Consider the following 72089-nt stretch of genomic DNA (forward strand, 5'->3'; position numbering starts at 1 on the left):
GCTGTGACCCTGCCTTTGACCATGTTCGTGTTTATTGTTACCATTATTGCTGTGCTTCTCTCCCCCTCTCTCTTTCTCTCTCTCTTTCTCTTTATTTTTTGACATTACTGTAATTTAATTGTTATTTACGACATCTATTGCACATCTGTCCATCCTGGAAGAGGGATCCCTCCTCAGTCGCTCTTCCTGAGGTTTCTACCATTTTTTTCCCCCGTTACAGGGTTTTTTGGGGGAGTTTTTCCTTAGTCGATGTGAGGGTCTAAGGACAGAGGGATGCTGTCTGCTGTAAAGCCCTCTGAGGCAAACTGTGTTTTGTGATAATGGGCTTTATAAATAAAACTGAAATTGAATTGAATTGAAGTGACAACACACTATTCTACTACATTTCTGGTTGTGTACAGATTAAACAAACTACCTACAACATCTAATAAGATAACTTTAGAAGTATTGGTAGAATTTGATCAGTCTAACAGTTTGGTCAATATTTGACTATTTGCTTTTTCCTGTTATCTGCTGTTATCATATTGGCCTATAAAAATCCACTTTCAGTCGCCCTGAGGTTGGTAGGTATGTTTTGGAAAGATTTTGAAAAGAGCCAGGCTAGTTGTCTCCCCATGCTTCCAGTCTTTATGCAAAGCTAGGCTAACCGCCCTGGCTCTGTTCTTTGTACACACAGACATGTGAGCACTCTGACGCAGATTCAAGTGTACATATATATACTGTATACATATATATATATATATATACAATTATATTTTATATATATATATATATATATATAAAAAGATGGTAATAGATGGTAATTGTGTATTCCTTCTCTTAGTGGACCCATAAATTAGCAACTATTTTTTTTTTTGATTAGGATACTTTATCATTTATCTTAACACAGAATCATCTAATAGTAAAAATGACGATAACGATCTTAATAGACTTTTTTGACACTAAGATCCACCATCCATTCCATTAGTTGGATATTTTTGAAAAAATCTTAAGTGAAAGCTATAAATCTTTTACATGATTTTTTGACATGCATCCATCATTAAGTGGGTTTCCATTTTCCATCAAATTGCACAAAGTGAAACTGCAAATATAAAATGTGTCTAATGGAAACACGTCAATTTAAAAAAAAAAACTCCCATTGATTGCAAAAAAGTTTACATGCTCGCATAAGGTGGTATCTCAATGGAATTAAAAAAGCCATATTTCGCAAAACTGCAACGTAAATCCTTTGTCGGCCTTTCTAGGTCACATGATGCTATGGGTATGTGCTTGTCAGTGGGAACTGGTTCCCTCATGATGCAGCAGGTGCTACAAGAGCTGTTATTACATCACATAACTCTTCAAAAGTTGAGTGCATCAACTGGAAGTTTTGAATCCACAATTCCTCTGTGAATTTGTGGACTATCACCTCCCAGAAATCCCTCATACGTGGCCACTTCCACATATAAAGGCCTTGCCTTTCAATTATGGCTCCATAACACTTCTACATCACCTTGGATTGGAAGTAATAATGGCTATTGTGGTGGCTGCAATAGAAATAAAGCTGCCAATATTTTGAACTTCCATCACCATGCTTCTTGGAATGTTATCACCAGAGGAGAAGTGGAAACACAGCTGGACGGCGTCCGATGAGAACATGCTCGGACATAACTGGTGGTGCTGTTATTATACTCCGGGGGACAGCCGGATGGCGCCGGGTGTGTCCACATGCAATACACACAGTTGGTGCCACTTGAGAATGCAGCAGGGCGGAACCAGGTAGTCAAGTCAAGTCAGTTTTATTTATAGAGCCCATTATCACAAAACATGGTTTGCCTCAGAGGCCTTTACAGTGTACGACATCCCTCTGCCCTTAGACCCTCACATCACCCAAGGAAAAACTCCCGAAAAAGAACCCCTGTAACGGGGAAAAAAAAGGAAGAAACCTCAGGAAGAGCAGTAGAGGATGATGAGGGATCCCTCTTCCAGGACGGACAGACAATGCAATAGATGTCGTAAATAACAAATGAAACGTATGAATGACGCACATGAAATGCTGAATGAAAGCGCCAGGTAATAATGCTGACGGTAACCACGTCAGGTACAAGGTAGATTTATTGTAATTTTTCTTAAACATGGTTGAAGAAGAAATTAAATTAAAGTTGATCCTAAATCCTGCTACATCTATTTGGCGTTGAAGGAGGAGTTGAGGAGTCTCACAGCCTAAGGAAAGAAGCTGCTCCGTAGTCTGGTGGTTCTGCAGCAGATACTTTTGTATCTTTTTCCAGATGGCAGCAGGGTGAACAGACTTTGGCTGGAATGGCTGTTGTCCTTCAGTATCCTTTGGTCTGTGCAGACACCTCACTTCCCATGCTCTGTAGATGGGAACCAGTGATGTTCCTGGCAGTTTTAATCACCCGCTGTAGAGCCTTCCTGTTCTGGGCCGTGCACAAACCATGCCAATTAGTGACATTTCCAGTCAATATGCTTTCTATTGTTCCTCTGTAGAAGTTAACCAGGATCTTGCTCTGGAATTCCTAAGTTTCCGTAGGAAGTAGAGCCTTTTCTGTGCTTTTTTAACCTGGGTGATGATGTGTGATGACCAAGATAGGTTCTCAGTGATAGTAATTCCAAGGAATCTATAGCTGTTCATCTGCTCCACGTCAGCTCCACTGATGTAGACAGGGGTGTGTGTCTGCCTCGTTCTTTCTAAAATCAAAATCAGCTCCTTGGTTTTATTGATGTTGAGCAGTAGGTTGTTCTCTGTGCACCACTCTGCACGATTATTGATTTCCTCCCGGTATGATCATCGTTGTTTGTAATACGGCTGATGATGGTGGTGTCGTCCTCATACTTCACAATAGAGTTGTCCTGATGTTTGGGAGTGCAGTCATGGGTGTACACAGTGAACAGGAGGGGGCTGAGCACACAGCCCTGGGGGGCTCCAGTGTTGAGCACTAATGTAAAGAAGGTTTGACAGCCAATCTGAACTCTCTGGGGTCTACATGTGAGGAAGTCCAGTATCCAGTTTCAGAGTGTTGTACTAAAGCTCAGAGTGTTAAGTTTTCCAATCAGCTTCATGGGAGAGCTCATGTTTAATGCTGAGCTGAAGTCAACAAACAGCATATAAGTTGTGCAAGTGCACTAATACGATGGGTGGGTGGGAAGGTGGATGGATCGAACAAACAACTGACTTTTTTGCAAGTTAGGAGTTTGCTTCCTGTGTGGATGTGTGTGTGTGTGTGTGTATGTGTTTTTTTTACTCCTCACCATGTGCTTCTTTTGCCTAAACCTAACCATCCCTGACTTTGTTGCCCAATCATTACAGTCATGTGGGTTGCCGTGTGCTGCTGTATAAACATAAGGACTGTAGGGTACCCACCATATGTATTTGTTGACATCACAGTAATGCATTGAATGAACGGGAGTGGAAGGGTTTATAAATGAAACTTTTACTGACATTTACAAATGTGTAGACTGGAAAGACATCCAATCATCGGGAACTAGCTAACAACCTAAACAAACTATGTTTTGTTGTTTATATTCACTCTAAAAATCAACAGCATTTACAACAAAATTTCAAATTTCAAATTTCTGTCCACTCTTTCTTTCAGCTGTAACTCAGTATCTATTAATCATCTTTTATCTATTTATTGCTTTTTTTTCTTTTTTTTTTTCTTATTCTCTATTCAAAGGACTCTCTCCTCTTTGTCTGGCTTAGTTTTGTACTGTAGTCCTTGTTCTGTGATGCTGTGTTAAGTCATTTGTAACTTTATTTTATAATAGGGCTGTAAGTCAAATTACTAAACTACACAGCAAAATCCCTGTGCAACTAACAGCAGTGTTATTTCAGCACCATGAGAGTTAAATTTAACACTTTTAAATTGTCTATATTGGTCCACACTACACAGAGTCAAAACTACACTTATGAAAATGTTCAGTATTTTACACTATGACAAAAGTGCACCAACTCCCTTAATAGTTGAAATTGAATACTGGTTACCTCAGCTCAGTGTTGAGTTTTCATGGCACCAGTGTGTTGTGTCAAAAGTTAGCACTCTGTTTTTTTGGGGTTTTTTTGTTTTATTTTTTATAATGCTAAATAGAGTTGCTGCCATATTAACACTATAGAATATGGAAAAGTTCACTCTATATCTAACTCTTTTAGAGTTAACATGTATTTTAAAAAAAACACTGTAAGGAGTCAATCTATAATTCTCATTTCTACTCACACTGTACGATATATCATATAAAATTTCAAAAAATCAAAATACAAAAAGTCTGTAGTTCAAGTTTAAGTATATTTTTTAACTAGCACACCACATAAAGTATTTGCTTTACAACAATGCACAATAGTTCTCAAATAGCATAGGCCACACAATATGGCAATGTGTGTTTTTTTCATCCATCTCATTAAACATAACTGGGTCACAGGGTCTGTAATACATCAAGTCACTAACAGAAATAAGATAAAATGATTCAGTTCTCTCCAAGTCAATATACAATCTTGATCTTTATTTATCATGATACTACTTTCATGACCACTGTTTACTGTTTAAAACATATTTTGAACAGAAAATAAAATGGTCTTTATTGCACCATCCATCTGTGATATAGTTTATAGGCACTTGTGTGTGGGAACAGATACTGGGCTAAACCTGGTTTAAAGTTATTGAGTTATGATGCATGAGATGGCTGTACTTCCTCTGTCGCATAGCTGGACCACACAATAAGTGGCAGCCTCCACCCACACATATACAGTATATAACAAAACAAGATGTGTCAGAGTGCAGAAGGAAAGCTCACTTTGTCTCCAGTTGTATGTTGTGGTTGCTGATGTGAGCAGAAAGTAGGACAGTTATTTGGAGGAGAGTAACATAATGCACTATCGGGACAGTTGTCTCTCCTCTGTTGTCTCCCTCTTCCTGTTTACTGGTGCTAGTTGCTCCAACCCTCCTCCCTTAGAGTCTCCATCTGTCCATGCCTCTGCTTTCACTTTCTTCCTGTCCTCTCTATTCCTGCTTCTCTCCTCCTGCAGGAGCGATCCATGCTGGATCATCCTAGTGTGGGCCCCGGCCCTCAGGCTTTCCTCTGGCCACATCCTTCACTCAGGAGCAGCTTATCGCAGCCTGCTGGCCTCCTCCCATTCTCCAGCCTTCAGACTCTTCCTGTGTTGCTTCCTCGCCAGTCCTTGTTCTCCTCAGTGATGATGGAGGGTCATTCACAGTTGTCTTCCATCATCTGTGCTCATTTTCATTACACAGTGTAATTAGCCAGTCTACTTCATTTACTCCATTCTCCCCTCATGCTGCTTCTGATGCTATTTTCACAAGCATGTGTGTGTGTGTGTGTGTGTGTGTGTGTGTGTGTGTGTGTGTTTGTGTGTGGTCATCCACTGCAGGTTCCTAAAGAAGCTCTTTACAATATTCAGATTGTATCCAGCCCATTGTCATCCCCAGGGCATTAAATACCTAAGCTTTCTTAGGTATTTACACATTCTCATTCCAGGTCGTCACATGTTGCCACTTTGCAGTGGACATCCACATCTACATATTATGCTTTAGGTATCCTTTTGTGTCTGCGCTTTACGTTCCAGAATGCAACTACACACTACACAAGCACATGGTGCCATTACACTGCACGTATTTGTCTATAGGCAACAAAAACACACGCGACCAAGACCTAAATGCTGTCAACAAATGCACATGCTGTCATGGTTATGGATTAGGGGAAGGGGGTTCTTTGGATCCATCCACCAGCACGCCCTATAGGGACCTCCATGCTCCTTGTACTACATTGTTACTGGCAGCATTTCAACCTCATGTGGATGCAAAAGGAAAAGTCTGGTCGCATTCTTAATTGACGCTGCCCGTTTGCAAATCATGCTGCTGTGGCAAGTGCCGTCTAGCCATCTGGTGGCATATCATAACACTCCATGTTCTCAGCTGATACCATCTTTTACGTATTATGCAGACCTGCACTACCTGGGGCTCGCAATTACAGAGCCTGGGTCTGTTGAATTGCACTACGCTAATCTTGTTGCCTCTCGGGAGCATTCCTGCTCCCTTGTTTCCTAGTTTTCCTGGATCCTGGCCGTAACCTTGACTGTGCCTGACCGTGTTGATAGCTGTGCTGATGCTGTGACCCTGCCTTTGGTTGTGCTCGTGCTGTGGCTGCACTGATACTGTGCCCCCCGCTCGCCCTGATTGTGGTCTGGTCCTGGTTGCGCCGATGCTGTGATCTTGCCTTTGGACACCTCCCTATCAACATATGCATGAGACTGTTATCATCACCCTCAACATCATAGAGTGCAATTAATAATTTCACACCTACCATTATTGTAATATGACATGCATCTGTTTCTACTATTGCCATGCCTCTCTTCCCCTCTCTCCCCCTCTCTCTTTCTCTTTCCTTTTTTGCCATGATTGTATTTCATTTGCTATTTACGTCATCTATTGCTCGTCTGTCCGTCCTGGAAGAGGGATCCCTCATTATCCTCTACCGCTCTTCCTGAGGTTTCTTCCTTTTTTTTCCCCCCGTTACAGAGGTTCTTTTTCGGGAGTTTTTCCTTGGGTAATGTGAGGGTCTAAGGGCAGAGGGATGTCGTACACTGTAAAGCCCTCTGAGGCAAACCATGTTTTGTGATAATGGGCTCTATAAATAAAACTTACTTGACTTGACCAGAAAGGTGGCTTTTCACATCTGGGTCTATTTAATGACTTCGGAATGGTGCTGCAGCACAATTGAGTGAAAGGGGTGAGGTGGAACAGATCAGCGGGTGTGGTGATTCAGACCATTCTCACCCCAAACTCATCAAGTAGTGCTGCTTTGTCAGTGCTTTAGCTGTACAAATATGACACCAAAACCCACCATCTACGTCCAATGTACCGCATCACATGAGAACACGCTCGGCCAGAACTGTTGGCATTTTTATAATATGCTGGTGGACAGCTGGAGGGCACCCCGCGCATCCACATGCAACGCACACAGGCTGCGTCACTTGAGAATGCAGCTAAATGGAACCAGTCGGGTGGGGAGGTGGATGGCTCCCACAAACAACCGACTTTTGTGCAGGAGGCTGGGGTTTGCTTCACGTGTGGACGCATGTTTCTCTTTACACCATACCATTTGTCTTATTTTCCTAAACGTAAACGTCAGTGACTTTTTTCCTGATCCCAACCATTGTGACAGTCCACACTGTTGTGTGAACATAAGGACCATGTGCATTTGTTGACATCAAGGTAACGGGCTGCATCATTCCACTTTGACGTCATTCCACTTTGATGTTATTCCACCATGTGCGTTTATTGCAATCAGTGTAACGGCATGCTGGAGCGTAAACAGCTGACACAGAAGGATACCTAAAATGTCATAAGTAGACGCAGAAGGTCACTAACTGAGTGGTACCATGTGACGAGTTGGGATGAGAGCATGTTAGGTGATCAGCCAGTCACATCGCTGTTCTCACTGCTCTGAAACAGCTATGCTATGCTCAACATTTGAAAAAACTGCCTCTCCAGGACATCATAATGTTGTCTGGATGGTACAGAGCAGCATGATGTGAACACAAAACACCAGAAATTTGAGTCAGGCTGTGTGGGTTTTTAAATAGTTAAATCCTACAGTGGGACAAACAACTAATTAAAAAAAAAAATTGTGAGGCAGTTTCTCCGATTGCATCAATCCAATGCAATTTCAGTCCCAATTCTACTGTATTTCCTAATGCAATCTGTAATCATGTAATCACGTCTAAATGTCACACAGAGGGTTCGCTTTGATATGCATTTCAAGAATAAAACAGATGGAAAGAAAGCTGTGACACACACGGTTAATGAGCTCCAATAATTCAACTTTTTCTGCATAAACATAAGAACACAGAGTTATAAGCAACTAGTCTGATGTGTGTCGAGGTGTGTGTGATTATTTTTCAGCAGCCTGGTGTCGATGCATATGATTTGATGAAGGTAAACAGTGAACATTCAAGCGTAATGGCACTGTGCTCTGCACTTCTCAAATCAACATATGTGTTGTCTTCAGAGATTTAATGAACTGCAGAAGAAATCTTTGTGTACAGTATACAGCAGCTGTGGACAACAGGCAGTGGAAAAATCACTCACATTAATGTAGAGTCAATGCAGACATTACCGATGTTCCTGCTTTCAACTCATTAAACATTATTTTTTTCATGCTAATTTGAATGCATCTTCTGGTTAGAAAGTGAATAAGCTGGGGTACTGGGCCACTGTAAACTGTTTCCCAGGAGAAGTGCACTTTTTTTTTTTTTTCTTGGAAATCCTCTGTTGCCTGTTATCAGTATTTTTAACCTGTTGTCACACTGAAGTCATCAAATACTGCAGTTTTGACAGTGCTTTCGGCGTACCATTGCAATGCTAAAAGCCACCTTTTGCATCCGCATGATATGCTGCTGGACAGCCAGACAGCACCTGCTGCGGTAGCATGATATGCAACCAGAGGGAACTGGTAGCATCCGCTTGATACACCACAGAATAGTGTCAGGTTGAAATGCTGCCAATAACAACTCAATAAAAGGAGCACGAGGTTGCCTGTAGGGGCGGTGGATGGGTCTACCCATGTGGGTGTGCTGTGCAGCCGCATCATCAGCTAACACCCTCCAGGACCATGTGCATACAAAAGGGGCCTTTTGGCGTCATGCACATACACCGAAAGCTCTGACAGAGCAGAGCCATTTGACAAGTTCAGAGAGAATAGGCTGCTCCTTCCCCTAATCCTAACCATCTGTGCCAGCATGTGATGTGTGATGTGACATTGATGTATTGGTTGCAATGTGCTTTTGATGCTCAAAGATAACCACATATTGTATCATCCCACCATGTGCTTGTGTTGACATTCCGGTAGCACCATCCTGGAATGTCAAAAGTAGATGCAGGACAAAACCTAAAATGTGATATGTGGACGCAGAAGTCTATTGCAAAGCATCAGCATGTTTTCAACATTGATTATTGCAATGGAAAGAGTACTAGAACCACTGCCTGCACCAATAATGCTCTAGTCATCTTTCCTCCAGACAAAATCAAGGTAAAGGTAATCATTTCCATCTTCCAAACTAGCCTGCTGCTTTATGATGTGTATGTGAAGCACGAGGAATTACAAAAATGACCCCTCTGATGTGATGTCATATTTCAGGTCAGTAGTGGAATGTCAACAAAAGTGAAGTTGTGAAGAATTATTTGATTTGGGGGTAACTGTAATATTATAATTAAAATTTTATTAGTAATTTGTTACACTACTAAATAAAGGAAAATTAATAATATTAGTGTAATTTGTTACTTGTTGTTACTGCCCAACACTGATTGGATCTGTTCAATTTGGCAGTAAAATGAGCTCTTAAGATCACTTTGGAATGTACAGATAAACAACATGCACAATGTTAAACCTGGAAAAGTTTTCTACCCAGGGCTAATATAAAATACAAAATGTGTCTTGTTTTCATTGCAATTGCTTCAATAGCATGATTGGACTTCATTTCCCTCAACAATTCATTTTCAGGTGTTTTTCTCATCCTGCCAAGGTTCACAACTTTGATTAGCTGTGTTCCAACAGGAAGAAACAAACAGGTATGCCATGTCTTTATTTTAGACAATAAGTCAGCTATCCTTCCCAGAAAGCATTATAAAGTCAATCATTAAATCATGAAATCATTAAATTGAACTCTGAAGGCCCCTTTAGACCCTGTGGAAATATTGTGTTTAAGTCCATCCATCCATGCTGTTGTGGTTGGAAGCCAGCTATAGAAATAATTTGACTGGAAAGTTAAACTGAGGTTCTTTAGGACCAGTTGAAGGCCTGAATGTTTAAAAATAATATTACACACCAATGCTGAAAAAACTCTGGTATGGTCAGTGACTATATTCACATATTGTGGGACTATCCAAAACTACATTCTGGAAAAATGTTAAAGAAGAAATGGAGAGACCCATTGTTTTTTGCTTGTTTGTTTGTATGTTTTTTATTTATTACTTTTTTTATTAGATGTACTGCCTGTTCACTGATTTACCACAAACGACTGTTATACATTATAATACTATTTTGCTGATGACTGCAAGAAAAGCAATTACTGTTAATTGGATGAAGCGTAACCCTCACAGGACTGTTCAATGGTTGCAAAAAGTCAAACGAGTTAACATGATGGAGCGAATGACAGCCCAGCTACAACTAAAATCCCCATTTTTAAACAGAGATGGACATCAGTTAATGGTGACCTTGGTTAGAAAAGGTTCAGTACTTGTGGTGGACTTGTGTATATATGTGTATTTACATGTATGTATACATATATGTAATATGTATATATGCATGTGAGTCATGTTTATGCATATGCATGGATGCATGTGAATATGTATACTGTAGATGGATGCGTGTTATTATGTTCATGGAAGGCGTATACATGGGTAGCTGTGTGTTTTCTATTGTGGTATGGTAAATCTTCATTCACATGTACACTTATGACAGGTTAAACCCACTCTGGAGGCGATTTTGTTCTGCAATGTTAATTGTCTGCTTATTGCTGTTAATGGCAATAAAATTAAAAAGAAAAAACTTTCACACTTTATAGAGGAAGCACTCAAGCCAATTACTCTTGAAGTCAAATTTTGAATGCAGGGTTTTATTTGTAATATAATGTTTCTACACTGTGATATTGCTACTTTTATTAAAGTAAAGAATCTGAGTAGTTCCTCCAGCACTGTGCTGTACAAATTAGTTTCAAAGACATTGAAGCCTTTTGTCTTTCTCTCAGTCGGCTGGGAAGCAGCACTTTGGTTCAAGTGCTGAGGCGTCATATCCCTCCACTGTAATGCAGCAGGTCACACCGCGAGGCAATGGAAGAAAATAAAAAAACAGAGAAGAAGAGGGTAGAACGTGATTTCTCTCAATAAAATAAAGTCTGTCATGGTGATATACTGTAAGTTGCATAGGAGCAACCAGCTTTCAAATTCAAATAGCTCAGAGTATAGCAGTGTGCTGTGCAGTGTGCAATGCTCAGCCCTGTAGAGCTGATATGGGAAATCTGCTGCTGGATTTACAAATCACAGAAGCCAAAGCTATTGTGACATAATGCTGTGGGAAATGTCACGACTGCTTTTTCTCAGAGTTTTGTCGTTATTTGTTGGATGGAAAACTGGTCAAACTTTAGAACAACAAGGAGTCACAGCAGGCTGGGTACAAGTGGGTTTTGTGAGGCACTTCCAAGGCTGCGTAGAAAAAGGCAGCCGGAGAGTGAGCCACCCTCAAAGACACAGCCCTCTGTGGCCAATTTCACCCTCTGAAAACCATCCATCATGCTTCCCCAGGTTCAGATAGTGTCATTGGCTTGTTGACATCAGCAGCAGACAAGATGATACTCAGATTGGGGTGAGGGAGTTTTGTATGCTGCACTGCACCCCGGGCTAAGCCTAAAGCTATGAGTAAATTGGCTCATCCTCTGATAGTTAGCCATGCTGCTCTCTCCTAAACAATACAATTACATTTAGCTTTTTCTCAGCCAGCTGCAGCGTTCATCAGTTTCATTTTCAAATTCAGAACTAAAGGCATCAATCTGAGTAATATATATTTTAATTTGTGTCAACAATGTGTTAGTAGGAGTCTCAGTGCCTGACTCTCCTAGCCTGTCACTCAGCCCCAAGCCCATTGTTTCTCACAAAAGACATGAATCTCCAGAAACAGCTCAACAATGCTGAGCTTAATTTCTATCCATCAGTTATTTACTGATGGAAACTACCTTCTAACAGGAGGGAATAGTGCATGTGTAGGGGACTATTTTCAGTTTAAGATTTTACCTCTTCTTTTTTAAATCCTTACATTTTTATACTAACATGGCACGTGGTACTGATGAAGCAAAAAACAAAACAAATCCTTTCCATCAACATATGAAGTGAACACCACAGTCCCGCATGAAAATCAGTTGTTTATGATTTTCTGGACAGAGGAATGTATGCTTTAAAGCCCTCTGAGGCAAACCGTGATTTGTGATAATGGACTTTATATATATAACATTACCTTGACGTTCACCTTCCCTCCCATCCGCCATATAAGCACTCTCACACTTCTTATATATAATGCCGCCACTGGCAGCATTTCTACCTGATGCCATCCTTCATTAGCACACGTTCAGTTCCGTCTGGCAGCGTTCTCAACTGACGCCACCTGTGTACATATCAGGTGGATGCACCTGGTGCCGTTCGTTATAATAACTACACCACTGATTCTTTCTGGCCGCGTTCGGGGTGGATGCTGAAAATGGCTTGAGATGAGAATAGGCTGGTATCACATGCTGAGGGGTGTGAGGGTCAGTATTTAACAACATGGGAATAAGAACGGGCTGGCATGTGTGTTACCATGGTTAACAATTTACCTTAAATAATTACACAGATTTCTTATAGAGATGGTTTCGAGGATGACTGACTTGCCAGGTGCAATAATCAGTGCAAAGATATAACATTTTATACTAAATTAGCATTTGAAATTAGACTTATATTGCACACTTACTCTACACACAGTACACAAACACATCAACCTTACTAGAGTTTACTCGGAAGTGACTTTGTCCAGCTGTTTGGTCCTCACCAGAGTGTGATTGACAGTTCTTACGGTGGTCTATGTGTGAAAAAAGTACAAATTATAGTACTGCATGTGGCATGCAGCTCAGTCAGACTTTAAACATCTAATGAAATTCTGTTTTGGGTCTAAAAATTGATGGACTGTCTCTCTGATCAGGGTCACACAGGTATTACACACACACACACACACACACACACACACACACCTGACTTGGTCCACTAGGCCTGATTAGTGTTCTGTGATGAATATGCTAATGCTGTTCACATTATGCTAAACTGTTACTAACAGTGTGATGAGGTGGCTGTATTAATAAATTCCCCACGCACCGAGGTGAGCCTGATGTTAAACTGATTAAAGAGCTGATTTTCCACCCAAAAAATAAATAAATAGACAAGAGAATAAAAAGTCAGTGAGCGTAAACGGAAGTGTTGACTGCGAGTGATCTTCAGTGAGCGTCTACGAAGGCCCTTTGATGCCTGCTGAGGACGGAAAAATGATGAAAACAATATCAACCCGGGAGTCGCTAAAGACAGGAAAGGAAAAGGAATGGCAGCCCCAAATGTGAGGAATGATGCAATTTGATTTAAAATAAAGATTCAGGGAGCAGCGAGGCTTGGTGAGAACCTATGGTGTCATTACAGACTTCAGGTTCAGCTGAAAGGGGGAAGAAAATAAAACCTACAGGCATAAAGACGGAGAACTTAAAATGTACTTTTAAAGAGAAAGAAGGTCTCACAGAGTATTAGAACCACTGAGTGAAAAAAAAATAAGTAGTGAATGTTCCTAAGCACATATTTCTCAAGCACTACACGTACAGTACAATTTTATATTAGATATTAGTATGTGTACTTAACTTACTGTAAATATTTCTGCGTCATGCAACTTTAACTCTGTCCCAGTACTCCACTAGGCTACATATCAGAGGGAAATCTTGTACTTTTTACTTCATCGTATTTAGGACCTTGCATTTCCCAAACCAGCTGCAACATTGTTTTGCAGGACACTCCAATATTTTTGGGAAAAACAGGTTGTTGCATGGAGAATTTGGAGCATGGTCAGTTTGATTCAAAGTTAGTTCTGTAATTCTAACATAAGGCTGGTGCTTTTTGTTTTTTTCACTTTTCTTTTAGAAAAATAGAAATAATTTCTCATTAACTCCCAAGGGACTTCAGAAACTGTCATTTGGACAGCAGTTTATTCTAAGGAGGACACACAATTCGGAGGACGTGTTATACATTAACCAATTTAAAAGTTTTATCTCTAAAAAGTGTAGTTAATTTGATCAGACTGACTTAAGATTCCATGACTTTGTCCACAAAGGGGATTTCAACACACAAAATAATTTGTATTCATTTGCATACAATTTTGTGTGTTTTATTCAACTTTTGTACACTCTTTGTGTTCCCGGCCAAAATGACGGGTCATTAGAAATCAATGGGGGAGACTACAATTAGTAAAAAACTGACCTCAGGTGCATTCTCATTTGTCAGATGGACATACGCACACACACACACACCCTACGGGAACCTATGCACAGTAGAGTATCTTTTCCATATTCAACAACACCAACACCTTCCCCGAACACCAGCCTCTGCAGGAGGTGAGAGAGATACAAGGCCGAGAAGCAAGATGACTTGCTGCAAAAGAGAGAGGTGACAAAAGGAAGGAAGCAGTATGTGTGCGCCAAGGCACATGCAACAACCTGCACATATTGATCTAACATGTGCATGAGAAAAAACACCATTAAAGTTTGAGTTAATCCACTCCACCAAGTTTAGAAGCCTGATTTTGTTATCAGTTTTCATTTTTTTTCTGTTGTCAGGCAAATACACATCTGATAGACTGATGAACATTGTAATGTTATTTTTCTTGTTAGTTGTTCTTTAATGCATTAAGACATTGATCTTGGAATATTGTGAAATTGTCAGGTGTAGTTTTGGGATAATTTCCTTCGTACACAAATAAAACCTTCCCGGTCACTTTTGACCGGGAACACAGCAGGTGTTACTTTATGTGACTGAATAAAAATTTTAAATGGTTTCAAAACAAATGTCCTTGGTAACTTTGACCCAAAGTAGTCTGTCATAAACGGTATAATATGTTTCGCCTGATTATTGCTTATAGTCAAAATAATCCAGAAATTATGTTTTTTAGAACTCGTATTCAAGATGTATCAACTCAGATCAATGAGGCATACGAGCCATAAATAAACATATAGAAGTTCAAAATGTGTAATGTTCATAAGAACTTAAGTTGATTAAAAAAAATCTAACACAAGTAGTGATAATATATGTATTATTACAGTTTTTATGATAAATCTTAATGGAACGGTCATTTTTGACTGGGAACACAACATTGTTTAACATGAACTGAAAACATCATGAGGGTCCTCCTTCATCAACACAGATGGGTCTTCGTCTACAAATTAAATGGTAATAAGAGGGTTTTTTTGCCAGTGCCTTGTTAATTTACATAAGAATGTTGGATATCAAACTGATGCTCCACAGGCTGTCTAGCTTTTAATCAGTCATTTATCAGTGAAGAGGAGATTTAAGTTGCTCAAACAATTAGCCTATTAATGGGCATTTTTGTCAACTTATTTTGGTAACACTGACATGATGGTCTGCATCAGTGGACTGACATTCTTGCTAACCTGGTAATTGGGCATAAAGGGCCAGCGTGGCAGAGGGAGGCAGCAGTAAACCAGAGCATTAGCCTACTGGAATATTGTAGGGTGTTGGGGAAATGTGGGTGAGGTTTTCCCAGCATGCTTAGAGACATTGTGTTTTTAGGTATTTTTGGACATGTTCTGAGTCACCTAGGCATTGCCTTTCATGTGTTGTTTTGTGTTGATGTTCTTTGCACATGTTTCTATTTGATCATTGGTATTTTGTCATGTGACACTTTTTGCACCGTGAGTTACACTGGTCTCACTGTTGGAGACATCTTGTCTTCACAAACTATTAAATAAGGGTTGTTACTATGCGCATATGTGACAGGAAGTGTAAAGGATGTATAATGTATTGATATTATCATACAAGAGAAGAGGTCTGAGCTTGTTGCAGTACTTAGACAATTAGCCAAATGCTTAACACAAAAGCATGCAGTATGTATGTTGATCAGCCACAGACAATAGAAATTCAAACAGTATGGACACATCAAAATGATTGGTCATTTCACAGTATGAATGCTGTAAAATTATGGTATATTGCAAGTGTCTGTGCTGCCAGCACTTAATCGTTATTTTACAGTGGAATTATTTACAGTATAGGGCTTACTTGTAAGACAGTATTTTTAGACTTCTACTGCTGCTTTAGTGGATATTTTGAGAATTAAGGCAAAATATTTGGAGACCAAAAAAGAAGCAGTATAGTAGCAATAGTCACAATATTTTGACAGTAAAGACATGAGTAATAACTAAGTGTTATTATCTTGAATTTTTTTTCTCTCATATATGTGTCACTTTTTGGAGATATGAGAATTTATTCTTAATATATTACTCCTCTCAGAAATATATATTGATTTTTTTTTACTATTCTAAAATTAAAGGCCCTGACACACCAACCCAACAGTTCGCTGACGATGAGCAACTGTCATGCCAGTCTTTGTGATGTGTCCCACACTGCTGGCCCTTGTCAGCTTTTTTTCCCGCCAATTCACCATGATGAGTCAGAGTTAGAGGTGCCAGATGAATGAAACCACTCTGATTGGTTGCTCGGCTCAGCACAAGAAGAGAAACTGAAGTGAGAATTCAACTGAAACACATGAAACTTGTGCTCCAGAAAAGGATAAGCACTTAATGAGGATCCTATGGTCACTGATCAGCAATTATGACTTAAATATGAATGCCAGAGAGCAGTGATAACAAAGAAAGAAAGAGTGAAGCAGAGCCAGGCTGGCAGGTCTGAATGGACTAAAGCTCTGCCACCTACCCCTCCTCCCTGTCACACGGATGGGGATTTCAACTGAGCACAAGAAACTTACACAAAGCCTAGCACACAACTAGCACACAGCCTACAGACAGATACCACAGGCTACCACAGATACCACAGGCTACCACAGATACAAAGCTAAGCTAACACATGGCTATCCCCCAGGAGGCTAAACTGAGCTAACTCAGCTAGCTAGGCTGGCTATCACAGCCCAAACAGCAATACCACCTTCAACTGACCCAGGCTCTATTTTAGTGTCGACTGGTATTGAAGGTTACTTCTTGTCATGCTGCCGCAGTGTGGTCTTATGTAACTTTTGGGCAAGACAAGGTGAAGTGAGGTGACAACAGTCAGTCTCTTGTTAGTTCATTGTTGTCAGTTTGTGTGTGTTGAGGCCTTAATATTGCTGAAATATTTTGACTTTTTGAATATAAATCTTAGTCTTTATTTCAGAAATCCTACAGCTTTACTGATGAAAAATCAAGGAAAATGAAATCAATCAGTCTGTTTTTGTCAACAAGACAGCCGATGATTACAGGGGACTTCACAAAATTATGCAAAGATATACAGAGGTATCTCCTAGAAATATTCAAGGACTTGCGGGAGGACCTGAAGGGCATTGTGAGAGAATACATTTGATTCAGAAATTTTTTTCTTTTGAAGGCACATGAACTGTTATCAGTTGGTCAGTGTCTCAAATTTGCTAATTTAAAATTCGGCCTGCGAAAACTTAAAATGTGGAACAGTTTTCTCCATCTCCTCCCTAAAGAAAATTACCCAAACAGATGGAAGATCATAGGCTTTTTTTTTCTTGTTTGATAAGCCACCCCTGACTTACCCTCATTAACCCATTTACGTCCTTATACTATATTTAGTATGTTAAGTAAAAGCCCTACAGATATTTTTTTTCTGTCAAAGATAGAAACATGAAATTTTCTGTTTTAAGTGTCAAGACGTGGCTAAACATGTCAAAATCAAAATTTTCAATATCTGAAATTTATCATGCCTTAATTGATCGAAAGTTGAAAGATGAAAAAAAATCAGAAAAATAACTTTAGCACTAATTTTATATGCTTAATATTATACATACACTGGAACAAATAACAAATTATTGAAATTCCAGTTTCTATGAGTCCAATGGTACCAAAAATGTGATATAGGTCCTAATAGTTTTTGAGATACAGCCATTTCTGTAACATACTATTTTTAGTAGTTACTCACATAGGGTTAGTCATTTTATCACTTTTCCTATAAACCCTGGTGGAAATAAAGGTTTACATGATAGCTTGTCCAAAAAAATTCACACACTTAATAACCAGATAAACCAAAGTAAGAATAAATGATGGAATAGATTTTCCAATGTGTTGTTAGGGAGAAATTATGAGAAATATGGTTCTATGACCATGTATCCTTATGGGGTTTACGTCCCCATAAGAATACATGGGAACTACTGACCTTTGTTTGAAAACACTTCCAAAACAATATGTTAGGAGTATCAGAGCTTAATAATTTTTCATGCTGACATTGTTCAGACTCTTATAATACAGATTTAAAAAGAAAAATGATAATTCATTAATGATAATTCAGTGTGACATTGGTTTTAAATCGGAATGAAATATCTGTTAAGACGCACAGTCTTCCAACCCTACTTAATATCACTCACTCACTCACACACACACACGTGCACGTGCACGTGCACGCGTACGCACACACACACACACACACACACACACACACACAAAGATGTGTGTGAAATGAAATGTCAGATGTTTGTTGACAAACATCTTTGGTCTTTGAAATGCATCAACTCTTAACATGTAAATCGGCTTAAAAACTGAAGCTTTTTTGAAAATTTGTCCAATTTTGAAATTTCACTAAGGACATTAATGGGTTAAAGAAACCCGACACTGATTGAACTGCCTGTCAAGCCCCCCCCCACAAATCCTGACAGAAAGCTCTTTATTGTTGTCTCCCCTGCTCTCTGTCTGTCTGTCTGTCTGTTGGTGATCTGCTCGTCTATTAAAAGTATAAGACGCAGTAGAAAGGCCATGGTGCTACACGCTCGATGGTCAAGGCACAGCGGAGGAGTGTGGGCTCAGATGGATGTCTGTAACAATACATGATAAATTGCAATACTGTCCACACAGTCTCTCTGGGCTGTTAGCACACAGCTTTTAAGAACCCCCATTTAAAATACCTGAAATTTGTATTTTATTTAATTGCTGTAATTTATTGTATTGCATTGTATTATGGAACTCTTGTGATTTGTGTTCTTAATAAGGTCTGATTTGGGCTGAATTGAAAACGTGCAGCAGAGACAGCCAGAGGCATCTTTGTGTGGCCCCAGGGTCAGAGTGCTTTGTGTAGGAGTACCACACTCAGAGAGAGTTAAGAGGAGAGTCAAAGCCCTCAGAGGCTGTGCAAATATTCTAATTTGACACTGAGAATTTAGCCTGTCAGGGATGAATGGAAAATCCTGTGCACTACCTCCACCCTGATACAGTATGCTGGACCTGGACCTGAATCTATGCCCTATAGTTCAGAGTAAAACCACCATACAGGGTTGTAGCTGTGTTGGGGACAGTAAGGTAATGTGTTTGAAGTCTTTTCACAGACGTCACGCTATGGAGGTATGAAGTCCCTTCTTTATGCCACAGAACCAAATCATGCCGCTTTAGCCCGTTCTAATTCCAAACTTGTCAAATAGTGCTGCTCTGTCAGTGCTTTCTGCATACGAGCACAACACCAAAAGCCACCTTCGGGATTCAACCAGAATGGGACTTGACAGTGTCAGCTGAGAACGCACTCAGACAGAATCAGTGGTGTTTTCATATGTGCTGGCCGACAGTATCAGGTAATAACATGGCTGGTAACGACATCATTTAAGGAGGGTTTCCATTGAGGTCTTGCAAAATATGGCTTTGTTGAATCGCTTGATACACCACATCATGTAAGCATGAAACTTTGTTTCCATTAGGCATATTTTAAATTTGCAATTTCAATTAGCGCAATTTGAGGGTTATTGGAAACTTACCTTGTGTAAGCACAACTCACCCATATGCCAAAATTTTGTTTTCTTAAAATATACTATGAATTGGTTTTTCCTGTACATAATATTTAATGGGTGCTACAAACAGATGAAGATGTAGTATATGGCACCAATAAAAGAGCACAGTCACACTTGAACTCATGGTTTAATTTCTAAATGGAGATGTTTGAAAATTCTAGTCTCAATCCCCCTGTCCAGGGCGTCACTTCAGTGTGTTTTGCTGTGGAACTCTGGTGTTTTGCTCATCAAATCTCTTAAGAAGAAATCAATAAAACACGCTTGTACAAAAGCGTTATGAGCATTATGGCCTCTTGAAGTGTCAGGGTTCTCATTTCTGGGCCTGTCAATCAGCTCAGCAGTGGATTGGTTGGTGAGCAGATGCCGTAGTCAGAACAGCGCCTGCACAGGGTCTGACTAAACAATAGGACTGTAGGACTTGTTGAAGTATTTTCACAGTGCTGTTTGGTTTGTCAGGCATTTGATTTCAAAGCTAACAGTAATTGAACTTTGTGTGTTTAACCATTCTAACTAAAACAAGCAGATTTGCCCATTCTTTTTCTGTTTAGCAAACAGATCCCTGTAATCCAGTCACATATTCAGGTAATCCATTACTCCCCAGCCCCTGCACTAAACCCTGCGAGCAGCTGTCCAGGTCACTGCAAGCTTCCACACACAAGCAGCCAGATTACAGTGACGCGGCACAAACAAGCAGAGCTAAACCAACACGTCATGCTAAGCACAGACACACACACACACACACACACACCATGATGAGCCGCACACAGATTTAACCTGAATTTTAATTTAATAGATTGGAGCAGCAACAGGCAGCAGCAGATGTGCAGTTTGGCAGCACACGTTTGAACCCAGGGAGGAGTGAATAGAGGATATGAATAAAGCAAAGACTCTGTGTGTGTGTGTGTGTGTGTGTGTGAGAGAGAGAGAAAGAGAGAAAGAGAGAGAAAGCATGGTTGAAGGTTAGTTAGTTTAACCCTTTGAAACCTGAAATGATATCACTTTTCTTATGCTGCTTTCAGACGCTTCAAAGGGTTAACAGTATTATTTTAAAGATGTACACTAAAGCTTTATGTTTAGAGTTCAGCTTGGTGTAAAGAGCAACTGAGGCAACGACTCACACACACACACACACACACATAGACTCAACATACAGGCTGTTTTGACAATGTTTTTGTGTCTGTCTGGATTTTCGTCTGAAGGTGGAAAAGTCCTTCTCATGTGGGCACGGCAGCGACAGTTGAAATGTTAAATAATGTATTCCTCTAAATCAAACGCTGCCGTGTAGAAGCCGTCCAGACGTCTCCGTTTTGTTTCATCATCCTGCTGGATGTTTGAGTCTGAATTTGCTGCAAAGAATCCGCCTACAAGCCCAAGCCCGTCATTAAAGGGAATACGCTGCCTCAAAGTGTAAAGATGTCTCTCTGCCACAGGAAATATACAATGTACACAAACCAAAAAGTGTATTGATAAGTTGGCAGCTGCAGGAGTTGGTGGCACATCGGGCAGTTCACAAACTCTAAATGAGAACAGACTAAAGATTTCAGCCAGGAAGGAAAAATAACAACTACAGATACATAGAATCATACATATACCCTACACACAACTAATTGGTCAAACAAACAAAAAAAATGAAGTGGTGGTTTGGGGTGGAGTGTAGGGGGATGGGTGCAATTCAAGAACACACACACAGATACATCAAATGAAAGGTAAAATAAAAAGATTAGAAAAAAAAAAGAAAAATTTGAAGTTGCAATAATGCCCTCTAAAATAAACCAGGTTTTATCAAACACTGTTAATGTTACAAAGGCTGACTGTGCATCTTCAATGCACAGATTAAGTTCAGTAGTACCACAGTATCTAAGGGTCTGTTGGATTTAGTAGCATCCAGTGGTGAGGTCCAGCCAGTTCTCACCCCAAACTCGTCAAATACGTCTGCTCTGTCAGTGAGTTCGGCAGCGTGACGCCAAAGGCCACCCTCTGCATCCAAACGGAATGCAGCTGGATTGTGTCAGATGAGAACTTGCTCAAACAGAACCGGTGGGGTTGTTACTATACTGTGGCAGCCAGACGGACTGCACCATGCACGTCTACATGCAACCTGTACGGGCGACATCACTTGAGATCATGGCTAGATGTAACTAGTCGCATGAAATGCTTAGAGACAGCATCAGGTAATAACACTGCCGGTATCCACATAATGTAAGGTACAACAGTGTGCTAATAGGACTGGCGGGTAGGGAGGTGGATGGGTCCCACAAACAAGTCAAGATTCCAGACTTTGCTTCCCATATGGATATGTGTGTGTGTGTGTGTGTGTGTGTGTGTGTGTGTGTGTTTTCTACAACTTACTATGTGCCTCTTTTGCCTAAACCTAACATTCCGTGGCTTTGTTTTTTTGTCACAGAGCTTATTTTTGGCAATAATCGAAAATCCCATTCAAAAATCACAAAAGGTTTTTGACGAGGGAACCGGTGCAATGCTAACTTCATCTATTCACCACTCTAAACAAAAGCAGCATTATCGATCATGGTAAAGCCCATCAGAAAAGTATGTGTCACAGTATGTGTAACACTTTGTTCAAAGTGTCAGTGGATCAATCATGGCCATGTGTATCACTGAGGTCCCTGAGGGCCACTGCTTTGTTGCAGCTGCTTTGTGATTTGATCAATCACAAATGTGGTCCCTGTAATACACCACTGAAACACAATAAAGGAAACGTCAAGGGACTACTCTTATCAGAGAAGGGGTTGGCTGGGGTGTGAACTTTTTTTTTTTTTGCAATCTTGACCCTCCCCAAAGCTACAAATTATTTTCCCTGAGCCTCCATGTATTTTTAAATATTTACACAAAATGTTGTACTGCAGCAGATGCAAGGAGCAAACAGAATAGGAGTGAGTGCCATTGCAAAAAAAAACAACACCAAAAAAACACTTAAAAACACTCTTAAGCAAAATGCAAGTCTTCATTACAAATTGCATCATCACACAAGCTGTGTTTGCACTTTGGCAGAAGCTAGGTACATAACAGCCACCCATCATTTGTCGTACCCAAGCAGTAAGCTCCGAGGCTGCAAAATGACGCCAGTGCTGAAAATCTGCAGTTACTCCGATGGCCATTTGAGGCTAGTTCCAAAAATGCATCAAACCTCATAAAGCCCCATGTTAAAATGTTCAGTTTTACAGCAGAAAAAAATACTTACAGCCTGGTACCAAAAAAAAATGTTTAAGTATCTATAACTAATTTCACAATTTGTGATTACTGTACAAGGCATGGATTTTTATGTTATTTACCCATTTATACTTTATTATTAAAGCCCAAAAGTAAGCATATTTAATGGTGGGCCACTTTGAGTTATAGGCAGTCTGCCTGTTGTGTCCTCGCCTTCTCAGTCAGATTCACCCCTCTCTCCTCCTCAGTTCCATGAGGTCACTTTTAGTTCCAAAAAATCAAGAACTGAAGGCTTCGAAATGGCAGTCAGCAATACAATTGGTAAGCCAGCCTGGATTTGTACTTTTTTTATTTATAAGTAATTAGACCCAACGCTAAATTAAAAGTGTCTGAATAAGGCAGCTGAAACACTGAACTTTGAACATTTAGTCCGCCCCAGCACTAGAACTTGTCTCTTCATGCAGCTAGAGCCATGTGAGTGAATGTAAAGCAAAAATTGTACATTTTCATGACTGTTATGGAATTTGAGATTCCAAAATAGTAAGCAAGCAAAGTAAAAAACTTTATTTATAAAGCACATTTCATTTCAGGTGGAAGCACAATATGCTGCACAAAGTGCGAGGTGCAAGTTGCAGGCACAAAACAAAGCTGTCAGCTGACCAAAGAAGCAAATCTAATCCAGTAAGAGTAGAAATAAAAACTCCTAAAATAATAAACATGAAGAATAAACAAAGATGTATGAAATATGTATAGAGTTAAGCTACAAGATGACTTTTTTATGGCCGCTTTGCAAAAGTGACACTTTATGGCAGCAGGCATGATGTTTTGCGGCAGTCTGGAAAGCGTGCTTGTCTGTAACACCACTTTGTATATTGTTAGCTCTCAGCAAGTTGCAGCATTCATTAAAACTAGGTATAAAAGATACTCAAAGCTTGGTCATTCTACAAGACAGACAGAGACAGAAAGAAAGAAAGTCAGAAAAACAGACAGAGTGACAGGCAGACATAGAAAGAAAGAAAGAAAGAAAGCAAACACACTATGTACATCATGTACATCATACTATGATGATACTTTCTTAAATTGGATTTAAAAAAAAAAAAGTCTTGGAAAAAAAAACAACAACAACATAACACACCTCTACGAAATGTCAGAGAGGGAGAGGGCTGTGAGGAGAGAGAGAGAGAAGGGGGTGTATGTATACAGAGAGAGAGAGAGAGAGAGAGAGAGAGAGAGGGGTGGTTGGTCCACACAGATAGTGGCTTGCGGGGCTCGGGGAGAGAATAGGCAGTCTCTGGAACACTTTACCCACACTATGGACTTCATATCCCGGGTTGCTCTCGGCGGAGCGGCGGGGGTCAGCAGGCTGGGAGCCTCTTTCTCTCCTCTCCTCTCTGCTTCATGTCCTCTCCTCCTCCTCTGAGAGCATCGGGGGAACTTCATCGGCAGCTCCGGAGCAGCGCGGCCAGCCGGGACTCTCAGGCTACCGGGGTGTGTTCGAGGAAGGCGGGAGGGGAAGATGCGAAGCAGACCGCTGGTGACCTGAACTTCCTTCCCTCCTTCCTCCCTGGCTGCTTCGGTCAGGACCTTGCTGCCAATTCAGCAAAATGCTCCAGATCTCCACATGCATCAAACCAAGTGAGAGTTGTGGGAAGCCGCGGCGGGAGCTGGGAGCGGACGCAGCGGACATAATGCGGACTTTGTGCCCGGTGTGAGCGCAGCGCTGTGCGGGGAGACGAGCTGAGTGCGCGCCTGGATGTACAGCACCGAGACTTTGTGCTCTCCTGAAGGTAAGAAAATTGAAAATATGTGCAAATGTTATGGGGGAATTTTCAACCTAGAATTTTATTTTTATTGTTATTTTCACATATATAAATTTTGTTTTCACATGAACTCAAAATAATCATCAGATCAAACAGTTACAGACAGAAATAAGCGGAAAAAAATCGCTCCAGTTTAAGATTTACTCCATTGTAATAACCATACACTTTTTTCATTAATGTCACCATGCACTTTAATTTCATTAGGTATGAACGCACAAAAAACAACCAAATAATGAAATAGCTCTTGGCGGATTATTCTTATCATGGACTGCGCTCCCTCTCTAAAGGCGCAAAGCGAATCAAACACCCATCAGTTTATCTCCAAACTAGGGCAGGGAAACAACTATCTTCTTCAATAAAGGCTGCTTTCTGCCTGAGCAATATATATGTCACAGGATTGATGCCAAAGAGCCTGCTGATAAAAACCACGGTGAGGTCGGGTCACCCTAACAAGACTCAGTTTGATACCTTGTTTGCCCCCCCAAGGAACATTACATAACTTTGAACCGCCTTGGCCACAAATCAATGCAATCTGTCAATTGGCTGCTGCTGCCATTTTATTCATCATCACTACCACCCAGCTAACAACCACTAATAATACATTATCATCACTTCCACTGCTGGGACTCTATTGGATTATAAACTAGTGTGTAGCAGGGGGAGTTTTATTGATATTTTCCCTCTTGAATTTACCTGAATAATGAGGCTTTTGTTTGTGAGCCACCGAATACTGATGCTGCAGGAGATCTCTCCACTTTATTTAAATTCTATGACCTTGTGCGCACACCAGCACCTTTCCTCATTGTGCAAGGCCCACATTGATCTTAGTTTTGTCCCTGTGCAAGAAATTTGTCTCATCTTATCTCTGCTGACAGGCTGCGTTCATCACCATCCTGCACTCCACCTCTCCTCCAGCAACTTAATGAATCAAGAGGAGAGAGGAATGCAAAGTCCAGTACAGTGATAATCAACTTATGGCCTGCAGGACAAATCTGGCCCCCGATAGGGTGCAGTGTGCCCCCCCAATCATTTTCTAAATAACAAAAAGAAACCCAAAAAACTGGTTCACACTGGGAATTTTTTTCGTACTTTTAGTGTAGGTTTCAGAGTGCATAAAGCAGCCTCAAAATCAAGCTTGTTTATGAAACAGAGTGGGAGATTCCATGCATCCCTCTAATGTCCTAAAAATCCCAAATGTCTAAAAATCCTAGAAACATCCCCAAATCCTAGAAACGTCTCAAAATCTGAGTAATGTCCAAAAGTCCTGGAAATGTCTTAAAATCCAAGAAATGTCCAAGAACCAGAGAGATGTCCTCAAAGCCCAGAAATGTCCAGAAATCCTAGAAATGTTATAAATGTCACAACATTCTAGAAATGTCCTAAAATCCCAGAAGCATCCTATAATCCTAGAAATGTCAAAATAGTTATAAACATCTTTAAGTCACAAAATCTGAGAAATGTCCTAAAATCTTTTCATTGTCCTAAAGCCCTACAAATGTCCTAAATTTTCAGAAATGTTCTAAACTTCTAGAGATTTCTTAAAATCCTAGAGATGACCTAAAACCTTAGAAAAGTCATAAAATCCTAAAAAACATGTATGGGGCCTCTTGTCATTTTGCAAAAATGACCCCCCAAGCAGAGCATGATACTGGATAGTGTACTTGCCCCATCATCTGACACCCTCTTTAACCTCTTGATAGTTCGGATGAGTCTTCCCCTGTGCAGGAGCAAGGCCCTGTCCTACAGGGCCAGACAGTTTCACGGTGCTCATCATCGAGTCAGTGTGTCTCCCTCATCAGCTCACCTCACACCTCATTGCTCACAAAATACTTTGGCTGTCATGTTTTAATCCTTTGGATCTGGACGTTTTTTAAATGCTCTTTTTGTCAGTATGTTCACGTTCATGGTTATCAACTAGGGAAGGGGAAAAAAAAGAAGTTTGAAGCCGCTTAGCGTCTGTTTTCATTTTAGATTAGGGCCCATGTTATTAATCTGCACGTAGACTTTTAAATTTGTTTTTCCCACTATTTTCCCACACCTTTGCCCTCAGTATCTTTTCAAATATCCTTTGCCACTAGCTGTGTGTCTGAGGAATATGCAACACATCTTAAGTCATTTGTATGCGAGCTGCTCTGCTCTCCCAATTTACAAGGCTTTGCATTTGTGGGATAGAGAGGGAAAAGAAATCCTTTAGTCTTGAGTGGAAAGCATGCATTCTGAAGAGAGGGAAAAAAAGACACTGATTTTTCCATTTTTCTGTTTTGCAACAGGTTTCTGGATCCAAATGTCAAGTCGCAAAGAAGCTTTATCATTGTGGAACCAGCAGTGTGTGACGTGAGAGAAGGGGAAGTGAGGACGTCCGATGATAACGGTCCAATGTGTTGTACACAGCTCTGTCAGCATTGAGTGGCATGCAGAGAGCTCTACCCGCTGGTAAAACAGAAGAGGGTGAAAATGTAATGGACTTAACTAATGTCTCCCAGCTCAATTATGGACAGTGGCTGGCAAAGGAATCATACTGTCTAATGAGACCATTGCTGTTTTGTTGGGAAGCTTAGGACAACTAATTATCGAGGGATTACTCAAGACCTTGTTCAGCAGCAGCCTGGGCATGGTGCTGTTATTACACAAACAAAATACAATGACTGTTCTTTTGGATACCTTGAATCCTAATTTCTTTTAGTTTTTCTCTGATTTCGTGTATTTTTTTGGTTTGAAATGGAGATACAGTGGCGTTTGTGGAATAAGGACTGGGCCTCCTTTATACGGCCGTGGATACCTATACTGTTAGGCCTTCATCTCCAGTTCTCCCGGGCCTCCAATTGTCCCGAGGAGTGCCGCTGTGATCGAACCTTTGTTTACTGCAACGAGCGGAGCCTGACCTCAGTGCCTCTGGGAATTGGTGAGGGTTACAAGACTCTTTACCTCCACAACAACCAAATCAACAATGCTGGTTTTCCCTTGGAGCTCCATCACGTGGCTTCAGTGGAAACTGTGTTTCTCTACGGCAACCAGTTGGACGAGTTCCCCATCAACCTGCCCAAAAATGTAAGAGTTCTCCATCTGCAGGAGAACAACATTCAGACCATCTCCAGAGCAGCTCTGGCTCAGCTTCTTTGGCTGGAGGAGTTGCATTTGGATGATAACTCCATTTCAACTGTGGGGGTGGAGGAAGGGGCCTTCCGTGAGGCAGTGAGCCTAAAGATGCTCTTTCTCACCAAAAACCACCTGAGCAGTGTGCCTATTGGTCTTCCAGATGATCTAAAAGAGTTGCGATTGGATGAGAACCGGATTGCAGTTATTGCAGAGGAAGCATTTAGAAATGTCACCCGCTTGCAGCGCCTCCTGTTGGATGGGAACCTGTTGACAGATGAAGGGATTGCACCAGGGACCTTTCAAGACCTGGTCACCCTGAGGGAGCTGTCTCTGGCCCGCAACTCACTCACCTACCCTCCTCCGTTCCTCCCAGGGGAGGTGCTTGTCAAATTAAACTTTCAGGAAAATCAGATAAACAGGATCCCTGCCAGGGCGTTTGCAGGGTTGCACAAGCTGGAGAGGCTGGATATTTCTAACAACCAGCTGCAGTTGCTGACAGAGGGGGTCTTTGATGGTCTCGTCAGTCTCAGACAGCTCACTGTTCGCAACAACCTTTGGCTGTGCGACTGCAGCATCAAATGGGTCGTGTCGTGGCTCAAATCTCTGCCAGCCTCGCTCAATGTTCGTGGCTTCATGTGCCACAAACCTGAAAAGTTCCGGGGCATGGTGATCAGAGAACTGAGTGCTGAGCTGGTCCAGTGCCCGCAGAGCACATCAACGGCACCCAGGCCCACCTTGCCAGCTGACCCTGCTCTGGTTCCATCCCTGTCATCTTCCACAGACTCCCCACTCATCACTCAGTCTCTTTCCTCCTCCAGGCCACCCTTTCCCACATTACCCACACTCTATCCTGTGTATTCAACCAGAGAGGGGGGGGTAAGGACTAAGCAACCTGTGGACCCCAGGAGGGAGACTTTGCAGGTCACGTTTGCCATACTAAATGGCTCGGCTATCCACGTAAGCTGGGTGGCTGCCTTTCCAGTCACCGCCTACAAGGTGACCTGGGCCAGGATGGGGCCCAGTCTGACAGGGGACACCGTCAGGGAGAGGATAGTGGGTGGGGATCACCGAGGGATCCGACTGGCTAATCTTGAGCCAAAGTCCACTTATCGGATCTGTGTCATTCCCTTGGATGCATTCAATAATTACCGCCCCAAAGATGATACAGTGTGCACCGAGGCCGTGACCACGGCGGCCTATTTCAGCCCTGACAACAACAAAAGACCGTCGGGGCCGGAGCAGGCCACACAGCAGGAACCCAGCTCGCCTTTCTTGTTGGCGGGGCTGATTGGTGGGGCCGTGATCGTGGTGTTGGTGGCACTCCTCAGTATTTTCTGCTGGCACATGCACAAGAAGAGCCGCTCCAAGTCCTCCACCAAGTGGAAATATAACCGCGGTCGGAGAAAAGATGACTATTGCGAGGCAGGCACCAAGAAAGATAATTCCATCCTGGAAATGACTGAGACTAGCTTCCAGATAGTCTCACTTAACAACGAACAGCTCCTCAAGGGAGACTTCCGTATTCAGCCTATTTACACCCCTAATGGGGGCGTTGGCTTCCGAGACTGTCCCCTGGAGAACAACAGCACAGTCTACTGTAAGAACAATGTTCAGGAAGCAGACTTTCGTGGCACATGATGGTTTTGGAGAGCATTTTTACTGACAATTACCCACACTTTACTGGACACTGTACAGTGTTAATATTATTTGAAACCCCTGTGTCTTCAAGAAATGTAATTTATACAACTAACTGGATGATATCTTTTATATAACAATAATGGATTTATAAGTTATTGGTTTCTGGAGTTGTGCTGTTTGAGTTCTGTGCACACAGACATGTACAATCAGGATTAATTTCTTTCTAAGTATTTAAGTGGAGATGAAACGCTGAACAATATGACTGCAGATCATTTGATTTTTACCTTAGGAAAGAAATGACACTGCATATCCACCTGGATTTGCCAGACAACTAGACTGTAATTCTTGTTTTTCCGACAGCAGGGTGCAGCCATCTTCCAACAAGCTAGTTGGTGATGTCACTGGGTTGGTTGTTCACTAAAAGTGGCAAGTACAACACCATACTTCAGACAACTTTAACTAGTTTTTAACATTTTAAGTGTTGATACAATGGAGTGTGAGAGTTTAAAACTGGCTGCCTGTGCTTTTTGTCTTTTCCAGTAAGACCAAATATAGTGATCAAGTAAAAGTGAACAGGACTAATTTTACATTCAGTGTTAGGTTGCTGCAACTGAAAAACTGACACATAACCCTTAACACCAAATATGTGCTCTACCATTGTCTCCATCAAGCTGTTGGACCACAACAAAAATGCAAGATGCTCATAACGTTATGTTAACATTATTAGTAAACAGAGCTAATGTTTGTCTAACCCAGTGAAAATATCCACAAGCCACCTCAAATCATGGTCAACATCACTAAGAAACAGCATGCATCACAAAGTATTGGTGAAATAAATTAACCTAATGATTCGCCATCAGAAAAAAAGGTCAGGGTTTAGAGATACTTCAGTTTGTCCTGTTTCCATGTGTGTTTAGTTATATGCCTGTAAGGTTTAGTGATGATCCTCCTCTCGGTGTCCATAATAGATGTTATCCCTGACGTAGGGGACAATATCGACATATTGCTGGCTCTTCAGTAAAACTTTGGAAACAAAGAGCTCCGTCTTTATCAACAGAATCGGCTCATTATGTCAGGCAGGTTGATGATGTTTGGCTTGGCCTAGATCATAGACCAAAAGTTTTGCTGTTTTCTTCTTACGACTGTCCTAATGGATCCTCTTCTAGTTTTGTATATTCATAGAAGTAATTCCAAACTGCACTCTTCCATCAAAACAATTAAGGTGGACCTGCACCCTACACTTGAAAATGATGATGCAATGTGTCCCACTTTTCGGGTGCTGCATGACTCACTTATGCATTACTCTACTCAAAACACCTCCCGCACTGACCGTAAAAAAAAACATATTGTAAGAGAACAAAACATTAAGATCAAAACATGCTTCTTCATTCTTCAAACAACTTCTAATGACTAACAAGCGGACAAAAGATATGAACCCACCGAGTGACGTCATCAACTAGCTTGTTGGAAGATGGCTGCACCCTGATGGAAATAACGTGAAATAAAATATAGTTGTCTGGCAAATCCAGGTGCATATCAAGTTGAATTGCAGTGTCATATCTTACCAAAGGTAAAAATCAAACAAACTCGTCGTACTGTTCAGTGTTTCATCTCCTCTTTAAGGCTGGGTTTCCTTTTGTTTTTCAGTAATAGTGAATGATTTTGAAGTCATTGTATACTGTAACCACAGCAGATACAGAGTCCACCACACTGTAGTTTCAGTGCATCACAGCAGAGTCTCATAGGATTGTGTGTGAGAGGAGAAAAGAGACAGGCACAAAGCAGCTACACTCACCAGTAGAGGGCAGAGTTTCCCAGAAATCAGACAGTCCATCACACTTTCCGTGTGTGTATTTAATCAAGTCATCACAGTTGTGTGGCACATTTGTCTAATTACTATTACAGTCAATAGAGATGCAAATGACTGGATTTCTGCTCTTGGAAAAGGACATATTTTTATGCAAATGTGATTTTTCTCTGCTTCAAAAGGAAACTTAAAGGTCATACTCATTAAACATTCACAGGAAGTGGCAGGCCGCAGTGCTTTCACCTGCTTTTTCAAGATTAATACATCATCACTGTTAAGAGGTCACGTTATTAATGAGGCTGTGTTTGATGGTGGGTGTCACAGAGTGAGCAGCAAAAAAGCACATCTGCTATAACCCTTGAAGAACCGACTCTTTCCTTTTGTTCAGCAAAAATAATGTCATGGTATCACGGTATATATATGTGCCTTGAAGTTATCAGCTTACAATGTCTTTTGAATCCATGTTTTTTGCACAAAAGGTGTACTGTATATACATTCAATTGAATTGTTGTTATGGAAACCTCTTGATTATTTATTTACCTCATTACACATTTAATTAAAAATGTATCTCCAAAAATGAACTTACTGGTCATGATGTGTTCCACGATGATGTTTGACTCAGTCTGTTCAGAGTGTGCTTGTGTGGGAGAGCTCAGTGATAGTAGCAGAGGTATGTTTGGAGAGGGTCCCGTCCTCTGAGGATGACAAGTGTAAGCTCAAAAGTCACAAATAGATTGCATTTAAAGTCTACTTAACACAAAACCATATCAACAGCCTCACTGCTGAACTGCACACAGCTGTGGGCGAGCACATGAGAACCACTTACTGCCGCATTCAAACAATGGACTGAATCTGTGGCGGATTAGGTTATTTTGTACCTGGATGACAAACTAAATACGTTTTTAATGACATGTTAAGTGTTGGAAGTTACAGCTTAAAATCTGTTGTTAACCATTACAACAGCCCAGTTGCCAGAACAACATATTGGCATTGTATGTTTCTGCAAACCAAAAATATGTTACATTTCAACATGTTCTCATCCATTGTCACATATTACCGCTTTGTCAGAGGACTTCTGTGCCTACATATTACGCTCGAGGTATCCCTCTGTGTCTGCTGCTGACGTTCCGGGATGCCGCAACCAACTTCACACAGATGCCTGACCACTGTAGACCACTGTTAGAGACCAACAAACAACAAAACTGCTTGTTTTTAGTGAGTCTTTGCTGTGTTTCCAGCGGGGATAGTGGCACAAAAAGCATTTTATCTATCTATCTATCTATTTTATCATTATTTTTCTTGCTTTAACAGCACAACAGCATCAACACAAATTTGGTAGAAAATGTAATTTTATATTCCATAACAATGTATCAAGTACTGTCTTAAATCTGTATTTTCAAAGATCTGCTCTGATTTTAAATGAATAGTTCAGATTATTTGTAGTGAGCTTGTTTGAGGTACTCATCCATAGTCAGTGTATTAACTTTGGTAGATGGCAGTGGGCACGTTCCCCAGTTTGAAGATGAAAGCTTGAGTACCAACACAGAAGCTCAGCAATGTGTCGCTGTAGACTGCAGGCAGGGTTTGCAGAAAAACATATTTAAGCCACCTAAAAATTCAAAATTAATCTAAGTGGGGAGGTAAGTTAAGATAAGACCTTCAGCAGTTTATGGAAGAGATAACATATACAATGAAAAACAAAGTTCTACAGTTCAGACAATGTAGTTTGGCAAGGTAAAGCAAAATACTCTGCAGCGTCCACTTAGACTGGTATTGATTTTTTAGGTAAGCCTTTTTTAAGTGGCTAAGACATTGTCTTTCTGAGAACCCTTTCCACAGAAGTACATAACATAGCTTTGGTGGTGCTTCTCTGTACAGGGAGCATGACTGACTGCCATTTACTGTAGGTTATAGACTGACTATTGATAAGTACCTCCAGCCAAGCGTGACGCTAAAAGCCACCTTCTGCGTCCAACTGGGACATGCCTGGATGGTGTCAGATGAGAAAGCGTTCCAGGTGCCATTGCTATTTTACGCAGTGGAAGGCACCAGGTCCACATGCAACATGAACGGGCTGCAACACTTGAGAACTGGTCGCATGCACATCAAATGCTAAAGGACAGCATCGGGTAGATGTGTGGATGTGAATGTGTGTGGGTTTTTGTTTTCTATGCCTTACCATGTGCCTCTTTTGCCTGAACCTAACCAGTCATGACTCTTTGTTGCCTAATCCTAACCATAGACAGTCGCATTGGTTGCCATGTGCTGTTGTGTAGACATAAGGACCATGCTGTCATCCCATCATGTGCATTTGCTGACATCACGATAACGGCAGTGTAAACAGCTGATGCAGAAGGATACCTAAAATGTCATAAGTACACACAGAAGTTCACTGACAGGGCGATGAGTTGGGATTAGAACCTAATACAACTCCACCTTAAAAAAACCTAAATTTTCTCTGTAACTACCTTCAAGGGCCAAATTACAGAGATTTTTTTTTTCCTTGCCACTTGTCGTATCTAGCTACAGCTTCTCTTTGGACAAAAGATTTTTGACTCAAGGTCCACTAAGAGCTCATACAGTTAGTTGGCAAGCTGTCTCAAAAGTACATCCCAATGCTGATAGCGACAATAACTACTTCAGGGGGTTATTTTCTGTGTTTACCTTCAGTCAGACTTAGAGAAAGACTTTGTAACCATTGAAGTACAATTTCGTTTATTTGAAGGGCTTCAGAAGGCTTGTAGTGCTTGCCCAGACATTGCCCTTCTCAGATCTCTACAATGCAAGGTGGAGAGTGCAAATACACTATGACTCAGTTATGAAAGTCAGACTGGTACCACATTCAGAACAGAACTTGGCTTGATTTCATTAAAAAAAATAATTGGAAGTGGGAAATGAGCAACTGAGGAAGAAATTAACAGGAAATCAAGAAAGAAAAACAAGAAAATTGCCTGAAAATTACAACAAAATCAACCTAACAAGTAACAAACAAGAAAGTAAAAAAATAACAATAATAACAGGGAAATTACATGAAAAAAAGCTAAAAATAAAATTATTTTGTAAAATAATTTTAAGTATTGACTATGATAATTTGAAATATATTTATCAAGAAAACTTCCCTAGTTACTTAATAAATACTTTTCTAAATGTACTAATTTCTTGTAATTTTTGCTCATTGCCTTGCTCATTTTTTGCCCCCAAGAAATCACACCAGCGTGGTTCAGGTTTCATAGGGTTAAAATTACTTTTAACATTATACTTTAGAATCTAAAGTATAATTGGAGGATCTAAAGTTTAGATCCTCCAATTATCTTGAAATGTCAGCCAGATTTCTATAAAGTTTGATTTTGCATTATTCTGATGTGCATGTGGAGATGATGAGCTTCAAGACTTGATTCCACATCCCAGTGTAGAATGATCATCCTCTCTAATTTGAGTTGAAAATGTATCTTTAAAACTACAGGAAGAGTATAAATGATGAATAAGTGGTGAGACAGGATACTGCACTTCCTTGGTTGCCTCGGGGACATAAGGCTCTTATTACTCTGACTTCTTTATTCTGTATAAACTGTGTTGGACAGTATTTAATCTTACTGATGACCACAGATCCATATTTCTTGCCAGCAAAGCAGACATTAGATCTTACACAGTGGCGCAGGAACAAAAGGCAGCAGAGATGGCTGCAAAAAGACTCTAGCTTCTCTTCAAAACCATATTTTTTTGTTGTCAGTGAGCCACATTTTTGGATGATATAGTGGTGTATTACAGCTTGGGTCTTATTTTTGTTGTTTTGGCCTGACAGACTGCTTGTTACTTGACCCATAGAATTTATAAACCTCTGCACCTGCAGCCGAAGACATTGTGTTTGTCTGTCCCCCCTTATTCTTGTGAATGTGATATTTTAGGAACGCCTTTAGGGAATTTCTTCAAATTTGGCACAAACATTCACAGGAGCTCAAATATGAACCAATAAGATTTTGGCACTCAGTGTTCACTGTGACCTTGAATCCATCTCATGCTGGTGAATGTAATTAAACAACAAGGCCTTGTGGGAATGTTCTGAAATTTGGCACAAACATCTATTTGGACCCAAAATGAACTGATTTTGGTGGTCAAAGGTCAAAGTCACTGTCACCTTGCATCTGTCTCATTCTTGTGAACGTGACATCTCAAGAACACCTTGGGGGACATTTAAAAAAAAATAAATATATATATTATTATTACTCATTATTTATTAGTATATCTTTAGTATTGTTTTATGTATCTAGGAGATGCTTTGCTCTGTCATTGTTATATAACAATCACAGTAGGAACTTTTGACTTTATGCATTGGTGACATTAATCTTGGCTGTTCTCCATGATGTTTTTTTGTTTGTTTGTTTTTTATTTGTTGTGTCTTTGCAGTAACATCCATATTTGAAACATTGTCTACTGTCATTGCTACATATGAGTCTGGACAGAGGTTACATAAACTGCTACTTGACTGGTTGGCAGAGGCATACAACCACAAGGCTCTGGAGAATATTATCAGAATTGACAGACCTGAAATACAAACTGCAAAAACAAGATCCAAGTTGTAATTAACTGGAATTATCGACTCAGCTATTACTGTGTGGAGAATAAAAAAATAAGGTTCTTTTCTTTCTCTTATCTTAATACAACACTCTCATGCTATATATATCGATATATATATATATATATATATATATAAATATATATATATAGATATATATAGTATACAGTATGACGTGATAGTTAGTGATCATTGTGATCTGCCTGCACATACCGGCTGTAAAGCTGTAAATCCCATCCTACACTGTAAAATCTGCAGTTCTTGTTTGTGCAAAAATGCATCCAGCACAGTTCAGCTGTAGTTCATGTGAGGCATCAGCAGCCTGACTTAGACAAAGAAGGTGGAAATCTTTTATTTCAGTGCTTTGGAAACTAAATGCACTCAAAGAACCCAAACTTCCAACCATGCACTGTTGCAATAACCAGAATGAGTTGACATGAACAAACTTCCATTGTGTTTGTGTTGTTTGTCCCCGCATTTAGAGCAGACTGGATGTAATAAAAGTAAATTGCATATGTGAAGTAAAAAAGTAGATTTCTCAAAAATATACTCAAGTAAAGAGCAGAAGTACTTAAAAAAAAGGAACATGACAAGTACTAGTTCCTGAAGGAAACTACTTTTTTTTTTTTTTAGCACTTGTACCACATTGCTACTAACCCCTGCTATTTCATCAGTGCTTGTCTCATTGACATGATTCTGTATTTTCAGACAGGTAAATGGAAGAAAGAATAGGTGCTGAGAAGAAGCAAAGAGGGCACCGAAAATGATCGAGAGCAGTGAAACTGTTGTGGGAACAAAAAGAGGGAGTTTTGCACTCAAAAAGAATAAATTACAAAGACACCTGCTTGGATAAGTCTAAGGCTGCATTTGCACTACATGGTTCAAGTTAATACAGTTCCTTGCACCCCATTAAGCCACAAACAACCCAATAGAAAGAAAAAAATGTTGCGATTGTACATTTCTGCAAACCATAGATGATATGATCCACCAATCGACAAAATCAAGATGGCTTTTCATCCAAGTTATGAATAATGTCAGATATTCTTGTGTTTGTTACCTTTCTGCCTACAAATAAAAATGTTTCCAAGCTTTTTTACCCCGACAACTGTTGGAGTGCAGCATGCTCTTCGACTTTGGAAGGCCATCTCTGTTCATTGAAGATAAAGGCTTACAACACTGCCATTGTCTTAAGTCACAGATAACTGGAATAAAAGTAAAATTCTTCGTTGCTAAAGCCCAAATGCTCAGATCAAGCGATGCCAATGATCCTACGTATCCATATTTTGTAAAAATGTACAAATTCAGCATTGTATTCTTGTGCCTGTGCTTCCACAACTCTTCTAAAGCCCCTGGGTGTTAAATGCAATTTTCAACTACCCTTTTTTTGCTCAAAGGCCAGATTGTTAAAATGTGATGAGCCTCTTTTATTGCTTTACCAATCTTGTGGATTGTCAGTTGACAGAAAAACAACAGGAATAGTGGCCAAAGTGGGTGGTGCTGTACCTCAGTCTTAAAAATGGCAGATAAGCTTTTCACAGCAGCTGCCCTCTTGCTGCTGTTAAATTGCAACTCTGCTGTTTGCTCATGGAAATCAGGCTTCATTCCAACCAGCAGCCACTAGCTGAAGTCCGTAGTGAAGTTTATTTGTTGAAAATCGGCCCCACTGGTAAATATATTGCTATAGCACCAGTCATGATATGATGTATTTAGATTTGGTGAGCACCATTATATGTGATTGCATTGTGACAGCCTCAGCCCAGTTCCTTCACTAGAGTTATGTGGACAGGCTCAGATGGATCCATCTCATGATGGCTGTTATTCAACTCCTGCAGTAAAGTTCGAGAAAGGCAATGCAATCAGTAGAAGTTAGTCAGCTGAAAAGATTTACTGTCCATCTGTGCAAATTACAGTTGTAGTGTAATGACACCAGCAGCCAGGTGTGTTGGTCCTGATGTGGCCTGTGCTGTGTGGCTGTTGGTAATGAACGAGTCGTGTTCCAGTCTGGTTCTCCAGAACCTCGAGCTGCAGTAGAAACGAGCAAGTATAAGTCTGCTAAGGACAGGACATGAAACTCACTGTAACTACAGTGAACTTTTGACTCACTGGATATAAAAGACATTAAAATCATATTGAGCCATATGCAGTGACAAAACATTCAGAATGTCAAACTGCAATTTAATTATTTGGTAGTTACTTGAGTTAAGAAATACACACTTGTTTCTTTAATCAAAATAAGTGGTATAAATTTTACATAACATTCTTGAATTTCAACACGTTCTCATCCCAGCTCATCCAATCCTCCTGTGTCTGTTGTTGACATTAAACATGTTCTCACTCACGCTCTGTCAGTGACCTTCTGCGTGTACTTATGGCGTCTTAGATATCCTTCTGCATCATCAGTTGACGCCTCAGGATGCCGTTGCTGTGATGTCAACAAATGCACATGGTGGGATGCTGCAGCAATTATACAATGGTACATGGCAACCAACGCGACTGTCACGATTGTTGGGATTTGGCAACAAAGTCACGGATGGTTAGGTTTAGACAGCAGAGGCACATGGTAAGGTGTGGAAACAAACAAAAAAAAATTAACATCCACATGGGAAGTGAACTCCAGACTTGTGCATGAAAGTCAGTTGTCTGCGGGACCTGTTAAATCCATCTGCATTCTCAAGTGATGCAGCCCATGTGCGTTGCATGTGGACGTGCACGGTTCTGTCTTGCTGTCCGACGGTGTACAATAACAACACCACCAGTTCTGTCTGAGGACATTCTCATCTGATGCCGTCCAGACGCATTCCGGTTGGACATGAAAGGTGGCTTTTGATGTCATGCCCGTACACCAAAAGCACTGACAGGGCAGACATAATTGAGGAGTTTGGAGTGAGAACACGCTGTGCCATGCTAGGATGGCGTGTCAATGTACGTCTGTTGCATTGCATTCAGTCTTTTCAAAATACACTCATTTTTACAGTTAATGTACATTTTCCATGCATTAGATACATAAATTAAATACATATTTCAACACGTCTTTATCCCAAGTTGTTACATGTTGCCACTTTGCAGTGGATTTATGCATCTACGTGTGTTGCTTAAAGTATCCTTCTGTGTCTGCTCCAGTATGCCGCCACCATGACGTTAATACAAGCACATGGTGGGATTATGCTACACGTGGTTATGTTTAGGCAACAAAAGCACATGGCAACCAAAGCGGGTATGTCAACAAATTCACATGCTGGCATGTAGGGGTAGGGTAAGGCAACAATGGCACAAAGTGTAGAGAAAAACCCCATCACAATCACACAGAAGGAGAACACCAGACTCCCACATGAAATATCATGTTGATGCAACAGGTTGGCGTCAACATGACAAGTGGCGTCATATCATATTGTCGCAACAGGTACATTTATTTTCTTATGCATTAAAGGAAGTGGTTATGTTAAGGCAACAGAAGCATGTAGTGGATAGATGAAAAGTAATACATTGTATTTATATAGAGCTTTTCTGGAAACTCAAAGTTGCTTTTCTTACAAAAAAGACATTCATGCAAAAACATCATGATTTGGCTCTACATTCACACAGGGAGCAAACAGCAGGCTCATGGTTGAGAGTCCAGGGTTTGTTGAACCCATTCACCAACCCTCCCACCTGTTTATTAAATTGTTACTTTGTAACAATTTATTTAACATCAGCCAGCATGCATTATCTCCTGTTTGCACATAACGTTCAAAAATGTTCATATAAATACTGTTCATTTCAACATCCAAGTCATACCTTTTATCTGCATATTATGATGCATCTGACTCACTAACAGTAAAGTGCCTGAAAAGGCAAAATTATAGGGATACTTAGCTTCATCATTCAAAGTTCAAACTGATTCGAATAGAGTTATATAGTCATGCACTTATTCTTGTTTTTCAACCCTCACATCCAGCTGTGCAATCATAAAACCCCCTTGAATCATACAATAACGTATGCAAGTCATAAAGATGGATTTTTTTTTTTTTTTACCATTAAACCCATTTCATGTGAATGTAGAACAACATACATTGATTTCTTGTATACTACAAAAAACATACACTTATTATACAAGATGAGACAATAAAAATAGCGCATGTGTTTCCTGGTTCTTTTCATTGTTAACTACTCCATGGGCTTGGAAGACATGCACAACATAAACATGACATTACATGCTGGAAACATGGAGACAGTGTTAATGCTAAGTCGATAAGGATCCTTTGTCGTGGTGGACACATGAATCCTGAGTCAACAGCATCACACAGTGGGCTGTGGTTAATGTAATGACCCCATAGGTAGTATGAGGAGCAAGCATGTCTGCACAGAGAGGAAGTTGGATGAGTCAAAAGAGAGTAGTTTTATGCACATCACGTAGGTGGGTGCAAAGCTGTCAAAAAACAGCGTACATCGGAAAATGGTAAAATTAAAGGTATCATTAGTTAGTTAAATAAGAGCAATAAATAGATAAATACATAAATAAATAAATAAATACAAGGAATGAATACAAGCAGTAATGGTGCTCATTGGAAATATAACCTCTCATCGCTTACTGTTCCATCCAGAGGGTACTCGCACTATGTAGGACGTTCACTGCTAGTACCAAGGAAAGATAATGATTATAAACCTGTGTTCTATGTTTGTAGATTACACCCTCGTCTTTTTGGTCACTGTGTGGTCCTTTTTAAAAGGATCGCCCTGTTGTCAAAATGATTTAGGTACAATGCAAAACATATTCAACTGAAAACCTTAAGGATGTGAATACCTTGAAAACACTTGTGACATAAATATTTTAATTATTTTATAGGCTGGGAGCCAGGTCCAGCCCTCATGATGTTTTCTTCTACCTTCTTTATATTTTCTATACATCCCTTTTAGCTCATACCTTGGGCAATCACAAGCTGAAAATGGGCACCCCCAACTCATGGCAGGTTATCATAAAACTCAACACTTGGTTCACATTGCCTGCTAGTAGACTATCTGGAGGGCTTGACTGAAACTGAAGCTTGTAAACTTGGAAGTGAATAGAAGAAAGGCAGAAAAATTCATTGTATGCTGATGAAAGAATTATTTTTTCAAAGAAAATTTGTCCAGCAAACAGTTTTGTTTTTTGTCTTTTTGGGCATTTTATGGATGATAATTTCGAAGAGAGGGCCAACAAGACCTACAATTTTATTTTGCTACCTTCCCATTTGTTTCAGGATACTTCCTGCCAAATTTTATACATCTGTCACTATGTATGCCTTTGTAATACCCTAATACTTGCATTTATATCATTTAACCAGAAACATGTCCCAAAAAAAGGTGTTTTGGGCCACCCGAGACCAAATGGTCTTGAGTTGGGTGTGCTCTTTATTAAATTGTGATGGCCCAAGGTACAGGCTAACAGGAAATCACTGCGAGGCAGCTGTCGCTCAGAAGAAGAGCGGGCCGTCCTCTAATTGGAAGATCAGTGGTTTGATCCCCAGCTCCTCCAGTCGACATGTTGAAGTATCCTTGGGCAAGATACTGAACCCCAAATTGCTCCCAATGCTGCGCCATCGTAGTGTGAGTGCGTATGAATGTTTACTGAGTAGCAGGTGGCACCTTGTACGGTAGCCTCAGCCACCAGTGTGTGAATGTGTGTGTGAATGGGTGCATGAGATATGCAGTACAAAAGCACTTTGAGTGGTCAGAAGACTAGAAAAGTGCTATATAAGATCAGACCATTTACCATTTAGCAAAATAAAGTTAGCAGAAAACATCCTGAAGGCTGGGCCTGGCTATCAGCCGATAATATCTAAATCCAGAATCATGATGACTACTTTGCAAACTCCCTCTGCTGATAAAGACCGTGAGATGTGGGTGGGAGGAAGAGAAGCTAGCTTGTATAAAATGTTCTTGTGTTAAGGTTTCTTAGTCAAAAATTCAGATATTGATCCTGCTCTGGATTTTGTTTGACGGCAGTGTTGCATCAGTAAATTCCATACACAGTTAAACCACATGAATAACAGAGGAGAAGAAAACACCATCTCAGAATACCTTTGTAATAATTCACCATGGTCTACTTTACTTATGGTAATTATTGGGTTTCACAGTTGATTGTAAAGCAGTTTACCTACGATAAGAAATACCACATATAGTAACTTAACCAAGGTGTTGTACTCGCCCAAAGGATGTGAAGTGATTCAACCTGATGTAACTGGTTTTAAAGCAAAGCAGTGGTGGACTGAATCAAGTGTCTTTTCCTCTTTAATTCATAGTGGATGGATTAAATAGCCCTCTGATTCTCAGGAGCGTTTGGCTTCCATTTCTCCTGGTCATTACTGTGGTCAGCTTGCATTAAATTGCATTAGAGATCCACTAACAGCGTCCATTCCCTCTTTACACACACACACACACACACACACACACACACACACACACAATTCTCTTCCACACACACAAGTATTGATCTCTGGAGCTCCAGTGGATTATGAAAAATGGCTGCCAACCTTAATGACACTTCACCTGAGATAGACTGCCTCTCTCTGCTGCTTTGGTAGTGAGGTGAAAATGCGTGCACAGGGAAATCAGTGGTAAAATGTTGTCCCAGCTTGTCCCTGTATCTTCTTGCATTGATTAACTGTTGAAAGTGAGAAATAAAGGAATAATTTATGCTTGAAATAATGGATGGATCGCATAGTGGAGGGTCATTTGGCGGTGTTATAGCCTCACATTGCGGCTCAGTCATTTCATCAAAGTTAGAGTAAATGTTTGTACTTCAGTGCTATAGTGGGTAATGTTTCATTTGTACAGCAACATTATATTAATGTTAGCCCTGGGATTTTATCAGTGTCACTACAGCAAAGAGAGGATGAGCCATATGCAAACAGAGACAGGCTCTATAAATATAACTTATTTACACAGGTACATTCCTGAAAAAAATATTTTGCAAAACCTTTATGGAGCTACAATAAATGTCGTCATTAATGCACGCAAAATTTGTTTCAGTTCAAACAAATCAATCCTGAGAAAGCTGATTACTTTTATTTGTTGTTTAATTTGCACAGAATTAGCAAAATAGGTCTGGAGCACATGCTCGGTACCATATATATATAATGCCAGACTTGCTATCAATTATAGCAGGGTCCACATATCTGATGTCAATTTGGAGCCTGAGGTGATCAGAGTGATTGAACAGCAAAGAACATTTTGTATTTTGCAAAACCTTTATGGAGCTACAATAAATGTCGTCATTAATGCACGCAAAATTTGTTTCAGTTCAAACAAATCAATCCTGAGAAAGCTGATTACTTTTATTTGTTGTTTAATTTGCACAGAATTAGCAAAATAGGTCTGGAGCACATGCTCGGTACCAAATTTTGGGCAATTTTTTGATGAGGTATTTCTTATTTTTTTAATGACACCATACAAGCATTTATCAAAGTTGTGTTGCTGCAGAGTACAATACTAATATCATTTGTTTATGAAAAAATCACCAATTCTGTCTGAAAAAAGTCTAGATGAAAAAAAAATTGCAGATAATGTAAAGATGTAAAGAAAGCATAAGTATAAAGTGTTTGTGCACTACAAACCCTGACAAACTGACTGACATTTCTAAAACATAGAAAGCAGATCCATTCATCCCTCCTGTCATCTATCATCACTCAGGTGGAATAAATCAATAAAAAATAACACCCTGCTTAATTCACTCCCTGGTTCTACTTTATTACTACTAACAAAAGAACCAACCTACAATCAATCAATCAATCAACCATCATCTGTTCTTCGTATGAAATTATACCAGGTACGTCAGTGATATCTGATCCCATCAGCTCCTCTAACTTGTGCTCTATAATTTAAACCTTTTTGTGTCTTCTTATTTCTTTGGCTGTTGCTTTATAATTGTCCACATTTCTGGATGGTTCTGGTATCTAGTTGTGGAATGATTTAACTATCCACACATCCACACATCATGACCCCAACAAGACATCTGCACAGTTGCTCCTCCACTGCACGGCATATACAGTAGCAGTGATGCACAACAGGAACTGGACAGCACCTCACATTTTCATCGTCACACCAGTCCTTATTCTCCATTAAGCACACACATCCTCTGCTTCTCTCCCAGAGTCCTCTCCTCTGTCAGATCTGCATAAATAATAGGAGTCACCTGGGTGAATGCTGCTGTCCAGGATTTTGCCAGTGTCGGGAAATCAAAAGGCATTAGAGCACCTGATATGTTAAAAAATGATGCAGTACAGAGGTTGTCCAGCTTATTTCCAGCACCTGTCCAAGGACTAGCAGGATGCGAGTTCAGCTGTTGCTCATCCCTCTCCATCTTTTCCTCGGTGCTTATGCTGTGTTCCATTGCAAGTCGGAAGTTGATAATTCCCTGTTGGTTTTTCTGACTTCCAATTCCAATTTGGTTACATGCAGGTTCATTGATGTAGGTAGCTTACAGAAACAGAGGGAATAGGCTTGTAGCTTGTATTACATGCTCACAAAGACTTTTATTAAACATACATCAACTGAATGGAAATTGATATGCCACTGCAAAGTAGTCAAAGCATGTTTCACAACACAAACACCATGTAAAAGTAAAAACTGATGAACAGGTAAATCTGCTTACCATTCACTGTGTACACTGCCATATTGATGTGACATCTTTTCAACCGACTCGGTCTACATGGATATTGCCCGAGTTTCATATTTGGAATTTCAACTTGAATGGAACATTGCACTTTTCCGAGTTGGAGGTTGTTTCTTTCCAGTGCATACAAATGTATGCTGCAGTTAGCAGGACTGCTAATTTACATCTGTAGTCCCTTTGCAAGTAACAGATATTCGAAAGCAAGAAAGAAAGAAAGAGAAAAACAAAACAACAAATCATACAGAGGAAAAAAGTGCATTAGCAGTAGCAATGTAAACTGTATAGCATAAAGTGCATGGTATATAATGCATGGTGCAGAGTGCTTTGTCTGTGCAGAATAACGGATTCAACACATTAGCTAACACTAAATCACTGTGCAAAACCATGGATCACTGGATGAAAGGAAAGGTCTGAAGAATGCAGATGAATTGATCCTCTCCTGCTGCCTGGAGTGGATTGGAAACTTATCCAAAACAGCAGACGATGTTGACCAGACGATGATCATTTAACCTTCACTGGAAAAAAGGCCACTCTAAAAATAAGTTAAAATTGAAATAAGCAAAAAAATCTGCCAATGGATCAAGTGAAAATTCTCTTGATAAGATTTCTTAAAATAAGACATGATATTTAAGCCTTACAAGGTAAGAGAGATCTTGAAATTAGCTAGGGAAACTCATTCTTAGTTCTATTTTGCGCGTATTGTGAGGTTTTGTGTCTCATAATAAGCTTGTAATGCTTGAAAGTAGTATTTTCCCCTCAAAAGTAGCATTTTTTGCTTTGCACCATCCATGTCATCCTATTCATTCCAAGTGTATTTGACTCATTGTAAGTCCAATAATATTGACATTCATCTAGATTTATGACCGCCACCTACTTGAAATGAGATTAGAAAGTGGTGTTTTGAGACAAAATGTCTTGAAGTTTGCATTCCTGACTATTATTAAGAAATACTTTTAGTGCCATACTAATCCATAACGCTCCAGCCTGTCATCCTCTCAAGTCTATTTACCCAATTGTAAGCTCTACAATAGTAAAACTGTTCTGGATTTAAGACATTCACCTACTTGAAAAAAGACAGAAAAAATTAAAACTAGTCTTGCATCGAACAAACTTTAATTGCCAGACAATAAAGTGTCCCATAAACACAGGTCTGTATAAAAGATACACAGATTTGGCATTTGTATCTTTTTTCTTTACATTTTGGCTCACAGTGTGTATGGAACTGTAATGTGATAACATAGCAGAATATTGCTAAATATCTGGACAGGTCTAAGGTTGGATCCAAACATCTGACCAACATGTCCCACAACAAACCTGCAAACTCTGTGCTTTGCACAGGCAAACTCACAGCACAGACACACCAATTATTGCTCAGTCTGTAATATTCATCCTCAATACAAAGTGATGATAATTGTAACATTAGAATTTAAAGTTTTGGTCTAACATTAACATGAACATCTGACCAACTAGTCCTTCAATACACCATTGACCACTCTCACACAAACACTGGGGTAACTTTCAATATAGAATCAAAGGCGAGCGCTATCCTACAGTCCACATCTGACCACTTGCCTTATTGGCCAATAAAAGCTTTCCACTCAGCCATGCTCTTCTTGTAAGATGATGTGAGATCTTGCTCATGGATTTTGTCCAAGAGGACTCCCTTTTGTATGACTGAAAGCAGAGTGGCTACACACTTTGGGTACGTATGGTGTAGGGTGTAATAGTATGCCATTAGGTATAAGGCACCCTCGGTGACCTTGTCTTTTGGAAATGTAGTTATTGGCACATCTCCTACCGCTAGGAGGCAGTTGGACGGACTCACGATCAGGACTGGACAAGAGAGAGGACGCTTCTTCAAGTAGGCATGAGGGTCTTCTTTTTCCTTAAACACATAACAAAGACATCCCTATATCAGGATAATACACTTTTGTTTCAGGGATCATTCTGGTACTTTTGAACCTAAGCTGGAAAGCAAAAGGGTTGTTAACAATCAAATATAACTTTCCAAAGCAAAAGTAATGAAAGTTGCAGTATGGAGAACGCTATATCTGAAATCGCTGTTTTTAACCATCCCCAGCACATTTACTGTTCACATATGTCTAGCTCTCCAAAACCCTAAAAATCAAGGCTAGGCTAGTCTGGCTAGATTTTCAATAAAGTGACAAAACCTGCTGCCATGTACTGCATTTATTTTTGTACATACTGTGAGACTGTATGTGACCCCAGTGGGGTTGGGCCAATTTTAAGAATTTCAAACCAGGTTGATATGATGTCTCATGTCGTATCATATCACAGACCTTGCAAGCTGATGAGTTTTCCACAATAAAAGCGTGTTGAGAAATTAAAGGTATGACTAATCTGAAACACTAGAGGGATTAAAATTTGAAACAGATAAAGAAAGTGTTTACTTTTATGAACAGCATCATGCAGTAACTTAATCAACACAAATCGGAGCAGCAGCTCAAAATGAGAGGCTTCATAAAGCAGGCTACACAAACAGGGTGTAGTGCCTACAAGCTGAAGCACCTCCTCTCTCTGCAGAGTCGTCTTTTGTGGACTTCAGTCTGAGTAGTCGCTCTGTGTGCACAACTCTTAGCTATAGTACATCATAACAAGACGGAAGCAGCACAGGGTAAAACTGAACTAATCAGCTACCCCTAAGCTCCCACTAACTATTCAAATGTCACTAGCTCGCTCTACCGGACATTACACAAATGTTGGTTTAGTCGGCCAGCAAAAATCAAACCGGTGTAGGCGTGTACACCAGACCTGAGTGGCAAAATCAGAAGCCTGCCCAACCCTACTAACCAGTGAAAATCCTTTTTTCAAAAACAAATGTCTCTTTGAGGGCTAAGAACATATAGTATGTGAATAGGAAATGCATTGGGAGCAATCAGAGGAAGCGCCTTCAGTAATCTTAAGTTTCAAATGGTCCTGTATTTTTCACACAGTTCACCTGTAGGACATGCACCAGAGCCTCACTCGCATCTCGTACCCTCTTTGAAGGAGCAGACGTGGAGGGGAACAGTGATGGCAGCTGGTGTAGGATTTCAACAGCCTGTTCAGCTGTTGAGGCAAAAGATTCATTACTTAAACACTTGGACAAAATGCACAAAGTAAAATCTGATGAACAGTATATAACACATTCCTTTAAAAACAATAGAAACATTCAGCAAGTGATGGCATAGCCATCATAGATGGAAAAAGAAGGATGACAAGAGAAGACACTAGCACATGAACTTGACAGTTATATGCCTGAAGGTCTGCCCTGACTGTGATCACTATAACAAACAACAATAAAAACATAATTGTTTACCTTTGTCCATTCCCATTGGAGGTTTCAGCATCTTTTTCCATACACCGAAAAACTGCACCTTCTGGCAGAAGTCGTGCCATCTTCCTTTCAGTTCATCGATGAAGTTGCCATTATCCTTGTCCAGAATGCGTTGAAGCTCATCCATCACCTATGAAATATTGAATATAACATTTAAGATATGAAATATACCAATACACACATATGAATGCATCACTTAGGAGGAGGTAATTGGTATATAAAACATTGTGTGTGGTACGATGTTTTTAATTATGCACAGTCAATAATGACTTACATGTCCAATGTCCTTGAAACAAGGATATGCCGCTAGAATCTTGTCGTGTCTGTCTTCCTCACGAACAGTATTCAAGTCAATGAATGCTCTTCTGGCTCCAAATTCCAAATCCAGGAGATGAGCGACATCCTGGTGGTTTGGATTTTTTCTTTTACACATGGTCTGCAGGGTCTTGTAGTGCTTGGCCAAGGTTGCTGGACTGTCTGCATCTGGACTGTCAATATCTGCAGGCTGGATAGCTGTTAGAGCATAGAGCATACATACTGTCATCAATCTGCCTCACTTAAAAACAAGTAATAAAACTCACACACCCTCACAAACACAGCCAAAATCAGTTGGACAAACTCACAATCAGAACTGGAGGGAGGAGAGGGCACTTCTTCAAGTGAGCACCGGGGTCTTCTTTTTCCTTAAAAGCATAACATAGACATGCCATTGTCAGAATAATGCACTTTACTTAGGATAATTTTGGTATTCTGGAACCTAAATAAAAAATGTCATTCATTAATACATAACTGTTGATATGAATGAGCAGTTATGGTAATAAACGGTTGCCTGCTAGAGTCTAAGTGCTTTAGGTTCAGCTTCATTCTGTTTTGATGCCTGAAGTATATGGGCCAATACCACATTGACTGACAATTGGCAAATCTTAACAAGTGCAAGGAAACCAAAGACTGTTAAATAACCCAATAATGTCGATCTAATAGTTTGTCAGAAATATAAATACCTCACATGGGCAAATTTTTCAAAGCAAAGTTAAAACTTACCTCCTTCTTTACTGCCTGAGTCTGAGCTGCTACTCCCTTCTGTGGAGCGATCCAGTATCATTGTTGAGTCGCTTGAATTAATTTCATCTGTGTCGTCTGACTGCTCAAGACAGCACCTCTTTGTAGAACTGCAAAGATAAGTTAATTAATCAATTATTTGGCAACAGTTTAATTAATCACCAGCTATTTTGACACTATTGATTATTTTGAGTCATCTCTTTTTCTTTTTTTTTAACATAAATGTCAAAATATGATTTCAGCTTCTCAAATGTAAGTCTTTTCTTGCTGTAGTCCTTTATGACAGTGAACTTGTCATGGTTCCTGCATTCTTCTCCTCCCCTTCACTGCCAGTATTTTTCCACTTACCTCACTCTGACCTGCTCTACCTGCCAGCCACGCCCACTGCTGCAGCCTGCTCTCCCACAGCTGCAGCTCATCATCAATCAGTCCAGTATTTAAGACACTCCAACACGTTCACTCACTGCCAGATTGTTCCTCTGCTATTATGCATGACTCTCCAGCGTTTTTTCTGCCTGATTTCCTGTTGCCGACCCAGCCTGTTCCCGACCAGCTCTCTTCGCCTGCCTCCCCGTGTACCTACCTGCCTTCTGTCCCCGACCACGTGTTCCGATTCAGCGTTACGGAAATCTGAGGCTCCTCTGGCAAAGACCTCACTGCTCGACCACGACGATCCTCCTGCCTGCTCCTCAACGGTACCGTTATTCTTTCGGACTGCTTCCCCGGCTACGGATCCTCTGCCTGTCCCCGACCACGACTCAGCATTATCCCCGACAACATTCCCACACGTGTTGTCGGCTCGTCGAGCTACGGGGTTTCCTGTTCTCCAGCCACAGTAGGTTCCAGCTTCGTGTCTTCGCTTCGTGGGATTCCCAGAAACATTGTTTGGGTTTATCACCAGAAGAACGAACTGAATATCTGTGAGCTGATCTTCGTTTGTGTTGGTTTAAATAAACGTTATTACCAACTCACCTTGAGTGTTGGCGTACTGCATCTGGGTTCATACACACCCCGTTTCAGAACTGAATGTCTTAAGATTGTGAGCAAAACAAGACCTCTGAGAATGTAACCTTGAGCTTTGGGAAAAAGTTCTCAACAATTTTCACAATAATCTGACATTTTATGGACCAAACAACTGATTGCTTAATCTAAAAAATGATTAACTAATGAATCCTTAATGAAAGTAACTGTTATTTACAGCCCTACCTCTTTAAATGTCTCCCATCTGGATGTGTTTTGGGGGGGGGGGGCTCACATTTTGCAATCTTTTGGATAGTTGTGCGTACACAGTGACCTGCACAAGACACATTTAAAACATTTTTCAAACTGCTACTTAAAGTGTCCAACATGACACACTTTGGTCATCAACGGGATGCAGTTCACTTACCCATGTAATCTTCATGCCTTGGTCCTGCAGCATGGGGTAGTACTGTACTATTCTTTTTGCCATTGCGATAATTTCTGGTTTTGATGGGTATCTGTGTGATTCTGCATCGCCTGTTGCCCTCAAGATTGCAATCATACTGGTCATGGTGTAAAACCTAAAAACGTGGTCCCATGACAGTTTTGCAAAATATGGCTTTTTTGAATTGCCTGACATACCACCTCATGTGACCATAAAACCGTTTTTGTGATATATGGGAACCTTTTTTTCAAATTTACGTGTTTCCATTCGGCATATTTTATAGTCGCAATTTTAAAGTGTGCAATTTGAGGGTAAATGTCACTACCTCGTGTCACTGAGAGTGTCTTGACTTGTCTTAGACACACACTGTAACCCTGATCTGTAACCCTGATCCTGTCCTTGGTTTATGTCTGCTGTTTAACCTGTGGATGTCAGCCCTGTATTTCTACTCACATTTCTTGTCACTCTGTACTGTCAAACTGTCCGATACAGGACTGTGTTGCACACTGAGGAGCAATTTGACATGAAACAACATGATGAACCTGTTTGTGACAAGTCTTATGCTGATTGATCCCAAAATGAAACAAGCACTCCCCAGCCTGGGTCTTCAACCAGGGGTGTTGTTTGACAAATTAAGTTTAAAAAAAAAAAAAAAAAAAAGGTACTGTATTATTTTTTTTTAAAAAAAGTGAAAATCTAAAATTCTACAACATTAATTCTATGGCTATTTATAGCAATGAATCCTTGTGCAATCACGTGAGCTAGCTAACACTAAATCACTGTGCCAAACCTATCCAAAACAGTGAGGTGAACAAGTTAGAGAAAAGTTTTACACAGAGCCGATCCGTCCCTGTTCTGTCTCTTTCAGCGAAGGGGTCCTTGGCCTGAACAATGTTAAATCAATCAATCAATCAATCAGTCAAACCTTATTTATATAGCACAAAAGAAGCTTTGTAGCACAAAGTGCTTTATAAACAGACAGATTAACGTCAGATAAAAGAAAAATACAACCTGCCACCCCACCATCCACCCCCACCCTGCATGAGGTTAAAACATTCATCTACATCTACATTAATAAACTAGGTAACAACAGGCATTATCAACTGAGGAAACGCTATCTCAGATGAGGTCAGATGAGGAAAGAATTAGAATAACAATTAAAAGAGTGTATAAATACAAAATAAATACAAATAATTAATAAATGAGTGAATAAATAAATAAATGAGTGAATAAATAACTATATAAATAAATAAAATGTTATACTAGTGTAAAGAATACGAGCAAATAAGGTAACAAGAGGTAAAATATTATTAAAACAATAAATAAGTTAACAAGGAGTAAAATAGGAACAAAAAATAAATAAAATAAATAAGGTAACGAGAGGTAAAATATTTTTCAATTAAAAGCTAAACTAAAAAGGTAAGTCTTGAGATTGCTTTTTAAAACATGAACATTATGTACTGCCCTCATGTTCTCGGGCAAACTGTTCCACAGATGGGGGCCGTAATGATAAAAAGCTGCTTCACCGTATGTTTTGGTTCTCACTTTGGGCATTAAAAGACCACTACCTGAGGACCTGTAGGCTGTACTGGGCTCATATTTTAAAAGCAAATCTGATAAATAAGAAGGTGCAAAACCATGAAGAGCTTTAAAAACCAATAATGAATCTTAAAATCAATTTTAAAAGATACTGGTAGCCAATGCAGAGACTTTAAAACTGGTGTAATGTGGGCTCTCTTTCTGGTCTTTGTCAGCATGCCATCCATCCATTCATCCATTTTTCTCCGCTTATCCGGGGTTGGTTCGCGGGGGCAGCAGCCTAAGCAGGGAAGCCCAGACTTCCCTCTCCCTGGCCACTTTTGTCCAGCTCTTCCCGGGGGATCCCGAGGTGTTCCCAGGCCAGCTGTGAGACGTAGTCTCTCCAGCGTGTCCTGGGTCTTCCCCGGGGTGTCCTACTGGTGGGACGTGCCATGAACACCTCACCAGGGAGGTGTCCGGGAGGAATCCCAATTAAATGCCCGAGCCACCTCATCTGGCTCTTCTCAACGTGGAGGAGCAGCGGCTCTACTCCGAGCTCCTCCCAGATGACCGAGCTTCTCACCCTATCTCTAAGGGAGAGCCCAGCCACCTTACGGAGGAAGCTCATTTCGGCCGCTTGTACGCACAATCTTGTTCTTTCGGTCAATAGCAAAGCTCGTGACCATAGGTGAGGGTAGGAACGAAGATCAACCAGTAAATCGAGAGCTTTGCCTTTTGGCTCAGCTCCCTCTTCACCACGACAGATAGGTGCAGAGTCCACATTACTGCAGACGCTGCACCGATCCGCATGTCAGCATGCGTGCAGCTGAATTTTGGATCAGCTGCAGCTGAAAAATATTCTTTTTAGGAAGCCAGAAAGAAAGGCGTTACGATAGTCAATACTGCAAGTAATAAAAGCATGAATAAGAGTCTCTGCATTGACCTGAGAGAGAAACTGTCGCACTCTGGCTATATTCTTTAGATGATAGAAAGCCTTTTTGGTGACATCCCTGATATGGGGCTCAAAGCTGAGGTCTGCATCAAATATTACTCCAAGATTTTTTTACTTGCTGACAGGGGTTAAAAGAAAGTGTTTGGAGTTTTGCAGACAGTCTCCTCTATGAGATCCAATTAAGACCCAGTAAAGACCCCTGCTCTGCAGTTAAGGCTAGTTTCTTCATATAATGGGTAATGATTGACATTTTATATGATTTTTGGATGACAGTAGTATAGTACAATTTTTTTTTTTTTTTCATTTTTGGATGACATACTATACTATGACGTTTTTTGTTATTTTAGACAAAATGATGTACTATGTTTTTTCAGATTTTATGACGTCATTCTACACAATGACTTTTTTATGATTTTTGTATTACATATTATTCTATGAAGCTTTTTTATGATTTTTGTATTACATATTATACTTTGATGGATTTTTTTTATTGTTGGACGACACACCATACTATGTTTATGTTTTTTATTTTTTCAGTTGACATAATATGTTATGATGTGTTTCATAATTTTTGAACAACATACTATATTATGACTTTTTGTATAATTTTCGGATGGACCTACAATACTATGATGTTTTTTATGATGTTTGGTCAAAATTCGAAACTATGACTTTTTTTAAAATGATTTTTGTACATAGGGCCGGGCGATAAAACGATAATGATATCAATTGCGATATAACTTTTCCTCGATTGAAATATGAGACGTAGTCGATAGAATGTCAATAGAATGCATTCCAGCCATGTTTTGACAGACAACAGGAACAGCCAGTGATAATAAGAACAGTGCCGTGGCGAACCAAATGCAGTGAACGACTCTAGAACAGCTGAGTGTTTGACAGCCACAGCATTTCATTATCGCGGATCAAACAGCTGATGGTCCAACAGCAGAGCAGTGAGACAGACAAACAGACCACAGCTTCTCCTCACAACACCGCAGTGTATGAATTTGCCAAATTTGTAGAGGTGGAAACTGACTTCGTTAGACTTCTACAGACTACTTTGTGTTAGTTTCACGTTTAATCAGACTTTGGATGGAATTATTTAGAAATACCAGGAAGCATTGCTCGGTGTCTCATCCAGCCGCTTGTGCTAAACTCTCATTATTATTACCAGGGGCAGATGTAATATTTTGGGGGCCTGAGGCCACAAGCACATTACCTTATTTTTACTTTTACTCTAACTGGGAATTTGGGCAAGCTTTTGGCAGCTATAGGAAAAGTAGGCCTACTCAAAAGGTTTTTTAATTCCTGAGTAAAATGATTAATAGCACAGATATTTCACAGAAGATTCACAGAATAGTCCAAGTCAGAGTCCTGCGGTCAAGAGAGGTTGGCCTATTATCAGCACAATGTGCTTAAATTTACCTGAAGTTTGTTTAAGATGGAGCTTTTAATTTTTATATAATGCTGGAAAGATTAATAAATAATAATAAATCATATGTTTATTACACTCCAACAAATGGTCATGCTCATGGTCAAATGAAACTGTGTCAGTGAACTATGAGGGCAAAAAACAAATCATAAAAAAGAGCAGAAAACAAAATAATCATTAATTAATCGTAATTGAGGTAAAATGTTCAATTAATCGCGATATTGATTTAAGTTATGAGGTTTGGACCTTTGCTTTAACTCCACTGCTGACAAACTTTCCACACCTGAGCAGGTGAGCAAACACAACGACATGCTCAAAGGTGAAAATTAAACTTCAAACCACCTACGTATATCTGGTAGCATGGTAACGTTTTTGCAACAAATACTGTGGTTATTTCAACATGTCAGATTATCTGAACATGACTGATGCTCAGTGCAAAATATTATGGGAAATAGGAAAAATAATAGCAAAACTGAAAATACCAGTATTACACTAACCCCCTCTTTCAAACAGCTGGATTAAACAATCAGTCATTTATTTCAACTCTCCTGACAATGAACTGGGGGTCGCACTTCACGTCCCCTAAGAGTTTCCCTTGTAAGTGGTCCTTGGCTGTCTTCGTCTGAATCCGACGTATGTATCTCATTCTGGTGTTGGCGTGATGCAGCTTTCCTGCACCTGCGTGCTGCAACCTGTCACTTGCATTTTCTTCTTTGATGCTTGGAAGGGTCCAACCCAGATACATGGTACATGGTCAGTAGACACAAGCTTTGGTGCAGTTGGAGGTGACTCAGGTGGTGTGAACGGCTCCTGGCACTGTGAGAGGACTTAGTGTCTCTGTAGCCTGATCCATGCAGGAATTATGTCACTCGTGTAAGGCTTTTGCTGATCATGGTGCACGATCTTCTTTTTGCAGAGTCAGGATCTTAAAGAGCACAGGGCCACAGAGAGCTTTGATTATACATGGGCCTCTCCAAGGGGCTTGTAACTTGAGGCTGAAACCTTTCTTTTTTGTGCTGTCTCTGACATCATAGCTTTGCTGTTGAACTCAAGTCATGAGTCCTCTTTTACCTCTGCTGAGCTGCATGGAGATGCTGCTTTTTGACCATGTTTGCATTCTGCCACCCCTAACCAGATGTCCTGCGGCTGATGGACCTTTTTTACCAGCATTAGCATGTTGAATGTGAAATTGGTGCTAGAATTCTGTGCATTGCTGTATGCAGCTGTTGGGGCTGGTGCTGATCTACATAGCAACGGATCATCTGGAGAAGTGTACGACTGAAACGCTTCATCTGTCCATTTGAAGCTGGATGATAGGGCGTAGTCCTGGTCTTGGAAATCTGAAAGAGCTGGTAGATGTTCTTGAACAGCGCATTTTCAAAGTTATGGCCCTGGTCTGTATGTAGCTCCAATGGGGCTCCGAAGCACAACATGAAGTTGTTGACCAGTATCTTGGCTGTGGTTTCTGCTCCTTGGTCTTTGATAGGGAATGCCTCCACCCAGCTGATGAACTGATCCATGATGACCAAGATGTACTTATTCCCAGAGGATGAGGTGGGAAATGGACCCAGTACATCAAGGTGCAACCGGTCCATAGGTGCTCCTGTCTGGTAAGTCTGCAGCCTGGCCTTTCATGTAGGACTGCTTGATTTCCGGGCTTTGCACTGGGGACATCGTTGAATGTATTTACAAAGATCACTTTCCATGTGTACCAATGGTAGCTTTGCCTCAGACACTGCAGGGTCTTCGCCTCTCCCAAATGTCCAGACTGTGGTGAGACTGTGGTCATGGCAAACCTGCATGACTTCGGTTTGCAGTGAGGCAGAGATCAATAACAGCAGGAATGGGTTACATCTGTCCGCATTCTCCCAACAGTAGTGCATAACTCCTTGGTGAAGTTCTATTTGTGGCCAACAGAGCAAGTATTTTCTCTCGTGCATCTTTGATCACTTATTCCTTCTCGCTGGACCATGTGTTCCAGGAAAATGACCCTGTCTCTCAACAGATTAGTATAGCACTTCTTTGGTTTTAGCTTAAGCTTGTAGCTGTGGAGGCACTCAAAGATGTCTGCTAAGTGCTGCAATTTTTCCTCAACCCCACTGCCTAGGATGATTACAGGTATATCATCCAGGTAGATGAGAAGCGTTTTCCACTTACACCCTCGGAGGACCAGTTCCAAGGCTCTTACAAAGGCCAAATGGCATCCTGGTGTACTCATAAAGGCCGTACCGGGTGATGAATGCTGTTTTGCCACAATCTTTAGGATCCACAGCAATCTGCCAGTATCCACACTGGAGATCCAAGGTGGAGAAGACGGTGGCTTCTCCCAGGATGTCAAGACACTCGTCTATTTTAGGCAGTGGATAAGCGTCTTTCAGTGTAAGGCTATTCAGATGCCAATAGTCAACACATCAATGGACACCGCCATCCTTTTTGCGAACAAGGAGTGATGCCCACTCAGAGGAGGATGGAACAACTACTCCTGCTTCCAACATTTCTTTGAGGTGCTGCTCTTCCTCCCCACGGACACCCCAGAGGTGTCCGTCGGACTGGTTGGGGTACTGGTCTTGCAGTCCCAGTATCAATTTTATGGGTGACAGTAGAGAGACAGCCAAGGTCTGTATCACTGGCTGCAAAGAGAGACTTGTACTTTTGAAGGAGTTCAATCAATGTCGTCTGCTGATCACTGAGAGCCCCACTTGATAATGTGTACAGGTCTTGCAGGTGTTATGGTAGATCTACTGCATTTGTTGCTACTTGTCCAACCACTGGCCTGGCTTTCTCACTACTTTCCTCCTCTGGCACATTTTCCCGGTGGCCACTCTCTGGATCAGATGTGATAGGAGGGTCATCTGGAAAGAGCTCCACCAAAACACCAACACAAACTCCAAGGGACAGGGATGCTGTGGCACTGGAGAAATTACAGAGCCTGAAAGGGACTATGGGTTCCATGTAGATGGCAACACTTCCTGAAGAGATGGCCTCAGTTATGTTGAGTGGTTTCAGAACTGCTGGGAGCCCAGGCTTTTGCTTATCAACTTTTCCCCAAACAAGGCACTCACTTTCAGGTGGCAGGGTAATGTTGTTTTCCAGGAGCACAGATGCCACAGAATAGCCATTGCCATCAATGACCCAGGAAGGCACTGGCTCCTTGCCAACAAACACGGCCAGCGTAGACTGTCATGTCAGCTGCTTGCATTGCGTCAAGGCTCAGGAGAAGAGAATTGTGGATTTGGCCAACAAAGACTTTACAGTTGAATTTCCGTCTCCTAATTTCCAGGGTCACCTCCAGTTCAACAAAGGCGCACATTCTGCTTCCAACTGCAACATTCCGGACAGAGGTTTTTCTGAGAGGTTTCCATGCCTCGAGTGGGAGCATATTTTTGACCTCTTTGGATATCACCATGGCTTCTGCTCCAACTGCTGGAACACGTAGGCCATATATTGTTATTTCCATTTGTAGGCTGGGCCCTCTTTTAGTTGTGTGTCCTAGCTGCGGGGTGGGAAGTTGATTCTCCTTACTTGCAGGTCTCCTTGGGGCGCCTTGCTCACTACTTGTGGGAATATCTTTGTGGCTCACTCTCTCATGATGTGCCCTGCTTCCCCACAACGGGAACAGGTGGTTCTACTGGCTTGACTTGGGCTGGGTGATTGTGTTCTCAAGCTTTGAGAGGGCAGTTGCAGTGCTGGTTTCTTTCCACTCTCTTTTTCTTGTGTTCTGTTGCCATAACATGAATACCGCTCCACGCCCCCACCGTCTTTAGCCATCGGCTGCAGGTGCTCCAACTTTAGGTGCAGCTGCTCCACCTTGTCCAACAGCATTTTAAATTGTTCCTCAGTGACATACTTGGGGCTCTGTAAACATCTGAAGGCAGGGAAAAGTTCATCAGGTAAGTCACCTTCTTTATCTGCCCAGGAGATATGTCTAGCCCTTCCTGTCCTTATCTCGGCATCACGGCCCAAGGTTGCCTTAAAGTTATTTTTGTGGGCTTCAGCTCGCTTTTGTGCCAGTGTTTGTGGATCACGATTCATTACCTCATATGCCACATTTTGGTTCTTCAGCCCGTTCAAAAAGGCATCAGTAGCTAGCTGGTCCAGCAGTAATAGGTCTGTTCCAGAGTAAGCCAAGCTCACAAGGTGTCGCACCTCCTCAGCAAACTGCCGAAGATTATTTTCCTTGACAAAGCTCTCCCAGCTTCCTGCGCAGAGTTGAAGGGGGGTCTTTTACACCAAACCTCTGTGTGAGTTGTTCTTTAAGGGGGGTGTAATCTTCACGGATGTGTTCCGGAAAGGAGCAGACATAGTGAATAGCAACCCCACGAAGGCACTCATGGAGCTTATCAACATGCTCTACACCAGTCCATCCGTACCTGCGTGCCTGATGTTCAAAGGGGAGCAGAAATTAATCCGAGTCCTCTTTGCCACAATAAGTTGCTAGCTTGACTTTGGAAGCTTTATGGGGCGGTTGTCGCATCATGTCATGTCGATTTCCATTGTTGCCATGAGTTTCATATTGCTCGTGTTAAGCATTGCGTGCTGGAGTGGAAGGCATTCGCTCATCTCTGTGTCGCACAGCTGGGTCATGAGTGGTTGAGGTAGGAGGTTGACCTGCATTGTGTGACCTCTTCCCAAATACCTCTAATTCTGCTGCAAACTGTATGTCCACCTGCTAGTTTGCCCTGGAGGTTCTAATGTTGGTGGAGGAGGGGTTACACCAGCATACTGACTTTGATTACTTGGCACTGTTGACATTGCTCTTGTCATTGCTTGTTGCTCTGGTGTCACATGCTGCAGGACTGGTGTTAAAAGCTATTGAAACTGTTGGGCCTATTGATCTAAAAGCGCTTTGACCCATACCCGTGGCCCCGGATCTGAGGGTCCTGCTGTAGCTCTCAACAATTCCTCATTCTCATCCATTATTTTCTTCTTTCTAGTTTTTTTCTTTTCTCTCTTTTTTATTTTTTTAATTTAATTATGTTTTTCTTCTTTCTTCATTTATTGGTTGACAACATTTCTTAACAAAAAACATTGTATGTTCAGTTTTAAAGTAAGGAAAGGTAACGGTATGTTGTAAAAGCTGTCAACATTAGTTTTTTAATTGTTTCATATTTGAAACAATTCAAAAAGCAGCATCTGCTGGTTAACCCAGCAGTGTTTATGTTGTTTGTGTTACTAATTCATTTAAGTGGAAGAATTTAACCGAGGGATAGAAAAACAATTGAAAACAGAAGGACGACCATTCAAGTGGTAAGTAGTGCTGTTACCTACTTCACAAACTGAGGCTTGCATATTGAAGGGTCAGAGAAAGTAAAAAATTCTATTTGTTTTCTCTCTCGCTCTCTCTCTCTCTCTCGCGCTCGCTCTCAGATTTGTTGAGGCCTGATGGACTTGAGACCCAAATTCCTTGGTAAGCTACAGGCCAGTCTCAAATCTGGCATTTCTGTCTAAGGTCCTTGAGAAAGTTGTCTTAAAACAACTTGTGAATTTCTTGTCACGCAATAATTACTTTGAGCCACTACAGTCTGCATTTCGGTCCCATCACTCTACAGAAACAGCACTCACAAAGGTCCTGAATGATTTGCTATTGGCAACTGACTCAGGCTCAACATCAGTTCTTCTACTGTTGGACCTAAGCGCTGCCTTTGAGACTGTGGATCACGGTATATTGCTTGACAGGCTTAAAAACATGTATGGAATCTCAGGCAGAGTGTTCGAGTAGTTAAAATCATATTTGTCCGACAGATCTCAGTGTGTCCAACACAACAATGTAATATCGGAGAAGCGGACAGTCAGGTATGGGGTTCCACAGGGGTCTGTCCTTGGTCCTTTGTTGTTTTCTTTATACTTGGGGTCATTGGGTGATGTTATACGTTCTTTCGGGATTGCCTTCCATTGTTATGCGGACGACCTGCAACTGTATGCACCAATTACTGTTGACAGTTGCTCGGATATACTGAAGCTTGAGGCCTGTTTGGCTGCGGTGAAGAGCTGGCTGGCAGTAAACTTCCTATGTTTAAATTCGGACAAGACTGAGATGATGGTGATTGGTTCAGGGAGACTAAATCATCTAAACAACATCGCTGGCTGCACCTTAGATGATGGCATCATTCAGTGCAAGGACACTGTTAAAAACCTTGGCGTGACCTTTGATCAGTCTCTTACATTTGTCTCCCACATACGAGAGGTGACAAAAATAGCCTTCTTCCATCTTAGGAGGATTGCTAAGATCCGCTCTTTGTTGTCCTTTAATGATGCCGAGGTTCTTATTCACTCATTTGTGTTTTCAAGACTGGATTATTGTAACGCTCTCCTGTCTGGCTTGCCAAAGAAGAGCTTTCACAGCCTACAAATGGTTCAGAATGCAGCAGCTCGCATTCTGACAGGAGCAAAAAAATATGATCATATTACTCCAGTGCTAGTTTCTCTCCATTGGCTTCCAGTTCATATTAGAGCTGATTTTAAGACACTTCTTTTAACTTATAAAGCTGTGAATGGCATTGGACCATCATATTTAAAGGAACTGGTTGTTCCATACGAACCAGCAAGGTCCTTGCGCTCCCAGGGGACGGGTCTGCTGACTGTCCCTAGAACTAAAAAGAGGACAGTCGGTGCACGGGCTTTTCATTCCCTTTATGGAATGCTCTCCCCACTGACATACGGCAAGCTTGCACAGTAGAGGTGTTCAAAGTTAAGTTAAAGACCCACTCGTTTTCTATGGTATATGACTCCTAACCAGTTCTTAGCCATTATTTTATCTTGGCTTTTATTTTATTTTCTTAGCCACTGTTTTTATTTTTATTTTTATTTTTCTTAGTCATGGTTTTTATCTCTTAGCCACTGTTCTTATTCTAAGCCATTGTTTTAAATTCTTAGCCATTGTTTTTAATTCTTAGTCATTGTTTTTATCCGTTATTGCCTTATGGTTTTATCTGTTGTGTGTTTCTGTAAAGGACTTTGAGTTGAAAGCACTATACAAATAAAGTTATTATTATTATTATTAGATGGAATTACTACACTTTTTTATGATTTTTTGAAGCCATACTATACTATGACTATGCTGACTATATTATGAGTTTTTTTTATAATTTTTGTACATCATAAAATAGTATGACATTTTTTAATGATTTTTTGACATCATACTTTAATATGATCTTTTTTTCTGATTTTTGCACAACATATTATAATTTGACTTTTTTCATAATTTTTGGATGACATATTATACTATGATGTTATTCATGATTTTTAAAACACATATGACATTTTTTATGGTTTTTGGACATCAATAAATAGAATGGCATTTTTTTATGATTTTTGGATGACATATTATACTATGATGTTTTCATGATTTATGGACATCATACAACAGAATGACATGCTTTTTCTTTGCTTGTTTTGGACGAAATACTATAGTATGATATTGTTATGAATTTTGGACAACATACCATACTGTGACTTTTTTAAAGATTTTTGGACGACCTACGATAGTATCACATTTTTTAATAATTTTTGGATGACATAATATAGTGTGATGTTCTTCATGGTGTTTGGATGACTTACTATACTATGACATTTTTTAAAGATTTTTGGACGACATATTACACTATGAAGTTTTATATGATCTTTGGCAACATACTTTACTATGACGTTTTTCGTGAATTTTGGATGACATATTATACCATGACATTTTTCATAATTCTTGGACAACACAATAGACTATATTGTTTTTGATGAATTTAAAGGACATACTACGTACTATACACACTATACTATACTATACACACTATAACCTTTCTTTCTATTTTTGGTAGGGCTGTCAGTCGATTGAAATATTTAACTGCAATTCATTGCATGATTGTCCATAGTTAACTTGCAGTAAATCGCAAATTAATCACACTTTTTTTTCTGTTCTAAAGGTACCTTCAAGGGTCCTTTTTTTTTTTTTGTACTCTTATCAATATCGGAGAGGACAAATATGCTTGTTTTATGCAAATGTACGTATGTTATTCCTGCAACAATCCAGATTAAAGACACTTACTCTATTCTCTAACAATTACTCTCCAGAGTAACCTAACTGCATGCTGAAAAATATACTGAAGATAAAACTTCAGCATATTTATGTAGAGAAACTGTGATGGCTCGTTGGAGGCTATCTGCGACGCAGGGTGCATACTCAAACAGGAGCGCCTAGCCGCTGCAGTCATGTAGCGTGCATCGGTGGTCAGTGTGCTGACTTCATGTTCAGTGTCCCGCTGTCTGGCTACGTGCATTAGGTCCACTGTAGTCTGCCTGTGGCAAGGAGGAGGAGGGCTCAGCCCATTAGCTGTGTGTTTGGCTAGCAAGTGGTATTTAAGACTGCTGTTTTCTGAATTTTGTTTTTATGTTTAGTATGATACATTATATTATTATTCTTTTTATATTTATTTATATTTTTATTTTTATATTTTATTTATATTTTTATGTATCTTATTGTATATTTTACCCCAAAATATTCTATGGCCCATACTATACTATGATGTTTTTGTTGCATTTTGGATGAGAATCTATATTATTTTTCTTTTATTATTTACTGACAATGTACTTTGCTATGACTTTTCAATGATTGTTGAATGACATACTATACTATGACAGCCACCAAGGTGACTGTCAACAGACTCTTTATTCACTGGTTGCACAATGAACTGACACATACAGATGAATGTACATGAGACAGAATAACTGGCCTGTGGTACAGTGTCCACCTACACAAAGTAGGAAATTAGTGTGCCGGAATGTTGCTTGGCAACAGTCCAGTCCCAGTCCAGTTTTGGAAATATTTGTGTTGGCAGAGCCAAATAAATTGTTATGAAACAAATAAATCATAAGCTGGCATCGCTTGTGACTGTTATCTTATGAGTGGTGACTGTTGAACTGTTGTATAAAAAAAATATCACACTTGAGGTTGTGCTGTTGTGCCGAATATGAGCACGACTGTGATTATCTTCAGCTCTTCAATTATGGACTGATGCCTATGACTGAATCCCAGCCGTGCTGATGTTCAGTCCAACATCACACCCCTCAGTTTAAGATTGTTTAAATACATTTAGTCAGGACAGAAAACCAAAACATCTGTCTCTCTCGTGCAGGATTTGTCTTTAGAATGTAAAGCAGTTCATTAAGGATGTGCTCTGCAGTGAGAAGGGATCCTGTGTTGAAAGTTGGTGGTCTGGCTCTCTTTGTTTCTTTCATTCGACCTTGACTCAGCTCTGTGGAGTCCAGTTGGCTCCTCTAATCTGCCTGCACTCTGAGCCTCTGCCTATTGTTTGTATTTGTGTGTCTGTGTGTGTGTGCACGGGCACTGATGTGAGTCGTGGTGTGGACAAAAGCTTAGTTATAGGATGCAGCCTTTCTGGCTCACACAGTGTGTCCTATTATCACCAACATATTGGACTGGTAGGCTACATTACTCACAGTGTTGGCACAGTACCAACAGCCTCAGCTCTCTTTCATCATCATCTGCAATACTGCAGGTTTTGCATGATGACAGACTGAGAGTATTATGAAAAAAAATCAGAATCAGTCAGCCCTGTCTGCTCCACACCTCCATCGGCACGGGCTTTAAAATGCACAACAGAGCCACGAAATTCAAAGCCTTTCCACCAAGTAGTTCTCTCTTCATATCCAGATTTTATTGTATTTACATATCACATTCACTGTAAACATGTGCTGCCATATGGTAAATGGACTGTAGCAATTTTGGTGATCCCCTGACTTTTCCTCAGTGCCACTAGTAGGTTGACATTTTTGGTTAATGTTTAAATGGCTCTATCATGTAGTGATAGCGCTTTTTTAAGTGTTTTCAAGTGCTTTCACGGGACATGTCACATACACCCATTCACATACACATTCACACAGTAAAGGCAGAGGCTACCTACTAGGTGGTAACCATTCACACGCTGCATCAGGAGCAAATTGGGGTTCAGTATTTTCAGGTTTTCAATTGTTTGAGGTTTGACTCTTTTAAATATTTTATTCCACTGTGTCCTCTTCTTCTGCAATGGATTAATGGCCATGCCTGGATATTAACTCCATCAACCATTTATCTCCATAGAATCCAACCCGATCTCATGTTAAACGGTAAAATTCAGCTGCTTTTACAGGGCTTTTGGTGTAAGATTACAACACCAAAAGCCACCTTTTGGGTCCATAATATGCCGCTCGATGGCGGCAGCTGAGAATGCAGACGGACAGAATCTGTTGCTGTGTTATTACACGCCAGTGGATGGCGTGATGCACCGCTGAATGGCACCTGGTTAAAATGCTGCCAGTAACAACGTAGTATAAGAAGCACAAAGGTCCCTGGGGTGGGCAGGAGGGGCGGTGGAATAATCCAACAAACCGCTGATTTTTATGCAGGAGTCCACTGTTTACTGAATACGAAATACCACTTTGAATGCGATGGGTTTTTTTTTTTTACATCTTACCGTGTGCCTCCCTCCCCTAATCCTAACCATACATGCCAGCATGTGCTTCTGTTGATGTCTCGCATAATTCTGTCATGTGCTTGTGTTGACATCAAAGTAGCAGTATCCTGGACCAAAATAGCATAGATCTTAATATAGAGCGTAGCATCTACACATGGAATTCCACTGCAAAATGACAGCATGTTGAATAATCACACTATATTTGATGGAAGCAAGCATTAATTAACATTTTCTTAAAACAATTTTCTGGAAATAAAAAAAAAATAAAAATTTGGATGGGAACTTGGCTTAAGTCAAAAGTAAGACGAGTCTCATGAGGTGATTATTCTGGACAACGCATATCTGGTTGCTTGAAGCAGGTTTAATCACAAGAATGATATATTGCATACAGCTCTGTCCAAAAAGAAAACCTTGAACTCTGAAATTGATTTTACAAAAGAGTCTACAATCATGTCTGCAGCTCTGTGAGGCTGCACTTAGGTGGTCCTCTGACCAAAAACATATAATGTCAGCATACAACGCTAACATGCTAGTGTTAAACTGGTATAATGCCTGCGCTGGTGGTCATCTTCAGCCCATAGCAACGGTCATCTGTAATCATCATTCAAAAAGAGAAACCAGAAGACTGTCTTGACGCTAGTTAGCCAGTTTGTACATTTCCTTACGTGGTATGAAAGTCCTCAAATCTTCCAAAGACATGTGCAGGTAAACCAGCCAAACCTCTGGTTTAGTGCTCTGCTAATTTAAATGGGGGTACAATAGACTTCCAAAATTTTATTGGACTGAATGGTTCAAATCCTAATAGTTAACTGAAAAATTTCAAAATACGCCCTCCTACTGTAGCTCTCCCCTTTTTGTCCTAAGCCCCCCCCCCCCACCAGCCCCGTATATGTACCAGCCCCATACAGTAACCCAGTGCAACAGTAAAGCTAAAAAAAAACCAAAAAAACTGCCTACCCTTGAGTTAACACAAACTTCTTGCTGAGACTGATGGGAATAGCGGGTATTTAGTCATAAACTAAAAAAAATAAAATAAACTGGACATGATAATAATATGATGATGATGATAATATGTATGTATATATGTATATATGTACAGTCTCTTAGTTTTTTAGTTTTTTTAAGCACATTCCTTTATATTCTATTAATAATGTGTGCTCTTTATTCTCTTGTTCTTACTGCATGGCGCTGCTATATCCCAATTTCTCAGTTTTGAGATCAATAAAGTATATCTGTCTATCTATCTATCTATCTATCTATCTATCTATCTATCTATAACGGCACCAGTTGAAAAAAGTCTAAGGAAAACCATTGTCATTTCAATTCATCCTAAAAAGAAAAAATGTCTAAACCCAATGGCAATCCATCCAATAATGATAGAGCCATTTCAACATGAACCAAAAATGTCAACCTACTTGTGGCACTGAGGAAAAGTCAGGGGATCACCAATGTCAGTCGAGTTTATCCACGGGGACTGTGGAGCAAAATGTCAATCCACTTTTGACAATCCACAATCCTCTCCTCGTCCTTTCTCATATTTTTCAGGCTTTGATAATTGTGGAGAGAAAAACAACAAGGGAAAGGAGAAGCCAGGTAAATCCATGAGAGGATCAGAATATCATTGGCATGCTTTTGGGGCTACAGGTACATTTTTTATGTAAATTGACTATGTCTTATAGTCTTAAATCCTGGCTTCCTAATGTGAACTGTGAAGTCTGAGTATTGTACCAGAAAATCTTTTGGATTGTGCAACATCTTCTCATCCCAAGTCATCACATTTTGCTGCCTTCAGTGGACTTCCACATCCACATATTATGCTCTAGATATCCTTCTGTGTCTGTTGTTTTGGGGCCCACAACCAACAAAAGCACAATGCAACCAAGCAGGGAGGCCAACAAATTCACATGGTATATATTAGGCTACTAAGGCATGGGTGGTTAGTTTTAGGCACAAAAGCTGCTGGTAAGGTTTTAGAAAAGAAAAAAAAAATCATGGTTTGGCTCTTAATCCAAATGGGACGCTAACACCAACCTCCTGGGTGAAAGTCCAGGATTTCTCAGACCTATCCAACAACCCCCCTTCCACCTATAGACTCCCTTGTGTACCTTACATAACATTGTTAGCATCAGTGTTTTAACCTGACATAGTCCAGCGGTGTATCATACAGCCACGACAGGGTCCGTTTGGCCGCTTTATCAACTGTTGCTGCCTGTCCACATATCATACTGCTGCGCCTGGTGTTGCCTGGCCAATTGGCAGTGTATTACACAGCAAAAGGTTCCATCTGACTGTGTTACAAACTGAGAAAGCCCTGCGGCTTATCATACCACTGCAGAAAGTGGCTTAATCTTATGCCTCAATCACTAACAAAGTGATAGATGATGCATTTCGGAATGAAAACAGGCTGGACAGTGTGACCGACTCACAGACGGGCTTGGTTTGATGCAGTGACCTGCTGTCTGATGTTGCTGAATATTCCTATGTGATCTCAATTATGTCTGTACATTATTTGACTAGATGAAATTGTCTAGTCTTTCTATTTTTTGCCAGTACTTTTTTTCTGCATGTTGTAGTTGGGTGGCATCATGAACAGAGAGAACACATTAGGGCAAGGATTGAACCCTGAGGGACTTCACATGGAAAAATGATCTGAAACAGCAATCTCTCCATGGCAATGAAAGAAAAAATCATTTGTGTTAACAAAGACAAATTTAATAAAGAACAGAGTTGACTAAACATGAATGTGTAGGCACATAACTCAGTACATTTCCATGCACAGTCAAGTGGAGCTACAGTTATTGCTCAGTTAGGCCTTTTAATTGAACTGCTGTCCTTGTCCCAGCACCAAGCACCGGGGGATAATCCATTTATTGATGGAAGTCCGACTCCACCACGGTAGGTGGAGTTATGCCCTCTTTCAGCTAGTTGCTGATGTGTGGTTCTCGCTCTGGCACTTGCTCATACCTTGGTCATGTTTTTTTACAGTACATCTGTTACAGTTAGATGTGCAGATTGGAGTGGACAACTTGGTGACTGCTCCTGTTCTGATTGTTGCAACATTTGTGAGGTGTGGAGTGTCTCAGACTGGACGTTAAAACTCACAACACAAATTGTATTTGAGAGAAAGGACTCCACTCATCAGGCTGTATATTTTCATTCAGTTTATTCTTCTTATTCAGGCACAAACCCTTCCAAAGCAAAGTGTCAAGCTGATAAGTGTGATATAGAAATGTTTTATGATGGATAATGCCAGGAATGCTCAGTGAGAGCATCTGCTTGACTCTACATCCACACACAAGAGGGATGAAGTGCTGTGTGAGCACCCATCGATTACCAATCCAGTGTCTTCTCCCCAGTGTACACATTCTCATATATAACCAGACAGCCGTGATGGATAAGTAGCAGAATTGCGGATTTTATGATTAATTAGATAGTATCTGTTGTTAAGCCTGTCTGAGGTGTAAAGATTGCTGGAGTTGCTGTGACGTTAATCTGTTCATCCCCCTCTCTTTTAGGCTCTATTGCCAGCTGACAGTCCTTTATTGCCTCATGATGACACACACATGCCTGGGAGAGGTTGTCACCGTTTAGCCTATTTGACACAGAGAAAAGAGATACCTATTACCTCTCTTCACTCATCAATAAAATGACTGATTGTTGTTACCTGCTTTGTTACAGGGTTGTTTATCCAGTTGTGTACTGGGTTTTATGTTTCTTGCACAGATTTTAATATTTACTCAGCAAAAACATACAAGTGATATTTTGCTACTAGTGCAGACTTTAATTGTACAAAGTCATTCTTCTATGCATTTGGTCCACATATCACAAGCTCTAGCTAGATTGTCATGAAATTACATTCTCAACCCAACTCATCACATGTTGCAGCTTTGTCAGGACTCCCACGTCGATATATTATGAGTTAGGTGTCCTTCTGCATCTATTGTGGATGCTTCTACTCTGATGTCAACAAATGCACATTGTCGGATGCATGATGAAAATGCATCATCTCATTGTCAATGCATGGAATGCCACAATGTTAACACACATGATATAATTATTGACCTTTAACTCTAATATGTTTCTGTGTTCTGAGAAGTTTTGATACATTGACCTCCAAAAGTCCAAAAATGCATGAAACTTAAAAAAATAACACCTCACATTATGTCAATTAGTTGTCACAGAATACAAAGATATGAATAATTCAATTTTACCAAAAATGTCTGATAGAATTTTGATGATGATAGTATTTTATCTGAAAAATGTTCTTACCCAAGTGAAAAAGGACAGTTCTCTCCATGACAACATTGCAAATTGACATTTTACATGATTTAGTAAAAAATGGGATTCATGCAGCCTGAGTGCTTTTACTCTTTTCATGTCCACTGCGCAGTAATAAAAGAGAAGACATGCAGCTGCTCAGCATGGAGGAAAGACAGAGGAGTTTAGAACAGGAGGCAAGAACACATCTCATTCACTGCTGGGAGAGAACAAGAGTTGCACTATAGACGAGCGACTCAGCCTCAGCAATAGAAAATCTCTGCACATCTCTCATCCTCTAACACTGCACTCCATTCTCCCATCTCTCTCTTCCGAATGAGATTCTTCCTCCAACATTCGCAAAGACCTGATGTCCTTTCATATCTGCTGCTCAGTAATGACCTCCCTCCCTCCCTTCTACCCTCCTCCCTCTCTCCTGCCACCCCTTCAATCCAGCCTCTGTTGCCTGTATATCATTCATCACTGCTAGGTCACTTAATGAGAAACCTTCATCGGGCAGAATCAGAGGGGAAGTCATTTAGATTCAATCAATACTCAATGAAGATATTAGAACATGTGCTGTTTCTCCGTTATGTAACCTGGTGCAATAAGGGATGTAGTTACTGGTTAGTGCACACAGGATTAGATTAATAAATCCTGGTGAGAAATAAAGAATATACATTTGGTCTAGAGACAAGTAATCAATTGCAGGAAATTAAAAGCACACAATGGAATATAATATACAGGCTAGAACAAAATCATTTTTATGTAACGTGGACTACAAAATGACAAAGTTTCTTGTTTTATGTTCTAGTGACGGATGGATCATATATATATACATATATATATACATATAAATAAATATATATATATATAAATAAATATATATATATATAATATATATATATATATATATATATATAATGTCTCTCATTGAGCATCACTATCTGGGATTCCCCACTGGAGGCAAGATGGAAGCAGTAGGAGGTTTCCTGTCATCCAGTGGTGTGTCTACATTTGTTTTTACTGGGGTGGCGGAGCACCAATGCAGGGATGGCATGAAGTGGCTGCTGAGGCACTCGCATCGGCATAATTTTCCATTTTTGTCTCCACTATCCAAACCTACTTTAATAACTATTATTGCAGTCTACATTACTGTTTAGAGTATAGTTTAAAAGACAAATAGACCCACCAATCACAATACTATAATCAGAAAGTCTGCGGTTCAATCCACGGCTCCTCCAGTCAACATGTCAAAGTAGTCCTTGGGCAAGATGCTTGACTGCAAATTGTTCCCAATACTGTGTCATTGGAGTGTAAGTGTGAGTGAATGGTTATTGAGTAGCAGGTGGCCACCAGTGTGTGAATGTGTGTGTGTGAATGGGTGAATGTGACATGTAGTGTGAAAGCACTTTGAGTGGTCAATAAGACTAGAAAGCACTATACAAGTGCAGTCCATTAACCATTTACAACAAACATGCACAAATGTAAAAAAAAAAAAAAAAAGGCTTCCATACTTTATTAAAGCAATTGCTCCTCCAAGTAAATAGAAGAACAGCAAGTATAAAATCCCAACAAAATTTTAGTGCCAAAAAGATTAAGCCTGATCCTGTTGTGAAAGCTGATACTGACACATTAGGCAGGGAGAAATGTCTGCAGCACAGCAGTGGGCTGAATCCTCGTCCTCTGTGAGTATTCAAACCATGGATGCAGGTTATACCACAATGGGTTAAATGACCTCAGCAGGATACAATCAATTTTGTGCCAACACCTTGTCCTTTGTCATGATGGCTATTTGCTTGATGAAACCTTACATATTGTTTGGTGAGTTTAATCCATTATTGGATACCTAATAGTGAACCACTTTTCACTGGCTTTTGATCAACTTATATTAAAACAGAATATTTCCCAAATAAAAAAAATCACAAACTGAAGAAATGTAGGCTCTAATATGCTGAGCATGAAATGACCCATCATATATGCACATTAAAAAGGACTGAACAGATTTTATGAGTAGATGAGAGGAAAACAACATCAACTGTAAACAGACAGGTTGTGGAGCTGAGGCACTTCTGCAGTATTTGTGGAAGAGTTTTCCAGGGTAAAGAGATGATGTGATGTACTGCTCATTTTATGAATAATTACTTCCTAGATAATTATTACATAACCAGGTGGTATACTAAAAGCACTCAGCGAGTGCAATGTCAATGCACAGTTGACATATCTTATGCAAGTTCACAGAGGAACCAGAATGAATCTCTCTAGTTTGAGCTGGATAACACTGCTGATTAGCAAAATGTATGTGAGGAAATCATAGTCATATCACCATCCAGTCAATAGACAATGGAGATGACATTAAGGACATGTGATCTTCTCCAATGTCCGAAATGTCACACCAAAACATTAGTCACAATGAGTTGTCATTTGCATATTAAATTCCTTTGTGATCTATTCTGCACCAGCAATGTACTGTAAATCTGATGGCAACGTTCAGTGAGAACGCACAAAGTGATGTGACATTCAAAGCAGGTGATGGATGGCTATAGAAGCACTTACCTTCAGCCCCTGCAGTCTGGGCCTCAACACATCATTGCCACTGTTGGCATTTCTAAAGGCCCTTTTCCATCAAACTGAACCTGGTGCTGGTGCTGGTGCTGGTTCCACATAGGAACCTCTTAAGAACCACTTTGATTTTCCTCCGGCACCAGAGCCACTTTATTACATCACTAAACACGCCTCCAAATACTTCTCTGGATTCCTAGCAACACTAGTGTCACATACACAGCATCCACAATGGAGGACTTCGTGCAATATTTCTCTTTAATAACCAAGACTATGGCGGGTCACCATAATCTAATTTGTCCCGCTATAGTTGCAATTGAGCTAAACTGGTAATTAGGAGCGGTTTTAAAACACCAGTTATTTTAGTGCAGTAGCGGCAGAGACGAGCAGAAGGACATCAGGGGCATTGAAAGGGAAACTAAACCGTTCACTCTGCTGGGCCTAAAACTCTTTTTCACTTACAAAAATCTGCAAATATCTTCTCTCAATCATCGATCTGATTAGCTGTGACATTCAGCTGCAAAGGAGATAAAAATCTCTGCCTGCTGCGAAGCATTCATTCAGCACATTCAGCACTCACTGTTTGTTGTTTGGCCCTTGGGCTGTTTATATTATGTCATTACAGGCAGCGTTTCGACCTGACGCAGTCCTGCTGTGTTTCATGCGGATACGACAGGTTCCATGCAATCGCATTCTCATGAGGAGCCACAGGTGCCACATGGCCATCGCCAGTGCATAATAAGACCACAACCGGTTCTGTGCAGCCGTGTTCTCACCTGACACTGTCGAGCAGCGTATATG

The 72089-nt window shown here is 40.4% G+C and overlaps 2 protein-coding genes across 3 annotated transcripts; one reads left to right on the forward strand and one right to left on the reverse strand.

Annotated features, from left to right (window-relative positions):
- Nucleotides 1-27226: 27226 nt before the first annotated feature.
- Nucleotides 27227-29324, forward strand: si:dkey-87k14.1 (leucine-rich repeat transmembrane protein FLRT2). The gene has a single exon (XM_042501361.1). The coding sequence runs from the start codon at nucleotides 27282-27284 to the stop codon at nucleotides 29295-29297; it is 2016 nt and encodes a 671-aa protein (XP_042357295.1). The 5' UTR covers nucleotides 27227-27281; the 3' UTR covers nucleotides 29298-29324.
- A 15977-nt stretch (nucleotides 29325-45301) lies between these two features.
- On the reverse strand, nucleotides 45302-48963 carry LOC121954098. 2 transcript variants are annotated; one of them, XM_042501427.1, is made up of 6 exons: nucleotides 48685-48963; nucleotides 48267-48326; nucleotides 47918-48156; nucleotides 47626-47773; nucleotides 47305-47375; nucleotides 45302-46191 (listed from the first exon to the last, which is right to left on the reverse strand). In XM_042501427.1, exons 1-6 carry the CDS (start codon nucleotides 48743-48745, stop codon nucleotides 45880-45882), a joined length of 891 nt encoding a protein of 296 aa, XP_042357361.1. In that variant the 5' UTR covers nucleotides 48746-48963; the 3' UTR covers nucleotides 45302-45879. The 2 variants fall into 2 exon arrangements, with proteins under 2 accessions (XP_042357361.1, XP_042357360.1); XM_042501426.1 differs by having other exon boundaries at nucleotides 45304-46191; nucleotides 47266-47375.
- Between the last annotated feature and the right edge of the window lie 23126 nt (nucleotides 48964-72089).

This window comes from Plectropomus leopardus, chromosome 14 (genome assembly GCF_008729295.1).
Source record: "Plectropomus leopardus isolate mb chromosome 14, YSFRI_Pleo_2.0, whole genome shotgun sequence".
Taxonomy (NCBI): Eukaryota; Metazoa; Chordata; class Actinopteri; order Perciformes; family Serranidae; genus Plectropomus; species Plectropomus leopardus.

Excerpts from the sequence above, each read along its gene's own strand:
- si:dkey-87k14.1 (XM_042501361.1), top strand. The coding sequence starts at position 27,282 with ATGGAGATACAGTGGCGTTTGTGGAATAAGGACTGGGCCTCCTTTATA.
- LOC121954098 (XM_042501426.1), bottom strand. The coding sequence starts at position 48,745 with ATGATACTGGATCGCTCCACAGAAGGGAGTAGCAGCTCAGACTCAGGC. Across the intron at positions 48,327-48,684 it reads CTCAGGCAGTAAAGAAGGAG|GAAAAAGAAGACCCCGGTGC; the intron begins GTAAGTTTTAAC and ends TATGCTTTTAAG. Across the intron at positions 46,192-47,265 it reads CTCTGGTGCATGTCCTACAG|GAAAAAGAAGACCCTCATGC; the intron begins GTGAACTGTGTG and ends TATGTGTTTAAG.